The 70240-nt window shown below is 46.0% G+C and overlaps 6 protein-coding genes across 11 annotated transcripts in view; 5 read left to right on the forward strand and 1 right to left on the reverse strand.

The window, feature by feature from the left end:
- Positions 7205 to 13712, forward strand: LOC8059759. Of its 2 annotated transcripts, XM_002459758.2 has the most exons (10): positions 7403 to 7700; positions 7778 to 7920; positions 8847 to 9208; positions 9289 to 9430; positions 9688 to 10049; positions 10127 to 10286; positions 10692 to 11029; positions 11123 to 11300; positions 11468 to 12004; positions 12434 to 13712. In XM_002459758.2, the coding sequence occupies exons 2-10, from the start codon at positions 7819 to 7821 to the stop codon at positions 13547 to 13549; spliced, it is 3297 nt and encodes a 1098-aa protein (XP_002459803.1). In that variant the 5' UTR covers positions 7403 to 7700; positions 7778 to 7818; the 3' UTR covers positions 13550 to 13712. The 2 variants fall into 2 exon arrangements, with proteins under 2 accessions (XP_021309040.1, XP_002459803.1); XM_021453365.1 differs by lacking the exons at positions 7403 to 7700; positions 7778 to 7920 and adding an exon at positions 7205 to 7359.
- LOC8059760 lies at positions 15116 to 46573 on the forward strand. Its single transcript, XM_021453366.1, has 14 exons — positions 15116 to 15270; positions 15712 to 15802; positions 15888 to 16089; positions 16228 to 16302; positions 16385 to 16486; positions 16684 to 16724; positions 23160 to 23273; positions 24140 to 24251; positions 24353 to 24543; positions 24621 to 24737; positions 44946 to 45026; positions 45159 to 45397; positions 45731 to 45770; positions 45874 to 46573. The coding sequence occupies exons 2-14, from the start codon at positions 15770 to 15772 to the stop codon at positions 46447 to 46449; spliced, it is 1923 nt and encodes a 640-aa protein (XP_021309041.1). The 5' UTR covers positions 15116 to 15270; positions 15712 to 15769; the 3' UTR covers positions 46450 to 46573.
- On the forward strand, positions 24747 to 26998 carry LOC110432604 (predicted GPI-anchored protein 58). The gene has a single exon (XM_021453367.1). It carries the CDS (start codon positions 26162 to 26164, stop codon positions 26810 to 26812), a length of 651 nt encoding a protein of 216 aa, XP_021309042.1. The 5' UTR covers positions 24747 to 26161; the 3' UTR covers positions 26813 to 26998.
- LOC110433088 lies at positions 57715 to 60615 on the forward strand. The gene is made up of 2 exons (XM_021454711.1): positions 57715 to 57808; positions 59388 to 60615. The coding sequence occupies exons 1-2, from the start codon at positions 57754 to 57756 to the stop codon at positions 60425 to 60427; spliced, it is 1095 nt and encodes a 364-aa protein (XP_021310386.1). The 5' UTR covers positions 57715 to 57753; the 3' UTR covers positions 60428 to 60615.
- Positions 63079 to 65117, forward strand: LOC8059761. Of its 4 annotated transcripts, XM_021452784.1 has the most exons (5): positions 63079 to 63328; positions 64128 to 64286; positions 64400 to 64615; positions 64735 to 64902; positions 64982 to 65117. In XM_021452784.1, the coding sequence occupies exons 1-5, from the start codon at positions 63116 to 63118 to the stop codon at positions 65090 to 65092; spliced, it is 867 nt and encodes a 288-aa protein (XP_021308459.1). In that variant the 5' UTR covers positions 63079 to 63115; the 3' UTR covers positions 65093 to 65117. The 4 variants fall into 4 exon arrangements, with proteins under 4 accessions (XP_021308459.1, XP_002459805.2, XP_021308460.1 ...); XM_002459760.2 differs by having other exon boundaries at positions 64735 to 65117; XM_021452785.1 differs by having other exon boundaries at positions 63191 to 63328; positions 63695 to 64286; positions 64735 to 65117.
- LOC8059762 (uncharacterized protein slr1919) overlaps positions 66533 to 70240 on the reverse strand; it is a 10899-nt gene continuing 7191 nt past the window's right edge. For both annotated transcript variants that reach the window (XM_002461902.2, XM_021454427.1), the window contains exons 12-13: positions 68221 to 68499; positions 66533 to 66861 (exon numbers count right to left, since the gene is read on the reverse strand). In XM_002461902.2, the coding sequence (XP_002461947.2) occupies positions 66622 to 66861; positions 68221 to 68499 (519 nt within the window). In that variant the 3' untranslated portion in view covers positions 66533 to 66621. The remainder of the gene's footprint in view (positions 66862 to 68220; positions 68500 to 70240) is intronic.

Genomic DNA, 70240 nt, shown 5'->3' on the forward strand with positions numbered 1-70240 from the left:
AGGACCGTCAACACCCACCTCATAGGGCTTAGCATCCAATGTGAGAGTAGAACTAGTTCTACTAGATTGAGAGAGATAGAGTGGAGGTGTAGATCGGAGGAAGCCCGACTTGTCGGTGTCTACTCTAAGGTTATACCTGCGGGATCAAGTCTCCTAACCCGAGGCTTGCTCCTAGGATTATTCAGTATTTCGACTTCTAAATTCTAGTAAGTTCTTTGTTCTTATTATTCTTTAGTTTATGAGTTTACTTTAATCTCTTCCGGTTGAGTTTAGAGTAATCATTGCTAGCGTAAACGTGGTGTTTGGGCTAAGGTACTCATAGATATCCCCTGTCTAGCCAGACCGTGGTAGTAGCGAGGAACGTGACATTTCCGAGTTACCTTTGTAGCCCACATCCCGTTAGCAGGATCGGTAGGGTTTATAGGTGCGGGTCGAACATCCTTTGTGGTGTCTAGATTTCGTAATCCTCCCCAATAGAACAGTAGATCGTCCTTACCAAGGCTAGAACGAGAGTGCGGTTGTAGTCTTCTCTATACATCGCTCACATTGAATCACATTGTTTGTAGCCTAAAGGGTAGTAGCAATAGATTTGGTTAGTCAGATGCACGCTTTCTCCCAATGGTAAAAATATAAATACGATACTCTGGATAACCTCCCGGGTGAAGTGCTCACCGATATCCGTGCGCTTGCGGATCAATTCCTGATGGCGTTAACAAATATCAACACTCATCATCATCATTGTCATTGTATTGATCTTCGGTCATGACATCTCCAAGTATCTCATTGGGAGATACACCCGTCAATCCACCTCTAAAGATGATTGCTCTCAATGTCTTGAACCTCTTGGGCAAGCACATCAAGAACTTGTGAATGAAGTCCTCATCCTTTACTTTCTCACCAAGGCCCTTGAGATCATTGATGATGACTTGGAGCCTATAGAACATTTCCGGTATGGACTCATCATCCTTCATCTTGAAGTTTGATAGCTTGTCCTTGAACATGTACAACTTGGCACTTTTTACCGTTGTAGTGCCTTCATATGTTTTTCTAGTCTTCTCCACACTTCACTTGCCTTCTCAAGATCTTTGACTTGTTCAAACACCTTTGAATCAATGCCATTATAGATAGTGTTGAGAGCCATAGTATTGCATTACTTGTTTGCTCTCTCATTGTCGGTGGGGTTAGCGGGGTCAAGGATCACAAAATGATTCTCTGTGACTTCCCACACTCTATCATTGATTGATCGAAGGTACATTTCCATTTTTCTCTTCCAATAGTGAAAAGAACTTGTGCCATCAAAGAATGGTGGTTTGCCCCCAACATGGTTGAACACTATTTGAGCTATAATTTAAGCACCGAGGTTGTTAAGCCTTCACAAAATGGTGACCACGGCTCTGATACCACTTGAAACGTCCTAATATGGCTAGAGGGGGGTGAATAGCCTATTTAAAAATTCTACAAACTCACTAGAGCAAGTGGTTAGTAAATAACAAAGCGAAGCTTTTTGCTCTAGCTCTAAAAGGGGTGTTTGCAAGCCACCTACCCAACAAATCTATTTGCTATGATCACTATGCACACATGAACTAAGTCTCTACAAGTTACACTAGTGAACTAAGCTACACTAGGCAAGGTAAGCAACTAAACTAATTACACTAGTTTGCGGTAAGTAATATATAGGATGAGATATTTATACCGCCGTGTAGGGGATGAACCAATCACCAATATAAACAATCAAGCACCGGGAGAAATCCAATCAAACACAATTGAGACACCAATTTTTCTCCCAATGTTTACGTGCTTGCCGGCACGCTACGTCCTCTTGTGTCGACCAACACTTGGTGGTTCGGTGGCTAAGAGGTGTAGCACGAACCTCGTCCTCACTAGGACACCACAAGAACCTACCCACAAGTGAGGTAGCTCAATGACACGAGCAATCCACTAATGTTGCCTTTGGCTCTCCACCGAGGTAGGCACAAACCCCTCACAATCACCGGGAGATGGCCACGAACAATCACCAACTCGTGCCAAAGCTCCTCCGCAGCTCCAAGCCGTCTAGGTGGCGGCAACCACCAATAGTAACAAGCAAACCCACTGCTCAACGATCACTAGTGCCACTAGATGCTTAAACTCTAAGCAAATGCAACTAGGATCTCTCCCAATCTCACTTTGGATGAACAAATCTTGAACAAGGTGAGTGGGATGTGTGGGAGTATGCTCACAAGGTGTATCAACAAGTTAGAGAGTCAAGGGCGTGAGCATGAACCAGCCAAGGCAAATATATAGAAGCCCCAAGCATCAAATAGTTGTTGGCCACTTACCCCACTGTCTGCGTCTACACCAGACGCATCCTAGTTCACATCAGACGCGTCCAGTATTGACCAGACCAGCGTCCGGTGCTCTTGACCGTTAGAAAAGTATTCGTTGCCTCTAACACTGACAAGGCATTAGACTCTCAATTTTGAACGCACCGAACAGTCTAAAGAGGGACCGGACGAAAACTCAGGGAGCGTTGCAAAATGTCACAACACCAGTCGCTGCACCGAACTCACACACCAGACCTAAACTCAGAGAGCTCTGCAAGATGAGTTTGCACCGGATGCTAACTTGGACGCGTCTGGTGTCACATCGGATGCGTCCGGTGTGCACCAGACGCAAACTCAGAGAGCTACTCGAGACAGCGTGTCCTCTGGATGAGTTAGATCAGACTCAACATAGAGAGTCTGGTAAAAAATTGAGCTCACACCGGACGCTCAACTCGGACACGTCCGACCTCATACCGGACGCGTCCGGTGTGCACAGAAAACTTTTTTTTTCAACTAAACGCTCTACACTTTCTTCCCTTGCTTCTATGTGCCAACACCAAAGTGTCTCAACACTTGTGCACGTGTATTAGCAAATTTCAAAAACATTTTTCAAGGGTTAATTAATTCGTTCACTAGGTCCTAATGCATATGCAAGGAATCCAATCACCTAGTGGCACTTAGATAACCGTTTTCACAACGAGATTACCCCTCTTAATAGTACGACTATCTATCCTAAATGTGATCACACCCTCTATGGTGTCTTGATCACCAAAACCAAAACCCTAAGCAATACCTTTGCCTTGATCTTCATAGGGTTTTGTTTTTCTCTTTCTTCTTTTCCAAATTGAGCACTTGATCATCTTGTGGTCGTCACCATTTTCACCATGACCATCTCTTGCTCCATCACTTGGCATGTACCAACCTCATTAAGTCTACGCACACTTAGTATAGAGGTTAGTACTAGGGTTTCATTAATTATCTAAAACCAAACTAGAGCTTTCACTGTTACCTGCTGTTACAAGCAAAAAATTGATCGAAGGCACCTAGAGAAAGAAAATTTCATACAAGGGTACTGAGGAGCTTTTTCAAACTTCGATGGTACACAAGTCATTCTAAATTTTTATAATGGCACACGGGTAAAAAGCTCATAAAATTATTATTATATCTTTGTTCAATTGAGATCCAATCAAACAAGGACTCCCATATAATTAATTAACCTGCAGGTAGTTAGGATAATATATATTTACTTTAGGATCATCAAATATTTGTTCTTATGTCCAAGGTCTTTTGTGTTTGTCACACCAGGGAGTTCAGGTAACCAGTAGGCAGTATACAACATGGCCTTCCAGCTGAGTAAGTGTTGACGGTAGATAAGTCCATCAATATAGCATAAGAAAGAACTAAAATTAGAATACTATCTAGCTATAGGGGTTATTACTAATAGAATTCCACGAGTTTTGGTAATTGTCTATTTTTATAGGGGGTTATTAGAATTAAGATAAAAGGAGATCCACATGTCAAATTTATATAGAGAGAATACGTGAAAAGTCAATTTAGAAATACTCTAGAAGACACAGGAAGACACCACTTGAAGGATGGGACCCACTTGCCATAGGGCAGGGGCGAGCACCCTACCTTGTCAAGGGCGACCGCCAGGAGAGTTTAGCCAATGAGAGTGAACCTCGCGGATCCTGCCTCCACCGACTTTGAGGATTAATCTTGAACGCACGTTTAAGTCGGTTTGATCTAAGGGTTGTGGTGCTTCCTAGGGGGCTATAAATACAAGCCTACCCCCATAGAAACTGTAATTCAGAGAAGAAGAGTTCAGAATTCTCTAAAGAAGAATTAGACAGAGAGGGGTCCCTCGAATGGATCTATCTCTATAGGGTTCTTAGCCACCATCTCAATTAGATCTCTATAGTTTTATAAACATAGCTACATAGGAATAAATCTAGAAGGAGTCAAGTTAATCTTAGAGTCCGGATCTATTTTCGTTCTTGGTAAACTCTTATTCTTCTTTGTTATATTTATATTAGTTCTTGCAACTATAAATATGACTTTGATCTATTTGATTATATTAGAATTGACTTTATTCTATTTGCTTATGTTCTTAATTATATTATTATTAGTCTACTTTAATTATATGCTTAGCGTAGTTAGATTAGAATTATATTTATGTATAGGATCGTATAGCGCTTACTCATTAGACCGATGGGTAAGTGATAGATAATGTGTAGGCGAGGTGCCTAGACCGTATTTATCTGCGATTACCTCTTATAGTCTGGAGCTTGAGGTAGATCGCAGGAGCGACAGTCCTGTTGAGTCTTTTGTATTCCTTCTTCCGATTATAAGGATTATAGAGCACCATTATTACAGGGAAGTGATTGCCATGTTCATGATCTTTCTTGCTAATATCATTATGCATAGATATAATCTTTTCTAGCAATGATGTTATGTGTACTTGCACTAATCAATGTATGCTTTGACAATATAATTAGAATACTTAGGATTTATTCTTATAGATTATCCTAATACCATGCTAGTGTTATAGACTGAGAGTAATCTAATTGAGATGATTATTATGTTTATCATATGGCTATAAATTCTTATTTATCATATGTCACTTATTATTCATGTTCATATATTTATCTTATGTGACATTTACCCTGCATGAGAGATAGATAAAGACATGGTTAACATCTCCATGACTAACATGCAGTGCTCATTACTCATTATCTATTGCAAGTTCGTTCCCGGTGGTAAAAATATAAATAGTGATACATGGATGACTCCCGGTTAAAATGCTATATCGGTATTATCTGTGCGCTTGGAGATCTTTTATTTATTTCTAGAAAATCATGTACATTTAATACCAACACTTCTACATCATGCTGGGGACGACAACCTGGCTTAAGTGATGTAAAGTAATTTTAACGCCGTTGCTAGAGATAGGTTTAAAAGGCTATTTTTAGTAGTTGCGTTAAGAAGTGTCAACAGTAAGAGGATGTTTGGTTAGAGGTACTAAAATTTAATAGGTACTATAACACATTTGTAATTATAACAATTAGTGTTCAACTATGGACTAATTAGGCTTAAAAATTGTTTTGCAAATTATTCTCTAACTATGTTCTATATTTACTCCCTCCGTCCTGGTATATAAGGCGTAATCACCTCTACTTCAAAGACCAAGAACACATTTAATTCTGTCTCACAAAGTCACAACACTAGTGGTACTGCATTTATATTTGTGAGAGAGCATGCCTTATATTATGAGACATGAGCAAAAAGTGGTTATGTCTTGTATACTAGGACGGGGGAGTAATACTTTATGTATGTATCTAATTTTCAATGTGATAGAGATTAAAGTTTATAAGAGGAAAACCAAACAGAGCCTAAAAATGCTTAGGGCCTGTTTGTTTGCCTCTGATTTTTTTAATACTCATCACAACGAATGTTTGGACACATACAAAAAGTATATATATATATATATATATATATATATATATATATATATATATATATATATATATATATATATATATATATATTCACTATATCTTGTTATTTACTCCCCTCGTTATATTTTCGCTATACCTCATCCAAACAATCTTCGCTATATCTTGTTATTTACTTCCTTCATTCTAAAATACATGACATTTTTTAACCTAGTTACAAACACAAGCACATTGTTACTTACTCCTTTCGTTCAAAAATAGATGATGTTTTTTATTGTGATACCTAGTTACAGACGCAGACTCTCACAAACACGAGCGCACACTCACCCTTATGAACGTACGCACGTACACCCTACCCATATGAGCACATCTGAAGAACTGAGTTGGACCAGCAAATCTCAAGATTGACGAAGTCACCACAGGCGTCTCACTGTTGACGGGCACGTCGCCTACCACTAAAAGCATAGCGCTGTTAAATCTTGAAATAAATCCAGAAAAATGCGAGCCCCCGTATTAAGTCGAGGACTTAAGTCCGGGTGGACAGATTTTACTACAAGAAACACAACCGCTTGATCTATGATCAGTTTGCTAAAATAGATGATGTTAAAAGACGTGTGCTTGTCAAACTTTTTTTTTTACTTTAGTTAAGTTTGTAGAAAATACGTGTAACATACATATATATATCTCTAAATAAATTTATTATAAAAGTATATTTTAATGATACTAATTATGTATTATATATACTTCTTTCATAACCATAAAGAAAGTCGATTTGGACAAAGTTTGAGTTAAATATTGAGAACATAAATCATAAATAACTTTAAAGTTGTTGAATTTGGAAATATGAAAATCATATAAATAGATTTATCTTGAAAAATATTTTTATAAAAATATACATATATCACTTTTTGATAAATATTTTTATAAAAATAAGGAGTCAAAGTTAGGCTTTAGAGATCATATCGTTGTTCTAAATTTTTATGGGTATAGAGAGAGTATTAATTTTATTTAATATATAATTGATCAAAGTTAAAAAAAGATTTACTTTTCATAAGACAGAGTCAATTTTAGCTAAGCCGAGATCATTCTAACATGGACACGTCACCTTTTTCACGACGTTTGACTTGCTCAAAAGTTCAGTATCTGTGATGTACGCAGCGGGCGCAGCAACTTCACTTGGGCCTTGTTTAGTTCCTGAAAAATTTTACAAAATTTTTCAGATTCTCCGTCACATCGAATCTTTAGACGTATGCATGGAGTATTAAATATAAATGAAAATTAAAACTAATTGCACAGTTTGGTCGGAATTGACGAGACGAATCTTTTGAGTCTAGTTAGTCTATAATTGGATAATATTTGTCAAATACAAACGAAAATGCTATTATTACTATTTTGCAAAAAATTTTGGAAGTAAACAAGGCTTTGATCCTCCTTCCTTCCTCCCCCCAATCCCCCAGCAGGCTCTTGTCATTGCCGATCGACGGCGCGAACCGCAGCGTCGTCTGCTCCTCGATTGTCCCGCCGCCGCCCCAGCTCGCCGAACAGGCGAACACCGACACGGCGCGGCCTCCGTCTCCAGGGCCCGCCGATCCTGCAGAGAGGTAACTGCTGCTTCATGGCTCCGTGCACTTGTCTGGCTTTAGAGGAAGGTTTGTGCCTGGAAGACCCAGGAGACGAGCGTGCGTAGGATAACCTGGGCCTTCCTCCTAATCCAGTAATCCTCCTCGCGCGGCATTCTTCGCATCCGATTCCTTTTCCCGCTCCGGACGCAGGCACGCGCGCCGGCATTCCCTGTGGAAGACGCTTCGGCGCCGCTTGTCGCATTCACGGGCGCATCTCCGTGCTGTCCCGAAGCATGCTTTGGCTTTGCCCTGCGTCCCAAGCTGTCGTGTCGGCGGTGCCGCCACCTCGGTAGCCAGTTCGGTAGGTGAGGGGAGGGAAGGTAACCACCGCTTACCTTACGCGGGTTTCCTTCCACTTCCACTCCCCTGTTTTGACTTCTTGCCATCCGCCGGGTAGCTGCTGCTGCTGCGCGGAACGGGATTTCCGGGTCGGATGAGATGAGGAGGCGCTGCGGCTGGCTCTCATCTCTGTTCCGCCCTCGCCGGGCCGGCCGCTCGCTCCCGCAACCAGATCCGCAGGGTCCCGATTCCGAGCCCAAGGTATAGCAACGGCCGCTGCATTTCTTTCTTGCTGTGGTTGTTTGTTTGTTTGATTGTTTCGGTAGGCTTTGCAATATATAGGATTGTTTGGTGGTTTCATTAGCATAGCCAATCAGCTGTTGATTTGATTTCCCACTGAACAAAGATTAATTCAAGGTGCGTATGCTGCATTTGGTTTGTACATATTTTGCCTTTGCTCGCTGTTTATTTTAGGGAAACTACGGCAACCATTGAGGGTATGAGGTTACCTTTTTGCTTTTTTGGAGTAGATCTCACTCTGCTGATCTTGTCTCTATCAAATACTGGTGAAGCCTCCTAGATCCAAATGCAACCCATCGGGTTTGGGAGATTCTGAGACATGTTGGGCACTCGAGTACAGTCGATCATGCAGAACTTTTGAGAAGATCATACATAACTTTTTCATATTTTTAGCTGAAGCATGTGTCAGGCTGTCAGCTATTACTTCAAATATCACAAACTATCCCCCCCCCCACCCGCGCAGATACAGGCCTATCTTCTCGTTTAATGATGGGTTGTTAATTTCTTTGTTTTATTGTTAAGAGTATAAGGCACCTCTTTGATGTTAGCACAAAATCCAAGATGAACTGAACCAGTGTCTGCAAACAACAGGCATGCTTACCATGTTGCATCATAATTATGTCCTTTCCCTTTTTACTGTATTACCATGTGATAGAAAACCATGATTTTAAGCAAATATTTGTGCAGAGTAAACTGAACAAAGACCATGTGCCTTGTTAGGAGATAGTATTCTCCATTTTTCTGTTTTCTGCTATAAGCTTTGAAACTTTTTGAGCAAATGTGGTTTCCCGAGATCAACTTTTCTATATAACTTAATATATTCATACAAAACTTTTTCATATGTGCTAGGCACGTTAACATTTTGCTTCTTGTGCAATGTTGAGCAGGCAGTAGATAAGCGCAGTGCTTCTGACGAAGTTACCATGGAGAACATTGTGTCAAACAGTGATTTTTCTGAGGGTCTACATTTGTGGCAACCAAATAGTTGCCATGCATTTATAGCCGTTGAAGGATCAGGTTACCATTATGGTGTAAGGCCACATTCAGGGTCAACCTATGCTGTTCTTACTCATCGCACACAGAGTTGGCAGGGGCTTGAGCAGGACATAACGGAAAAGGTTACCCTTGGTACCGAGTACTTTGTTGCTGCATATGTCAGAGTTCATGGGGAAGTTCATGAGCCCATTGGAGTTCAGGTCACTCTCAAACTTGAGGAGGGGTCTTCTACCAACTATCTTTCTATCGCAAGGTATTTCGACAATAAGCCACCATTCAGTGTGTTGTTAATATATCATCAGCACTGTTTTATCATTAAGCAGTTTTTATTAGGATTTTGGCCTCACAAGAACGCTGGGAAAAGATAGAAGGTTCATTTAATCTAACAACTCTACCAAGACGTTTAGTGTTCTACCTTGAAGGTCCCCCTCCTGGTGTGGACTTGCTCATAGATTCAGTCACCATCTCGTACAAGGTATTGCAATGGATCTCTTGCTTGCTTGCTTGTGTGTCTACAATTGCTTGATGGCCCTGGAAAAGGAAGAATTATTGTCTGCTGAAACGATTTCTGAGAACATGTCATTTGATCATCCAGAACATGTGCAAGGACTATTGTTAAAATTGAAGACAGCTTACATTTTAGTTTTTGTTAAACATACCCCTGACTTAGATACTAATTTGGTCTACTAGATTCTCTGCCTTATAGTCTTATTAACTATGGATTTTCTTCAGAAAACAGAGGGGTCAGCTTCATCAATTGGTGGAACAGAGAACATCATTTTAAATTATGATTTTTCTAAAGGCCTTCATCCTTGGAATCCCATCTGCTGCCATGCATATGTGGCATCACAATGGTCTGGTTTCCTTGATGGTATTAGAGGGAACTCAGGAGAGAACTATGCTGTTGTTTCAAAGAGAACAGAACACTGGCAGGGTCTTGAGCAAGATATTACGAATCAAGTGTCTATAGGCACTGCTTATGTAGTTTCTGCTTTCGTTAGAGTTGATGGGAATGTCCAAGGCCAGGTTGAAGTCAAAGGAACCCTTAGGTTGCAAAATGCAGACGGATCAACACATTATAACCCTGTTGGAAGGTATTGTACTTAATAATTTTTCAACGGTCAAATTCTTTTGACACTATCCTTGGTTGATGATCGAATTGATGTAACAGTGTGGTTGCCTCAAAAGAAAAGTGGAACAAATTGGAAGGCTCGTTTTCTTTGACAAACATGCCAAAAAATGTTGTATTTTACCTGGAAGGACCTCCTGCTGGTGTGGATCTTGTCATTGATTCTGTCACGATTACTTGCTCCAGACATAAACAGTCAAAAGTGAGTTCTTATGTGCCTTTTGTAATATTTTGTTGAATGAAATTCTTGATTTACCTTTTTTCTAATCAATATCATGCTATGCACTTTTATATTTTTTCAGAAGTCTAATGAAAAAAATAATCAGAACTTAACCTAATTTACGCCTGATCTTTCATGGAGTGATGAAAAATTCTTTGTAATCTCTATTTTCATTTACTTCTAATGAAATCGGTATGAGGAATGCAGTGCACAGGATTTTACTGTCAACTTTCTGTTGTATTGATCTCCATGTGCTCCATATTTAATTTTGTGCACATATATACCCTTTGGTTCTGGGGTCTTCATTCATTGTCTTATGTCATAAAAAAAGTGCATGAACTCTTACAGCCTCGGTTTTGCTGATTAATGATTCCTTTTGAATTGAAGGAAGTAAAAGTACCAAGTGGAGCCGAGACTATAATTAAAAATCCTCACTTCGATGATGGGTTAAAAAATTGGTCAGGAAGAGGATGCAATATCTGCAGACATGAGTTCACTGCATATGGGGATGTCCGGCCTTTAAATGGCAGCTATTTCGCTTCTGCAACTGGACGGGTTCACAATTGGAATGGCATCCAGCAAGAGATCACAGGCAGGGTGCAGCGGAAAGTTCTTTATGAGATCAGTTCTGCTGTTCGAATATTTGGGAGTGCCAATGATACTGAAGTGCGTGCTACTCTGTGGGTACAAGAATATGGTCGTGAGCGATATGTGGGACTTGCCAAGTAAGTTGTTTTTGTTTCTTGTTCTCTGTTGACAATGCTCTTTTTAGGAGCCAATGACACTATTATCTTACTACTTTTTTTCTATAATCAAAGAAACCAGACTTCTGATAAGCAATGGACACATTTGAAAGGAAAGTTCCTTCTTCATGCTCCCTTTACCAAAGCTGTTATTTTCATAGAAGGGCCTCCTGCTGGAATTGACATTCTTGTAGATGGTCTTGTCTTATCTCCAGCAAGAAAGCTACAAGCTGCACCGTGCCCAAAAATTCAGGTTTGTAGGCTAATGGCTTCTTAAAGTCTGAGATTATTTGCTTGTGAATGATCTCGAGTTCCCGACTCTTGAGACTTGTGAAGCCTTTATTTTTGTTATAACTTTCATCTATCATGATATTGTAGAAGTGTCCTCTCTAATTCAAGAATATTTACTAAATATTGCAGAACGTTCAGTATGGAACTAATCTATTGCACAATAATGCCTTCACTCGTGGGCTTGCTGGGTGGAGTCCTATGGGTTCATGTCGATTGAGTATCCAGACTGAAGCACACCATATGCTATCTTCTATTTTGAAGGACCGTGCAAGTCAGAAACATATAAGTGGTCGTTATATCCTTGCCACGAACCGCACAGATGTTTGGATGGGTCCCTCTCAGGTCATAACTGATAAACTAAGGTTGCATGTCACTTACAGAGTATCTGCTTGGGTACGAGTTGGGTCTGGAGGACATGGACGTCACCATGTAAATGTCTGTCTTGCTGTGGATAACAACCAATGGGTCAATGGTGGGCAGGTGGAAGCTGATGGGGATCAATGGTATGAAATCAAAGGAGCATTCAAGCTTGAAAAGCAGCCATCCAAAGTTACTGCATATGTTCAAGGCCCTCCGCCAGGTGTTGATCTCAGAGTCATGGACTTTCAAATATATCCAGTCGACAGAAAAGCGCGGTTTGAGTATCTGAAGGACAAAACAGACAAGGTAAACTTCAATGCACTTCACATTTTAGATGTGAATTCTTCCAATTCATATATGGCCGTGCATGATCCAACCATTATTTCAACAGTGGTGATTTTATTTATTTATTTATTTACTTATTTTGGCTTTGTTCACAAGACCCTATCTAACCAAATAATGGCTTAGCAACCCTTAGTCAAGTTTGTTGATATAGTCTATCCTTGAAGGGGCGTGTGTGTGGGGGGGGGGGGGGATTGGGGGGGTGGGTGGTTATGAAACCTTTTGACCGTTACTTAATGCTCAGTGTCACTAGGTAAGAAATTTGGAATTTATGAAGGCTTAGAGATGAAACTTAGTATTAGGTACCGTAGCCAAAAAAACTGAGGTCTTGTGGAACTAAACCTCCAGTTTGCTAAATTTATACTATATGAACTTTCTCGATTCTGCTGACAGGTGAGAAAGCGTGATGTTGTTCTAAAGTTCCAAGGATCAAATGCAGTGAATCTTTTAGGTTCATCTGTGAGGATACAACAGACCGAGAATAGCTTTCCATTTGGATCATGCATCGCGAGACACAACATTGAGAACGAGGATCTTGCTGAGTTTTTTGTGAAGAACTTCAATTGGGCTGTATTCGAGAATGAATTGAAATGGTACCATACAGAAGCAGAACAAGGGCGGCTTAATTATAAAGATTCTGATGAGTTGCTTGAATTTTGTGAGAAACATAAGATACAGGTTCGTGGCCACTGTTTATTCTGGGAAGTGGAAGACGCTGTCCAACCTTGGGTCCGGTCATTGCAAGGCCACCACTTAATGGCTGCCATTCAAAATCGTTTGCAAAGCCTGTTGTCAAGGTACAGAGGTCGATTTAGACATCACGATGTAAACAATGAGATGCTACATGGGTCTTTCTATGAAGATAGACTGGGAAGGGACATTAGAGCTTACATGTTCAGAGAAGCACATAAGCTTGATCCTTCTGCTGTCCTGTTTGTTAATGATTACAACGTTGAAGATGGATGTGACACAAAATCTACCCCTGAGAAATTCGTTGAACAGGTCGTTGATCTCCAAGAACGGGGTGCCCCAGTTGGTGGGATCGGTGTGCAAGGTCATATCAGCCATCCAGTGGGAGAAATCATATGCGATTCCCTGGACAAGCTCGCCATACTAGGTCTCCCGATCTGGATTACTGAATTGGATGTCACAGCAGAGAATGAACACATACGAGCTGATGATCTAGAGGTGTTCCTCCGCGAAGCATTTGCACATCCTGCTGTAGGGGGAATCATCCTTTGGGGATTCTGGGAGATGTTTATGTTTCGAGAGCACGCGCATCTGGTGGATGCTGATGGGACAATCAACGAGGCTGGCAGAAGGTACCTTGCTCTCAAACAAGAGTGGCTGACCCGTACCAACGGCAATGTCGATCGCCAAGGAGAGTTTAAGTTCAGAGGATACCATGGTTCGTACACCGTGGAAGTGGACACGCCTTCAGGCAAGGTAGCTAGATCGTTTGTTGTTGATAAGGATAGCCCGGTTCAGGTGATCACTCTGAATGTTTAATGTGTGGGAAATCATGCACGTGTCCTGTATTGTAGCGAGGTACTGAGGTGTTGAACACCGCAGGCCTTCAGTGTGTATAGAAAATGAGTATTAAAATATTTTCACTTTTATTCTCCGTTCTATTTTTTGTGTGTGACTATAACGAGTTATTTACATGAACATACGGGGCAGAATCTGGACACAACCTTGCAAGATCATTAAGGCCTCGTTCGGTTATCATCGATCCAGGTCCAGAATCAATCCTGGCCAGTCTTTTTTTTCAGGATTTTGAATAACGCTGGAACTATTTCTGGCCAAACGGCGCCTAACTGGACATTTGGACATGCGAACTGAGCGAACGATTGGATTTATATCATTTCATCACTCCCACACCTTTTTAGCTGACATGGCACTTCAGGAAAAGTGCAATAAACCTAACATCAAGATTTTTTTTACAGTTTTATAGGAATTAAAATTTGTATGGTGTTTATGAAATGAATGCTTCCAGTAGAGTTTCGCTCGGTTTCCCATACGTGAGGAAGAAACAAAATACTCCTGATGGAGTTTTACTCAATTTTCATTGCGTTGGATATGACTCTTGTAATGTTTCATCTAGATAAAAACTCATGTTCTCTCTTCATAATAACTAGCCGGGATCCCCGTGCAGTTGCACGGGTTAGGATCCATTAGAAAATACTAACGGGTGTATACTATTTATTGAATCCATTACAAACGGGTGTATACTATTTATTGAATCCGTTACAGTTGAACATAACGGGTACATACTATTAATTGGATCCGTTACTATTTAGCATAACGGGTGTACTGTTCACAGGAAGATAACGGGTACACTGTTCACTGGATCCAATCCGTTAGTGTTGTACTTAACGGGTGTACTGTTCATAGAATCCGTTACTGTTCTACTTAACGGGTGTACTGTTCATATAATCCGTTACTGTTAATGTACAGTAAATTGTGAGAGAGGCAGTGGTATACAATTATAAGGGTAATTATAAGGGTAAGGAGTAGATTTCTATGCCACACTATCATTTTTAGTAATGTGTTATCTCATTAAATAAGAATGGAACTCTTGTTAGTCACTAGGACTAGCATTAATCCACAACTAAGCAAAATGTTGAAGAAAAAAATTTATACCCGTTCCAAATGATAGTCCATGTGACATCCGGGTCTTTCAATGGTGACAAAGACCATTCCAATGGCAAGAAAGGTAAACGACAACAGCATACACAACTAACCGGCAAATGTTGATAAGAAAAAAAAATTGTGCTTACTCTTAATGCCATGACCTGATCTTGCCAATAGATCCACGTCACATAGATCAATATAAATAAACCATAATAAGCATACTTAAGACACTCCAAAACAAAAAAAAAAGATAATTTCTATATTTATTAATTATAAAGTGTCAATTAAGTAAAAACATTAGGTGACTGTAATTATAGAAGAGAAATAAGGAAGATAATATAGTGATGAGTAGTCGATGGAAAACGAAGATATATAATTTCATAAAAAATATTCTATAGAAATTATTTATTGGAAAAGTAGCTATGTGTAGTGTCTAATAAATAAATAAATTATGAGGTATGGAAAGACAATTAATGCCTCTCCGACGAGCGCCTGAGAGGTTGGTCTGCGCTCTCGGTTCCGGCTTTCCGCCCAAACAGCCGTCGGCCCGTCGCGCGGCCGCCCTGCCGGAGGTCCGCCGAGCCCGGTGTTAAGAGGTACGTCATACTACGCACGCTATAACCCGAGCCGATTGATCGAGGCGCGCCATCGCCCTGGAACTGCGAGCGATTCGCGTCGTCTGTTTGCTAGGCTTCCTCCCCCTCTGATACTACTATCCGCGTCCTGTGTTTACTCCATCCACTGTTGTCAGTAGTTGGTGTGGTAACGGGGAATTCGAGGATTGCAAATCCTCTTGAAAAATTAACCCAACGAGTATTACACTAGCTCTTTTTTTCCCCACTCTTGTACCGGCCTGTCATAAATAAGAGCTTCTTTTAGATAAAATAAATAGGTAAAATATTTTTGTGTGCAGAAGTTTCTCGGTTTCTCTTCGCAAGAGAAACCTTATCCATTTCCTTATGTTTCCAGTACGTCTGGTTCATTGTTCATGGCGTGCAACTAACTGATCAACTGAACTTTGTGAACTATACCTGCAGACGAGTCCTCAAATGCTGTGATTGGTAACATCTAAAATTAGTGTAAGCTGCTGTAACAATGGAAGAGGTTCAAAACTGTGTGATGAAGCTGGTTAGTGCTTTGCAGAACTTCATATTTCTCCTGTGAATTATGGCTTGGTCGCTTCAATCTGACTGCTACTACTTCCACTGGACAGCGGAGCAATCCAACGCGGCACAGGGATAAAGTGTATGTCGGCTGTGGGGCTGGGTTTGGTGGTGACAGGCCAATGGCAGCTCTTAAGTTGCTGCAGAGAGTCAAGGAGCTTAACTACCTAGTTCTCGAGTGTTTGGCAGAGCGAACTCTGGCAGATCGGTACCGGATTTTGGTGTCAGGAGGCAAAGGATACGACCCTAGGGGTATCTTCTTGACAATTGTTGCTTCTAATGTTCTTGATTCAATTCTTGACCAATGGAGGTGACACCTGTTATCTTCCTTAGTGCTTATGTGACTATTTTAAATTACCAAATTGCGCACCTTTTTATGGCCATATGCAGTCAAAGAGTGGATGTCTTTGCTTCTACCCTTGGCTTTTGAACGGAAAGTTTGCATCATAACTAACATGGGGGCAAGTAAGATATTTCTGGCTGTGGTGCAACTTTAGTGTTGATTCTTTTTTCACTTTTTTTTACCTGTTTCTTCCTGTTATGTTAGTGGATCCTCTTGGGGCACAGAAAGAAGTACTGAACCTGGCATCTATCTTGGGACTGGAGATAACAGTCGCCGTAGCTTATGAATCATCCTTTAAAACTCAAGGTATTTTTCATTTGTTTGATAGTGCCAAGCAACATGAAGCCCTAGGTGCTACATCTGTATGCTTCTTAAAAATTTCCAATCATGATTGGTTTGTCTGCAATGTAGAAACTGATAATAAAGATTGGATGATATCTCAAAAATGCAATCAACTTTGAATATGTTCTAATTGCTTTTCTTAATTTTGCCTGTTTTTGTAGGAAGCCCTGTATTGTCCGATGAATCAACAGGAGGAAGAGGGGTAATTTACTGATCACTTGAGATCCTCTCAACATTAATTATCATTCATGTGCTTGACTTCAGTTTAATACAATTAAATGATGATTCTTATGGCCCCTTGATCAAAGAAACTATTTCCATTCTATATGTTCTTCTGATTCTTTATAATGAAAAAAGCCTGTGGGATCTCTAGTTTGAGTTTTATTTGTTCTGCTGAAAGGTCCAAGTCAGAAAATGTAATGGTTAATTTTGCTATAGGCGGCTCTAGAATATAATAAGAAATTAAGATTACTTCAAATAGACATGTTGTGGTCCAGGCTTCATGTGTGGCTGAGGACATCAGCCCATGCGTGTAAATGTATTTGTGTATCTGTGATGAGGAGCAGAGAATGGTCTTGATTTGAATCCAAAAACATCCTAAAAAAATATGAAAGGTAAATGTAATCTGCAGAATCCCAATTTTTATTTGCTTCACACAAATGAATTATGCATCTCAACCTGGTGAATGAATTGCACACATTTTACTAGCTTACTGATTAGCAACCAACCAGCCTAAATCTGGTGTAGGGTACTCCATGACATGAAAGTACTAACATCCCCCTTGATACAATTATGTTTTACCATATTATACCACCTGTTGCCTAATGTCACTTCACATGGATACTATAACTATCCTTGTAGCCACGTTTGAGTTTAAGTACAAAATGAGTGACCTTTATCATGTGTGGTATCTGTTTTTCTTAGTGAGTCTTACCCTATGATACGGTGTGGTCTATGAGGGGTGTGTAAGGGAGAATGGAGAAGTGATTGGAACTGAGGGTTGGAGCGAAGGGGATAGCGAGGCAGCAGCACAGTGGAGAGTTCGCCGGTGGCAGCGGCTGAACCGCGTGCAGCCACCGTCGAAGAGAAACACCCACCACTCGGAAGTCTATTCTTCTTCGATGATCCCTATTACATTCTCTAAGTGCCACTTATAGAGTTGCAGCACTTCCTAACTACGCACCTCCTTGATCCATTGCATGAGCAGGACCAATTCCTAACCGCTCACCTCTCTGCATAATGTCTAAAAATAACCCAGCAGCCTAGCTACTGGTTGGTGGACGCTTGGTCTGTGGACTCTTAGTACGGCGCCTATATTGGCAGCCTAACCTAAAAAGGAGTCCGCAACATTTCCCCCCTCCCCAGCAAACAGCTCGTCCGTGAGCTGAAATTCAGGATAGCGCTTGTTGAACTTTGCAATCGGCTCCCAAGTCACCTTGGAAGGAGTAGGCACCACGCGACCATGCAAGATGGACGGCAGCGGCTCGGTGGTCGCTGGTGGCTCCACTGTACTTCAGCAAGGCCACATGGAACACGTTGTGGATGCGGGCCTTGGGAGGAAGACGGAGCTTGTATGCCATGGCGCCATCCTCTCTGTAATCTAGTAAGGGCCAAAGTAGTGAGGCCCTAGCTTGGAGGAGGAAGCTGCTGTGATGCCAATAGCCGTACATTGCTGTAGCCGGAGCCACACACAATCTCCGATGGCGAAGTCGACCTGGCGTCTCTTCTTGTTCTGGTGCTCTTTCATGACATCCTGGGCGAGCAGCAGACGCTCACGGATTTCCTCCAGGAAGGCGTCACGATCGCGGAGCTGCTGGTTGACTGCAGCGACCTTAGCTGTCCCCGGTGTGTAGGACATCAAGGTCTGTGGGGGTTCGGCCGTAGACAACCTCGAAGGGAGTGGTGCGGAGCGCGGACTAATGTGGAGTGTTGAAGCAATATTCAGCCCATGGCAGCCACTGTAGCCATGAACGCGGACGGTCATCAGCGAGGCACCGCAGATATGTGACGGTGACGATGATGCTGTTGGTCACCACGGACTGGTCGTCCGTCTATGGATGAAAGGCAGAGCTCCGGAGCAGCTTGACCCCGGTCAGCTTGAAGAGTTCCTCCCAAAACTGGGAGGTGAAGACCATCCCCGGTCACTCACAATGGAGTACGGGAACCCATGGAAGCGCACAATGTCGTCGAAGAAGGCGCGAGGAACAGACTGCGCCGAATAGGGGTGGCTGAGGGCGATGAAATGCGCCATCTTGGAGAATCGGTCAACGATGGTGAGGATGACTGACTTCCCGCCAACACGTGGAAACCCCTTGACGAAGTCCATGGCAATGTCGCTCCACACGTTAGCTGGGACTGGCAGCAGCTGGAGAAGGCCGACTGGGTGCAGGTGCTCTATTTTGTTTCTCTGGCAGACAGAGCAAGCTGCAAATGAAGTCCCGGACGAAGCGATGGCTGTAGGTGTTGTAGAAGGTTGCTCGCAGTCGATGCAATGTCTTCTGTGCGCCCTCGTGCCCAGCCTCATGGGCATCCCGCAGGAGTTCAGGCCAAAGCGCCGAGTCATCCGGCACGAAGAGGCGGCCCTGGAACAGCAGCATGTCATCTACCAATGCCCAACCGGCCGGGGCGGTACTAGCTGTGAGCTGGGCACGGATGGCCTGCGCCTGGCCATCGGTCTGCAGCTCTGCCTGCAGGGCATCATACATAGTGAAGATGGATGTAGAGATGGCCCGAACTGCAGGGCTGTCCTCGTCACGGCAAGCAGCACGTCTGCCACCGTGTTCAGCTTCCCGGGGCGGTACTCAACGGTGATGTCGTAGCCGAACAGCTTGGTCACCCACGTGTGTCGTGGAATTGTCGTCAGGCGCTGGTCGAGGATGAACTTGAGACTCCAATGGTCTGTGCGGACTGTGAACACACGACCCCAGAGATAGGGCCGCCAATGACGAACCGCCTTGACCAGCCCGATGAGCTTGCGCTCATAGGCTGGGAGCTTGGCATGGTGGGCTGGGACAGTGCTACTGAAGTAAGCCATGGCACATCACCTTGGTGGAGCACCGCACTGAACCTAGCCCCTGACGCGTCGCAGTCCACGATGAAGCACTTGCTGAAGTCTGGAAGTTGTAGCAGGGGCGCGGAGATTAGCGCCGTCTTGAGGGTGAGAAAGGCTGCCTTCGCTTCAGGCATCCAAGAGAAGGCCTCCCGTTTGAGGAGGGCTGTTAATGGCCCATCCACACCGCTGTACCCACGATGAACTTCCGATAGTAACCGGTGAGGCTGAGGAACCCTCAAGGCACGAGCTATGTGAGGCCGGGGCCATGCCTCAACCGCCTCCACCTCCACCGGATCCATGGCGACACCCACGGCTGAGATGATGTGCCTGAGGTATGCCACCAATGGCTCGCCGAAGAAACATTTGGAGCGCTTGCCGAAGAGGTGATGCTGGCGCATCTGCTGCAGCACGATGCGCACATGCTGCAAATGCTCTGCCCAAGATGAGCTAAAGATCAAAATATCATCAAAAAACACAAGCACAAAATGGCGGATATAGGGCTTCAAGATGTCGTTCATGAGTGCTTTAAAGGTCGCTAGCGCGTTGGTGAGGCTGAAGGGCATGACTAGGAACTAGAAATGACTGGGGTGCGTGTGGAATGCGGTCTTGGCGATGTTGTCTGGGTGCATGCGCACCTGGTGGTACCCGCTGCGGAGGTCGATCTTGGTGAAGAAGCGGGCGCCCTTCAGCTCATCGAGGAGGTTGTCAAGCACCGAGATCGGGAATTTGTCCTTGACGGTGGCGTTGTTGAGGGCACTATAGTCGACACAGAAGCGCTAGCTTTCGTTGTGCTTGTGGACCAGGAGCACCGGGGAGGAAAATGGTGAGGTCGACTTCCTGATAATCCCACGTCTTCGCATTGTCGCTCGATCTCATCCTTGTGGAGCCACGGATACCGGTATGGACGTATCGCCGCTGGTGCAGAGCCTGGCAGAAGATGAATCCGATGATCGATCTTGGTAGCATGCCGGTGGCAGGCCGCGTGGCTCCTCGAAGATGTTCTGATAGGACTGCAACAGCTCTAGGATAGGCAGGGGTCAGCGACGGCACGAGCTGCCACCCTGTTGCTGCCCAGACCAGTCTAGTGATGGGACCGGCCATTGTACCAAAAGGACATCGCCAGGGCGCCTAAGTCCCAAACGATAGACCCCAATGTCCGCAGCCACTGGACGCCAAGGACAAGGTCAAACCCGACCAAGTCTAGGGCAAAGCAGTCAATGGAGAAGGCCTCATCGCCAATGGTGACACCGGTAGCAAGGCAGACTCTCGGGATATGCACCCGGTTGGCATTGGCCACCATCGTGTTCAGGGCCATCACGTAGAGTGACGGTGAGGCCCAAGCGTTGTGCGAGCGCTGAATGGATGAACGTGTGAGTGGATCCGGTGTCCACCAGCGCCCGCAGTTGTTCCCCGCCCACGGTAAACCGGTAGCATCATAGAATCACCGTGGCCGAGGCCAGTTAGCGTCTGGAGGGAAATCTCCAAGTCCGTGATCTCGTTGAGGGTTCATCCTCGCCGTCTGGCAATTCCAAAGGAAGACGCCCTTGGCAGCGCACTTGTAATCCTTGTTGTACGGCTCTGGGCAAAAGTAGCACTGGCCGCTCTGGCGTTTCTCATGCATCTCCACCGGCCGCGTACCCTCTGCCTTGCCCTCATGCACCATGGCGCCGGAGGCAGTAGTAGTGGCCGACGTAGTTGCACGACAGCCAGACCCTTTTGGCGCTACCAAATTGTTGACAGTAGGGGCCTTAGCTTGGTGTTGCTCAAATGCCCGCGCGAGGCTCATAACCTTCTGAAGATCGGCAGGGTGCTGCATCTCGACGTCGTGGGCCAGCGGCTGGCCCAAGCCGCCGTTGTACAGATCGATCACTGTCCGCGGGGCGAGGTTGTCGCAATGCGTGAGCAGGCCAAGGAAGCCCCGTGAGTAGTCCTCCACAGTGCCCGTACGGACCAAGGCCTTGATCTCCGCAATTGAGTTGGTGCGGATCGGCAGCCCGAAGCGGAGGTTGACGAACTCGACAAAACGTGGCCACAGAACCTTGCCGAAGTCGCGTTCTATCTAGTAGTAGCATTCCTCCACGGTGCCGTCGAGGTACAGAGAAGCCATCGGCAGCTTCTCATCCTCTCGAACACGATGATTGCGGAAGAAATTTTCACATTTGTTCAGCCAGGTCAGGGATATGCCTCACCATTAAAGGTCGAGAAGGGAATTTTGGGTGGCCTGCGCGGCTCGCGGTGTGGGTTGAGGAAGCGGCGGCCGCCGCTATCGTAGCCATGGTCATGGTCGCGGCCAGCACGCCCGTAGTCGTGGCTTCCCCGGTCAAAGTCATGGTCAGCGTAGTCGTCGTAGTCACGGCTGCTGCGGTCAAAGCTGCGCCAGCCGCGATCGAAACCACGCCAGCTGCGGTCGTGGTAGGTGCGCCAGCCGCGGTCATCGTAGGTGCGCCCACCACGGTCCTCGTAGCCGCGCCCGCTGCGGTCGTCGTAGCTGCGTCCGCCGCGGTTGTAGAAGTCGCGATCAAACACGTGGCGGTCAGATGCGCCGGTCGAGGTCGTGATCGCAGCGCTTCCGCTCGCGAAGTGCGCGATCGCAGAACGAAGCCCAGGTGCGGTCGCGCTCGGGGTCTTGCACGTCGTCATCCGTGTCGTCACGATAGGCGTCGGCATTGCCACCGTGGTCCTCGGCCCCGCTGGCGCCCTTGCTGGCATCATGCTTGCTGGACTCAATGCGTGCCATCCGCTGGTCGTGGGAGCTGAGGCGGTTGGTGATGGTGGTAAGCTGGGCGAACATGTGATTGAATTTTGCATCCAGCCACGCCTCCAGGGCCACAGGATCGAAGGGAGTGCCGGACATGGTAGTCGATGCACTCGGAATGGGCTCTGATACCAAATTGATACGGCGTGGTGTATGAGGGGTGTGGAAGGGAGAATGGAGAAGTGATTGGAACTGAGGGTTGGAGTGAAGGGGATAGCAAGGCAGCGGCGCAATGGAGAGTTCGCCGGCGGCAGCGGCTGAACCGCACGCAGCCACCGTCGAAGAGGAACCCCCACCACTCCGGGAGGTCTATTCTTCTTCGATGCTCCTTATTACATTCTCTAAGTGCCACTTATAGAGTTGCAGCACTTCCTAACTACGCACCTCCTTGATCCATTGCATAAGCAGGACCATTTCCCAACCACTCACCTCTCTGCATGATGTCTAAAAATAACCTAGCAGCCTAGTGGTTGGTGGACGCTTGGTCTGTGGACGCTTAGTCCGGCACCTATATTGGCGGCCTAAAAAGGAGTCCACAACACCCTATGCCTAGGTAGTAGGTATATGTCTTTTAATTGTACAATACATTCTGCACACAAATAACATTGATGTGAGGTTTCCCATACATAGTCAGTGTAGGATGCCATCAAATAAAAAAAACTATCATTAGAAGTAAGTAACAATTACATGTAGTGGATACGTTTAAGCAATTCTACCTCAATTATGCATATCTTGGATCTTTTGATTAATACTTATTTTTTGCTTTATCTTGATGCCAGGGATTTTATAATCTGTCATGTTTTATCTTACTGTTTTTTTTTAATGTAAAGGGAAGTAGCACATATCTTGGGGCAGCTTCAATTGTACATTGCTTGGAAAACTATAAACCACATGTTGTAATTACTTCACGGGTTGCTGATGCTTCGCTCTTCTTAGCACCTATGGTATAGTATTCAAGTTTAATCTATCACTCTCATTTTTGCTATTGATGTAATGCCCTTTTTTTTTATCGAAAACGCAGGAGAGCTGCGCTTCATTAGTAATGCCCTTTTTCGTTTAATACTATTTATGCAAGGTGAACATGATGAATTTGTGTGATCAAATATTAAGCTACCTTTGCCTTTCCTTTCTTGGTTTGTGTATCGTTATTTTTTTTCTTCCTAATCTGAGCACTGTACTGTTTAAGGATCATATGCATATGTATTGAAAAATCTTGATGAGATGATATAGCTCAAATGTCTGTGTTATATGCCTGAATAGGAGTTGTGTGACTAGGCAATTTTCGAGCCACAGATATTAGCAGGACCAATTTGCTCTCTCTTTCTGATTCTTTGGAAAACAACCAGTTTTTTAGGGCACTTTGCAAAACAATCACTTGATTTATAAGAATAACCAGCTCAAGTTATACCATGTTTGGTTGTCCAAATGTGAGTTTGGGTCAGAACATGTACTCAAATTTGTACTAATTGTATTATTCTGCATGTGCGATATTATTTTTGTTTCTATAGATTGCACCATATAATGAAGTCAATCCAGTCTGAGCACAGATTTTTTCATGTGACAGTGATTTATCTCTTTTACTTCCCTTTTCAACACTACATACAAGAATAACAGCTCAAGTTATACGTTTGATTGTCAGAACATGAGTTTGGCTTGGACCAAGTACATTCTTTTCTACTAATCATATTGTTCACCGCTTTGGACTATTTTTATTGGACACAAAAGTGAAGTTAATCCAGAACATCTGAACACAAATGTTTTCATGCGAGAGTTAATGATTTATCTCTTTTACCTCCCTTTTCAACACTAGATCTATGAATTAGGTTGGAACTGGAATGACATGCAGTTGGCACAAGGAACATTAGCATGCCATCTTCTAGAGTGTGGCTGCCAACTCACTGGAGGATATTTCATGCACCCTGGTACACTTTTCTTTCCTTCCAAAATAATTAGGCCTTCTCTTTTAACCGTAGCCATGATTTGTGTTCATTGTATGGTCTGTTTGTGATGTCATAAAAAGCAGGAGATGCACACAGGGATTTTCCTTTTGAACAACTTCTGGATTTGTCTCTCCCATTTGCTGAAGTTAGTTACAGAGGAGAAGTCATTGTCAGTAAGGCAGATGGCAGTGGAGGCCTTTTGAGTCCCCATACATGTGCTGAACAGCTTCTTTATGAAGTTGGAGATCCTGCAAACTACATAACTCCTGATATGGTGAAGTCAAAAACCAATTACAGTTACAATCATAGCTAGCTTCTTATCGAAATATTGATTATATTTTGCTGGAGCAGGTTGTGGATTTCTGTAATGTACAGTTCCACCAAATATCAAAAGACAAGGTCCGCTGTGATGGAGCAAAACCATCTAATGCTTGTTGCCCTGAGAAACTCCTGCAGTTATCTCCTACTGTATGTATTCCTTGATAATTAATTGGTACAAACTTTAAGTTTATCTTTTAGTTCTTCCTACATAGAACTTGATTGTGATCTATGACCACAAAGACTTGCATAATGAGCAGCATAGTTTTAATCAGGGATATAAATTCTCCCTTTTCAAAATACCATGCCCAGTAAGCAGCTGAAAACTGACTGGTATATGTTGTTTCCTAATTGAACATATAGGTCTTCTGAAAATTTTTTCTTTAAAATGTCTGTCCTTTCAGTATTATAAGACTTGCCAATGCATTTTGTTGAACTTACTATTTAGATAAACCAAAACCAGGATGTTACAGTAACTTGTGGACCTTGAGAGCGAACAGCTCTCGGTAATTCTTTGATTATGGAGTGAGAGGACGTGTTACATATAGAGGTGAGGAGATCGTGAGGCTTATGGGAACAGTGCCAGTCAAGATCTCTAAACACTCTGAGCCAACCACAGCTGGTCAAGCACTCCTACAGTTAAGGCACAACATAACCAGTCAAGGGATTCCTCTAATCACTCTGAACCAAGGGAGGGACACGCCTATTCTAACACTCCCCCACTTTGCACGTTTAGACTGGACTTGAACTCCATGAATACTGAAGAAGGCAGCCCTTTGGTGAAGATATCTACGTAATGTGAAGAGGTGGGAACATGCAGAACACGAAGATCACCAATGTCGACTCGCTCCCGGATGAAGTGGAGATCGATCTCAATGTGCTTGGTTCACTGATGCTGAATCGGGTTGGAGGTCATGTAGACGGCAATGATGTTGTTGCAATACACCAGTGTGGCGCGCCGGAGAGGGGCATGCAGCTCTAGAAGAAGCTGGCGCAGCCAGGTGGCCTCAGCAACTCCATTTGCCACCGCGCAATACTCGGCTTCGGCACTGGATCTTGACACCATGTTCTGACGCTTGGAGGACCAGGAGATGGGATTGTCACCGAGAAACACGGCATAGGCTGAGGTGGACTTGCGTGTGTCGGAACAACCTTCCCAATCGGCGTCAGTGTAGGTAGACGGCCGCAGCAGGAGACCAAGATGGAGGGTGTTAGAGAGCGAGCAGGCAGCAGCGTGCACGGATCAGGGAGCATGCAGAGGCTGAGCAGGGAAGAGAACATGCAGCCGCACGCATGGATCAGGAATGGATCAGGGAAGAAGTGCGTGCAATGCTGAGAGGTGACTAGGATGAAGGAGAGCCAACCAAGGGCATTAGCTATATTTAGGAGTGATTAACCGGGACCCTGGCAAGGCAAGCAACAGATTAGAAGGAAATTCCTTCCTCTTGACCGGCCGTGGGCAGAGCCCCGCGGCTGGATTCCCCTCAACCACGCAGCCCCAACCACGTCCAGAACAATCTGGTAATCGGAGCTCAGGCCTTGATCCGCCCCCCGCCACCCCTGCTGCGCTGGCCATGTTCCTCACCACTGCAGCCATGGCTGGTCCTGGTTCACTCGCCGCACCGCCAGTGTTCACCACAACCATGGCCACCGTGGTGCCACTACCTGCACATCAGCCTGTGCCTTCCCCGGATGCCTTCAACGCGTTGAGGGCGGCCATCTACGGCCTGCAATGCCAGATGGGGGAGTTGTTGGCGCGCCTGGCGGCCGTCACGAGTCGAACATCGCCCTCTGCACCACCGCCTATACCGTATGGCCTGCTAGGGTTCGGGGGCATCTCGGCCCTTCCGACGTCGGTTCCGATAATTTCGGAGGTCTTCTCTACGCGGCAAGTCCTGCCTGCGAGTTCAACGCCTGGCCCTTTCCCACAGCCAGTCAGCTGGGCGCCGCCGCAACCGGCCAGCGGGCTCCTGACTGCCAAGGAGAGCAGCAGTCCGGCGCCGCTTTCCTCCTCTCCTTCACCGATCCCATCATTCACAGCCCCCAACCTTGTGCCGCCACAGCAACACTGCGATGGCGTCTTCTATGGGGGCGTAGATGGCATCCAAGCAACGACGTCGGAGCTGCAAGCGGCGGTGCGCTGCCTTCTGGCGTGCCAACAGGGTCAGCGCCCCATCTTCAAGCAGCGACGCCCAATCGTCTCTGCAGCGACAATCTTGCAGTAGCTCGCGGAGAGGAAGGTGATTGCACGGGCGAGTGCCTGCAAGGTGTCTGCGGCGGTAGGCTGCGGCGCGGCCTCCTATTGCGCCGGTGGCTGCAGGAGATGTGCTAGCCTATGCACGAGGCGACCTTAGCGACGGTCGACCTCATCACAGGATGGCCACCAACAAGCGCGCCGACCCATTGCTATCTTTCGGCACGAGTATGGTGTTTTTCCCGTGGGCAGCGACCTCCAACTCTGTGGCAGCGGTGGTAGTGGAGCCGCTCCCCTCCTTGTCATCAGCGGGGACGCACTGCTTAGCGCCTATTAGGATATGTATATATCAGGATCAATTAGAGATTGATTGGCAATCCCCTAGATAGGCTAGCTGCCATGTATAGCCTAGGATTGTTTCTATTTATAGCCTAGGATTGTTTCCTTGTACAGGGAATAGCTTCCTATGTATGTAACTTCCATGCATGCCCATTGGCTATATATATGAAAGGCTCCCCACCCACAATGGGTGTGTGGTGATTCCCTCCATTCTATTCCCTTCTACATGGTATCAAGCTATTTTTAGGTCCTCTCCCTCCCTCCCATCGCACCAGCCCTCCCTGCTGCGCTGCCCCCCCTCCTAGGTCGCCATGACCGATTCTGCCTCCAGCTCCACCACGTCCTCCAGCTCCTCGAGCAGCATGAACACCCTCTCTGCTCCTGCTGTGTTCGTCGCCCCCTATGCGACGATCAACGTCAAAAACCACATCCCGATGACCCTTGAACTGATGAAGCCCAACTTCAATCAGTGGGAACCGTTCTTCACCTCTCTTTGCGGGAAATTCGGTCTCCTTCCACACGTCGACGGCACGGAGGCGGCCAGACCTGTCGATCCTGCTTGGGCCATTGCTGACGCCTGCGTCCGCAGCTGGCTGCTCGGTTCTGTCGGGCCAGACGTCATCGGCCTGGCTGTGGTGCCGAACCAGACTGCGCGCGAGCTCTGGGTCGCCATCAAGCGCCTCTTCGAGGCCAACAAGGCTCCGCGTGCCATCTTCTTGGGTCACGAGTTTCACTCCATGACGCAGGGCGATTCCTCCATCAACGACTACGCGCAGCGGATGAAGGCCACCGCCGACGCGCTCCGCGATGTCGGGCGCACCATCACCGACTCAGAGCTCGTCCTCAACTTCCTCCGCGGCCTCAACCCCTGCTTTGCCAGCACCGCCGACAACATCGCTGACTCGCACCCGCTGCCGGACTTCGCCACCACTCGCGAGAAGCTCGTGCTGAAGGAGCTCCGCCTCTCCAACGAGGGCACCGTTGCGGCCCAGACAGCATTTCACGCTGCGTGCGGTACCGGCTGCCGCACCAGCACCACCGGCGGCGGCCCCATCGCCGGTCATCAGGGCGGCTACGGCGGCAGTTCCAGCAACGGTGGCGGTCAGGGCAGCAGCAATGGTCGCTGGAAGAAGGGCAAGGGCAGCGGCGGCTCCAGCAGCGGTGGCGGGCACAGGGCGCCTGCACCGGCGGCCCCTTGGTACTGCTACCCTCCCTAGACCGCCGGGGTGCACCAGCAGCCCTGGCGCCCGCAGCCGCCGGCGACAAACCAGGCCTGGCGCGGCCCTAGGATCCTCGGCACCTTCCCTCAGGCCCAGGCGCACACTGCGTTCGCCCCTGCCCAGTTCTCCGACACCTCCGCACCATCCCCGCAGCAGCATGGTGGCTGGGATCAGGCCGGCCTCGTCGCTGCCCTGAACCAGATGTCCCTCCAGGGGCCTTGTCCCTGGGTCCTCGACACCGGCGCGACAACTCACATGTCATCGTCGGATGGTATACTCCTCTCCAGTCTCCCCCCTCCTCCCTCCGGTATAACAGTTGGCAATGGCACCACCATCCCTGTCACCTGCAGTGGCACATCCACACTCTCTTCCCCAAACTCTATTTTCCACCTTAACAATGTTCTGGTTGCCCCTGCTCTGGTGCGCAACCTCCTTTCTGTTCGTCAATTCACCTGTGACAATGCTTGTTCCATTGAATTTGACGCTTGTGGCTTTTCTGTCAAGGACCAACAGACGGGGCGCGTGACTCTTCGCTGCAATAGTGGTGGCGACCTCTACGCCTACCCCTCCACATCAGCTCACTCCTGCAGCCTCGCCACCACGTCGTCCCTGTGGCACCACCGCCTTGGCCACCTCGGTCCATCCAGCCTCGCCACTCTACGGAGCATGTCGGTCATTTCCTACAATAAGAGCTCGTCTTGCCTTTGCCATGCCTGTCAACTTGGCAAACATGTGCGACTTCCATTTAGTCACTCCATTTCTATAACCACTGCTCCCTTTGATTTACTTCACTGTGATGTGTGGACATCCCCTGTGCTTAGCAACTCTGGTTTTAAATATTATCTTGTCCTCCTAGATGATTTTTCTCATTACTGTTGGTCCTTTCCGCTTCGCCACAAATCTGAGGTGCACCGCCACATTGTTGAGTTTATAGCATACGCTCAGACACAGTTTGGCAGCACACCAAAATCCTTTCAGGCAGATAATGGAACCGAGTTTGTTAACCACGCCACCACCTCTTTCCTCACTGCCCGTGGGATCACCGTACGGCTTTCCTGCCCTTATACCTCACCACGAAACGGCAAGGCTGAACGCAAGCTCCGCACTACCAACACCACCATCCGCACCATGCTCCTCCACGCATCCATGCCACCTCCCTACTGGGCTGAGGCCCTCTCAACAGCCACCTTCCTCCTAAACAAGCGCCCATCCTCCTCCATCCGCAACCAAATACCTCACCAAATCCTTCATGGCACCCTCCCAGATTACTCCTCCCTTCGCGTCTTCGGGTGTCTCTGCTATCCAAACCTTACTGCCACAACCCCCCACAAACTCGCACCTCGGTCCACACCTTGTGTCTTCCTCGGATACCCATCCTCCCACAAGGGCTACCGCTGTCTTGACATGGCCACTCGCCGCATTATCATCTTCCGTCATGTCGTTTTCGACGAGTCTGTGTTTCCATTCTCGGCAACATCATCGGCGGCTTCCATGCCGTTGTCACTTGACTTTCTGATGCAGGGACTCTCCTCCTTGACAACACCAGCGAGCACTTCTCCATCGCTCACTGACAGCAGCGAGGATGTGCTCCCGACGCTCCTGGACCCGGCCATACTACAGCTCGGCCCCCTGGCCACCCCTGCGGGCGGGCACACTCCAGCTGCCCCTCCTGCGGATGGGCCACAGCCGGGCGGCCAGGGGCGGCCGACTGCTCATCCAGCGGGCGGGCACGGGCAGCCGGTGGCTCACCGTGCGGGCGGGCCTCCGCCGGCTGCTCCTACGGGCGGGCCACAGCTGGGCAGCCACCGTTTCGGCATCGTCTTCAGCCGCCGAGCCCGTCCTCTGACCACCAAGGCTGCAGCTTCGGCTGCCTCCGTGGCCCCTGCTGCAGAACCAGCGGCACCACCAGCACCGCCACCTGCTCCAGCGACCCAGCCTGCTGCAGAACCAGCGGCACCACCAGCAGCGCCACCTGCTCCAGCGACCCGGCCTGTGACGCGCTCACAGACCGGCTCCCTTCGCCAAGTCCAGCGATTCGGCTTCACCGCCTCCGTCACCTCGCCCACCCCCACAAACTATCGCAGCGCCCTCGCCGATCCTAATTGGTGCGCTGCGATGGCAGAGGAGTACAAGGCGCTGATCGACAACGACACTTGGCGCCTTGTACCTCGGCCACCTGGTGCGAACATCGTCACTGGCAAGTGGTTGTTCAAACACAAGCTCAACTCCGACGGCTCCCTTGCCCGGCACAAGGCGCGGTGGGTTGTTCGCGGTTTCTCTCAGGAGGCCGGCGTCGACTACGACGAGACGTTCAGCCCGGTCGTCAAACTGGCCACGATCCGCACCGTCCTCAGCATTGCTATGTCTCGAGACTGGCCCATACGCTAGCTCGATGTGAAGAATGTCTTCCTCCATGGCAACCTCGAGGAGACGGTCTACTGCGAGCAACCGAAAGGCTTCATCGACCCCGCTGCACCTAACTCTGTTTGCTTGCTGCAGAAGTCCTTATATGGGCTTAAGCAGGCACCACGAGCTTGGAACCAGCGCTTCTCCAACTTCATTTGCAGCATCGGCTTCACCCCATCCAAATCGGATGCCTCCCTGTTCGTCTACAAGGCTGGCAACGACATGGCCTATCTCCTTCTCTACGTCGATGACATCATCGTCACCGCGTCGTCACCGGCTCTTCTCCAGCACGTCATCTCCAGCCTCTCCTCGGAGTTCGCCATGACAGACCTTGGTGACCTCCACCACTTCCTCGGCATCTCGGTGACACAGGACAACAGTGGATTGTTCCTTTCTTAGCGACAGTATGCCGTTGACCTCCTCCAGCGTGCTGGCATGTCTGAATGCCACCCGACAGCTACTCCGGTGGAAGCTCGGAACAAGCTGTCCGCCTTCGAGGGCGCTCCAGTCACCAACCCCTCGGAGTACAGGAGCCTCGCTGGTGCCCTCCAGTACCTCACCCTGACGAGGCCGGACCTGGCCTTTGCTGTCCAGCAGGTCTGCCTCTTCATGCATGACCCTCGCGAACCGCACCTTGCGCTAATCAAGCGCATCCTGCGCTACGTCAAGGGTTCTCTGTCCGCAGGTCTGCATTTGGGCTCCGGTGTTGTCGATAAGCTCACAGCCTACTCCGACGCCGACTGGGCTGGCTGCCCAGACACACGCCGCTCCACCTCCGGCTTCTGCGTCTACCTCGGCGACAACCTGGTGTCTTGGTCTTCCAAGCGTCAGACGACCGTGACTCGCTCTAGTGCCGAAGCGGAGTACCGTGCAGTAGCCCATGTTGTTGTTGAGTGTTGCTGGCTTCATCAGCTACTGCAGGAGCTCCACATCTCCATCTCCATCTCGCTTGCGACGGTTGTCTACTGTGACAATGTGAGCACTGTCTACATGACTGCCAACCCTGTACACCACCACCGCACGAAGCACATCGAGATTGACATCCACTTCGTCCGCGAGAAGGTAGCTCTGGGACAGTTCCGTGTTCTCCATGTCGCATCTGCGTACCAGTTCGCCGACATCATGACTAAGGGTCTGCCCGTCCAACTCTTCACTGATTTTCGGACCAGTCTATGCGTTCGTGATGCTTCCGCTACGACTGTGGGCGGGTATTAGGATATGTATATATCAGGATCAATTAGAGATTGATTGGCAATCCCCTAGATAGGCTAGTTGCCATGTATAGCCTAGGATTGTTTCTATTTATAGCCTAGGATTGTTTCCTTGTACAGGGAATAGCTTCCCATGTATGTAACTTCCATGCATACTTATTGGCTATATATATGAAAGGCTCCCCACCCACAATGGGTGTGTGGTGATTCCCTCCATTCTATTCCCATCTACAGCGCCACCCTCATTCCGCCACCGGCCACCGCGAGGACGTCTCCGCTGGTCGTTATCGCGACTAATTCTAGGTGGCTATACCTGTGCACCCCAATCGTTCCAGTGGGCTCCATGGGATCCAGGTGGCTGCACACGTGCAGGTCCATCACGCGGAGGGTGTCTGTCATATCTTCAGCATTCAAAAATAAAGAGTCAGTTTATTTCAGGTCAATAAATAAGCCTAGATGTCAAAGGCTTGTTCTTAGGTGTTTGGTTTGTGTCGAGTTCTCATCCTTATAAATTGGTCAGGTTGCAGCTCAAGGACGAGCTGCATGTCCAGGTGGGGTGTAGTGTTAGAGAGAGCAGGCAACGGCGAGCAGGCAACGGCGTGCACAGATCAGGGAGCATGCAGAGGCTGGGCAGGGAAGAGAGCATGCAGCCGCACGCATGGATCAGGAATGGGTCAGGGAAGGAGTGCGTGCAATGCCGAGAGGTGTCTAGGATGAAGGAGAGCCAACCAAAGGCATTAGCTATATTTAGGAGTGATTTGGGCCTATTTATATTTTTAACCGGGATCATGGCAAGGCAAGCAAGAGATTAGAAGGAAATCCCTTCCTCTTGCTCGGCCGTGGGCAGAGCCCCATGGCCGGATTCCCCTCAACCATGCATCCCAACCACGGCCATAACAGAGGGTGCCTTGAACATAGCAAAGAATTCGCTTCAAGGCAGCAAGGTGAGGCTCACGGGGGTCATGCATATGAAGGCAGACCTGCTGCACGGCATACGCAATGTTGGGCCGGGTGAACAAGTACTGTAGTGCTCTAGCAAGAGTGCGGAAGTCTAGTGTTAGACACAGGGCCCCCTCAGCTGCAGCAACCTTTGGATTGGTGTCAACTGGAGTGGAGCAGGGCTTGCAATCTACCATCCCAGCGTGATGCAGAATGTCTAGCATATACTGTGTTGAGAGAGAAGTCCATCACCGCTTCTCTAAACATGCATGCCGATGAAGTGATGCAATTCACCAAGGTCTTTCATGGCGAACTCTCACGGGAGTGTTGAGATGATTCGGACAAAGGGAGACGGGGTGAGGAAGCTGTGAGGATGATGTCATCAATATAGAGCAACAGGTAGGTTGTATCTGATCTGCGCAAGTAGACAAAAAGTGAGGTATCTGACTTGGCTTCAACAAACCCAAGAGACAACAAGTACGTGGCCATTCGACTGTACCAAGCACGAGGGGCCTGCTTGAGGCCATATAGCGACTTCTTCAGGAGGCAAACAAAATCCGAGTGAGCTAGATCTTTGAACCCGGACGACTGCTGGCAATACACTATCTCTGTCAGGTTGCCATGAAGGAAGGCGTTCTTCACATCGAGTTGGTGGACAAGCCAGCTCCGAGAGAGCCGGGGAGAGCACTGTGCGGACAGTAGCAGGCTTCACCACGGGATTGAATGTCTCATCAAAGTCAACACTAGGCCGCTGGGTAAAGCCGTGGAGAACCTAGCGCGCTTTGTACCTCTTAAGGGAGCCATCAAACTGAAACTTGTGCTTGAAGATCCACTTGCCGATGACAACGTTGGCCTGAGGGGGCGAGGCACAAGATTCCAAGTGTGGTTCTTCAATAGGGCATTGTGTTCCTCCTCCATAGCAGCTCGCCAGTTGGGATCGGCAAGAGCGCTGTGGAAGGTCTTCAGTATCGGTGAGAGGGGTGCGGTGTGGAACGCAACGAGCATCCGGAAGCCAGTCTTCGACCGTGTGCCCATGGCGTGTTGGTTGGTAACAAGAGGGACAACGTCAACACCCTTGGGCAAGGGGAGGGGCGCGGCTGGGGTAGGTGCAGCCAGGGCGGCCGGGGCAGGAGCAGTCGGAGCTAGCTATGGTCGAGGATGCCACGTGTAGTGGTAGGTGAAGTCACGGTCTTGACAAAGAGGTAGGAACCCGGGCGGGCGCCCAAGGGGCGCCTGAGGAAGTGACACCGACGCTGGGAGCTCGCGGTTGGGGCTGAAGACATCGAACCCGTGTGTAGCGTAGGCTAGGATGTACAACAGCCGTCTAGGTGTGGTGGATGCGTCCTGGGCTGCGCGTGGCGCAGTAGATGTCCTCGACGTGCGCAACGATGGTGGGTTGTAGAGCGCGGGCGCCAATGGACCACCAGCAGCCTCTGGAGGATCAACAACAGCGGCTAGTAGCGTCGGGGGCGCTCCAGGCACATTATCACGGGCCCGGTAGGGGCGGTGGTGGGTCGTGTCCCTGTAGGCAAAAAACTATGCAACGATCCAATGGGAGCGGCACAACATCAATAGCATCAAGGAACTCGAAATCTGCTGGAAAACTAGGACCATGGCGCTCAGCGAAAGGAAAGGTCGTTTCATCGAAGAGGACGTGCCGGGAGATGATGACTATTGGTGGAGAGGTCAAGGCAGCGTTATCCTTTATGATGGGCGGAATAGCCTAGGAAGATGCACAAGGCAGACCAAGGAGCGAGTTTATGAGGAGCGGTGGCGGACAAATTTGGATAACACTTGCAGTCGAAGACTCGTAGGTGATCATACACCGGCGGCATGCCGTACAAGGCAAGGTGAGGTGTGGATAACTGTAGAGTCTTGGTGGGCAAGATCTTAAGCAACAAAGTCGCCATGGAGAGGGCCTCCACCCACTAGGAGGGAGGCATAGACGCCTGAAAGAGCAGTGAGCGAACGACATTATTGATGGAGCGAATAATGCGTTCAGCTTTACCATTTTGAGGCGAGGTGTAGGGGCAAGACTTGCGTAGATAGATGCCTTGGGTGAGGAAGAAGTGGCGGGTGCCGGAGTTGTCAAACTCGTTCCCATTGTCGCACTGGACAGCCTTGACGCGAGCGCCAAATTGTGTGGAGACGTGGGCGATGAACTGAGCAAGCATATTGAAAGTTTTAGATCTGAGTCATAAAGGAAAAGTGCACAAGTAGTGAGTGCAATCATCAACTGTAACCAAATAGTATTTGTAACAGGAAACACTGACAACCGGGGAGGTCCACAAGTCACAATGAATAAGATCAAACTTGCTAGACACACAAGGTGGAGACATGAAAGGGTAGACGAACATGATGGCCTAACTGACAAGCATGACACAAATCTGAACAATCTTTAATTTGACATGACACTAGACGCAGCTTCGACAACGCCTCATGATCGGGGTGGCTGAGACGCCGATGCCACAACGGGGAGGGAGCGTGGGCGACAAGGGAGTGTGCTGGAGGTAGGTGCAGTGGGTAGAGCGGCCCATAGCTGTTGCACCTGACGATCTTGGTCCGAGATGGAAGAGTGTTAGCAATAGGCGCCCTAATGGGCTGTATGGGCCGGTGCGGTTAAGCACCGTAGGGATTAAGATAGATTGATAAGGCAAGGATCACCGTTGATTGGGTGTTTCTATAAACCCTTAGGGATCCTTGCCTATATATGTACCCCTGTACCCCCTTGATCAATTATCTAATCCCGAGGCTAATTGCTCTCATGGTATCTCGTCTAGGTTAGGTCACCTTCCGCTGCATCACGTGCGCCGGCCCCTCGCCGCGCCGTATCCCGCGCGCCGGCCTCTCGCCGTGCAGCGCTTCCTTCTTCCCCTCACCGCGCGCCCTGCCCTGCTGTGCTGCGCGCCCCTGCCATGTCGCCCTCCCCTCCCAACGACGGGCAGGACCGCACTGCCTCCTCCGGTTCCGTCCAAGATGACGAGATCGCCCAGCGAACCGCCCAGGAGCAGGCCAACGCCGTTGCCGCCGCCGCCCAGCAGCTGGAGCGCGAACGCGCCGCGACCCGCGATGCTGCCTTGGCCCGCGCCCTCGCTGCGGAACAGGAGGCCGCGACTGCGACCCAGGAGCGCGCCGCCGCCGCCAAACGCGCCTCCAACGCCCTCGCGCGCGCAGCCCTGGAGCGGGCGGCAGCTGCTGCCGCCGAGGCTCCTTCCTCGTCTGGGACTCCACCCGGCGGTGCCGCTGCACAAAACGACAGCGCCCCACCTGATCTCCGCGCCGCCATGCTTCATCACGAAGCTGTGGCCCTACTTCAACTTCACTCCCAGGCTGTCGCCGTCAGCAACATCCGGAACCACGTCACCACCGTCCTCGACGTCGACTCCGGTAACTTCAATCGCTGGTGTGATCAGTTCCTCCTCATCCTCGGCAAATTCACCCTCCAGGATCACGTTCGCGACGAACCTCCAGTCCCCATCTCTCCGGATTGGGCCCGGATGGACTGCGTCGTCAAATCCTGGATCATCGCCACCCTCACGGACGATCTGGGTGAGATCATCCGCGCCCAGGGCTCCACAGCCCGGCACGCCTGGCTCGCGGTGGAGTCGCAGTTCCTCGGCAATCGGGAGGCTCGCTCCATTCAGCTGGAGACGAAGTTTCGCAACTTCGTGCAAGGGGACCTCTCCATCACCGACTACAGCCGCCGATTGAAGAAGATGGCTGATGATCTCACGGCCCTCGGCGAGGTCATCACCGATCGTACCCTCGTCCTCAACCTCATCCGCGGCCTCAACGAGCGCTTCGCCCACGTCGGCACCCTCCTTCGCCGTGCCAAGCCCTTCCCCACGTTCCTGGAAGCTCGTGAAGACCTCATTCTTGAGGAACTCACCATGACGGATCGTAAGGACACTCCAGCAGCTGCCCTCGCCGCCTCCACTACTCCCGCCGCGACGCCTCCACCTTCTGCAGGTTCTGGCGGGGGTTCTAAGGCCCCCAACAACCGCCGCAGCAAGCGCGGTGGCGGCAACAAGGGGCACGGCAACAGCAGCGCTTCAGGACAGGGCTCCCGGCCGCCTGCCGGCAGCGCACAACAGCAGCACACTGCTGCCCAGCAACCTGGAGGAGGGCGCCCTTGGCCCAGCTTCTTCAACCCCTGGTCCGGCCCCTGGCACCCATCCCCGTGCCTCCTCATCTCCAGGCGCAGCACCAGGCACATCAGCAAGCGCAGCAACAGGCACAGCAGCAGGCCCTGCTCGCTCAGCAGCAGCAGGCACTTGTTGCTCCCCAGCAGCATGCTGCACCGTGGGTCGCTCCGGGGTTTTACAACCCCATGACTGGCCCGCCTTCCTGGGACTCGACGGATCTCGCTGCCTCCTTCAGCACGACCTCGCTGACGCCTCCTCCGTCCAACGAGTGGCACTTCGATTCAGGTGTTACTTCACATATGACATCTCAACCCTCCTCTCTTTCACATGTTCTTCTCCCGCGGTACCCTACTCCTTCATCTATTATTGTCGGTAATGGCTCTCTTATTCCTGTCACTGCCACTGGTTCCACAGAGTTAGTCTCAAATCTACGTCTTAATAATGTCCTTGTGTCGCCATAAATTATTAAGAATCTAATCTCTGTTCGCCAGTTTACTCTCGACAATAATTGCTCTGTTGAGTTTGACCCCGCTGGTTGTTCTGTGAAGGTTCTTCCGTCTCGGAGAGAGATCGTCAGGTGTAATAGCTCCGGACCCTTGTACCCGCTTCGCCTTCCACCAGCACTCTCCTTTGCCACTCAGGGCTCCTCTCCACTGTGGCATTGGCGTCTTGGGCATCCTGGTCATGAGACCTTGTCAAAGCTTGCGTCTACGTCTAGTGTTTCTTCTCCTATTCAGGATTGTTCATATTTATGTCATGCTTGTCAGCTAGGGCGTCATGTTCGCTTGCCCTTTCATGTGTCCACATCTCGTGCGTCTAGCAAGTTTGATCTCATTCATTGTGATTTATGGACCTCTCCAGTTGTTAGCATCTCTGGTTATAAATACTATTTGGTCATTCTTGATGATTGCACTCATTATTTGTGGACTTTTCCTTTACGACTTAAATCTGACACTTTCAGCACGCTCGCGCAATTCATCGCCCATGTCTCCACTCAGTTTGGTGCTCGCGTCAAAGCCGTTCAGTGCGACAACGGGAAAGAGTTTGACAACTCCAGCACCCGCCATTTTCTTCTCTTCCAGGGCATTCACCTCCGCATGTCCTGCCCCTACACCTCATCCCAGAATGGTAAAGCTGAACGCATTATTTGCTCTATCAATAATGTTGTTCGCTCCCTGCTCTTTCAGGCGTCCATGCCTCCCCAGTACTGGGTGGAGGCACTCTCCACGGCGACTGTTCTCCTCAACATTTTGCCCACCAAAACTCTAGAGTTCTTCACGTCTCATCTTGCCTTATTTGGTAAGCCTGCCACATATGATCATCTGCGAGTTTTTGGTTGCAAATGTTACCCCAATATATCTGCCACCGCCGTTCACAAACTTGCTCCTAGGTCTGTCCTGTGTGTCTTCCTAGGCTATTCCGCTCATCATAAAGGGTACCGCTGCCTTGACCTCTCCTCCAACAGAGTCATCACCTCTCGGCACGTCATCTTCGATGAAACGGCCTTTTCCTTTGCTGAGCGCTATGGTTCTAGCACTCCAGCAGACCTCGAATTTCTTACAGATACTACTGATGTCGTGCCTGCTCCTATTGGACCATCGCACAAGTCTTTGCCTGCAGGAAATTCGCCCAGCACCTCCGACGCCGTCGCTTGCGCCCCTGCCGGTCCCTGTGAGGCTGTGCTTGGGGCGCCCTCTGAGGATGTTGACGCTGAAGACACCCTGACGCCCGCACTCTACGTACCTCCTGCGCTACGGGTGTCAGGACCACCTCCACCGACGACCGCGACCGCGCCACGCGCGGCCACCAGGAGCCCATCCGCGCCATGCGCGGCCCTGGAGCTGCCTGACGCCCTGCGTCATGGATCAGCTTCCCCTTCAGCACCTCCCCAGGCGCCGCGCGGGCCACCACCAGGATTCCTTCCTCTCCGGCCGGCTCGCTACTTCACGCACGTCTACGAGCGACGACCACGTGAGCCACTTGCGACTGCCCCGGCCACCTCACCGGTCGCCCCTGCTGCAGCACCTTCGCTGCCTCCTGCTGCACCGGTCGTCCCCGCACCTGCTGCAGCAGCCCCGCTGCCCAAGGGTGCGGTTGCAGTCCCTCCGCGGACCAACCAGCACCCCATGGCCACTCGATCGAAGAGCGGCTACAGGATGCCCTCTATCTACCACGCCGTGCCTCTCTCTCCGGTGCCGAAGACCTTCCGTAGCGCTCTTGCTGATCCCAATTGGCGAGCCGCTATGGAGGACGAACACAGTGCTCTTCTTCAGAATCACACCTGGGATCTTGTGCCTCGCCCTCCTCGGGCCAATGTTGTCACTGGGAAGTGGATCTTCAAGCACAAGTTTCGGTCTGATGGTTCCCTCGAGCGGTACAAGGCGCGTTGGGTTCTCCGTGGTTTTACCCAACGGCCTGGTGTGGACTTTGATGAGACCTTCAGTCCTGTGGTGAAGCCCGCTACTGTTCGCACGGTTCTCTCCCTGGCACTCTAAAAGCCCTAGTTTGGTTTTGGATAATTGATGAAACCTTAGTACTAACCTCTATGCTAAGTGTGTGTAGACTTAATGAGGTTGGTACATGCCAAGTGATGGAGCAAATGATGATCATGGTGATGATGGTGATGACCACAAGATGATCAAGTGCTCAACTTGGAAAAGAAGAAAGAGAAAAACAAAACCCTATGGAGATCAAGGCAAAGGTATTGCTTAGGGTTTTGGTTTTGGTGATCAAGACACCATAGAGGGTGTGATCACATTTAGGATAGATAGTCGTACTATAAAGAGGGGAATTCTTTGGCTAAGCGGTTATCAAGTGCCACTAGGTGTCATTGTTCATGTGCATGCATTTAGAACCTAGTGAGCTAACTTAACTCCTTCGAAGAAATTAATTGTGAAAATGCTAACACACGTGCACTTGTTGGTACACACTTTGTGGTGTTGGCACACTTTGAGAAGGAGGTGGAGTTTGAAGGGTAGAGGGAGGATGGGTTCCTCTCTTCGAGAAAATGAAGTGCATATTTTCTATTGCGCCGGTGGGAAATTTGGAGAAGTCGCGGGAGTGTTTCTCGCTGAGAAAACACTCACCGGACGCTGGCCACTGAGGCACCGGACGCTAAGTCTGAGCGTCCGGTGCAGACAGTGCCTAGCCCAGCTAGGGTAAGGCACCGGACGATAGGCACCGGACGCTGGCTTGAGCGTCCGGTGGTGCGCGTCCGGTGTGCGGGCGTCTTGGCGACCCTCTCTGCGCACGAGTCCGGTGAGCACCGGACGCTCAGGGTGCGTCCGGTGGCTAGCGTCCGGTGTCCCGCAGGTTTGCGGAACTCTCTGCGCATGAGTCCGGTGTGCACCGGACGCGTCCGGTGCCAACTTGCTTAGCGTCCGGTGCACTGCAGGTGACCGTTAGACTCTGACACGCGGCTGACGTTGGAGCACCGGACGCTGGTGCTGAGCGTCCGGTGCCCCTTTAAGAGCGTCCGGTGACCCCGTATTTCGCCCAGTGAAAGAGCCAACGGCTCTATTTGTTTGAGGGGCTATAAATACGTGTTTGGCCGGCTTGGGGCTCACTCTCTTGGCATTCTAACATACTTGACATCCTTGTGAGCCTAAGCAAACACCTCTCACTCATCTCCTTCATAGATTATACATCTTTGTGAGATTGGGAGTGATTCCAAGTGCATTTGCTTGAGTGATTGCATCTAGTGGCACTTGGGGATCGTTCTAGCTACGGTTTTCTTGTTACTCTTGGTGGTTGCCGCCACCTAGACGGCTTGGAGCAGCGGAGGAGGATTGGCACGAGTTGGTGATTGTTCGTGGCCATCTTCCGGTGATTGTGAGGGGATTTGTACCTTCCCCGGCGGAGAGCCGAAAGGTAACTCTAGTGGATTGCTCGTGTCATTGAGTTACCTCACTTGTGGGTAGGTTCTTGTGGTGTCCTAGTGAGGACGAGGTTCGTGATACACCTCTTAGCCACCGAACCACCAAGTGTTGGTCGACACAACGGGGACGTAGCGTGCCGGCAAGCACGTGAACCTCGGGAGAAAAATTGTGTGTCTCCATTGTGATTGATCATTGGACTTCTCCCAGTGATTGGACTTCATATTATTGATTGGTTCATCCCCCCTACACGGCGGTATAAATATCTCATCTTATCTTTACTTACCGCAAACTAGTGTAATTACTTTAGTTGCTTACTTTGACTTGTGTAGCTTAGTTCTCTAGTGTAACTTGAGAGACTTAGCTCTTGTGTGCCTAGTGATTATATCAACTAGAATTGTTGATAGGTGGCTTGCATTTACTCCATTAGAGCTAGAGCAAAAAACTTCGCTTCATTATTTACTAACCTCTTGCTCTAGTGAGTTTGTAGAATTTTTAAATAGGCTATTCACCCCCCCCCCCTCTAGCCATATTAGGACCTTTCACACTCACACGCCACTGGCCCATTCACCAACTAGATGTGAAGAACGCCTTTCTTCATGGCAACCTGACTGAGACAGTTTACTGCCAGCAGCCGTCCGGGTTCGAAGATTCAGCTCATCCGGATTTTGTATGCCTTCTGAAAAAGTCGCTCTATGGCCTGAAGCAGGCCCCTCGTGCTTGGTACAGCCGGATGGCTTCCTACCTGTTGTCTATTGGGTTTGTTGAAGCCAAGTCAGACACCTCACTCTTCATCTACCAGCGCGGTTCCGACACAGCTTATCTGTTGCTCTATGTCGATGATATTGTCCTTACAGCCTCGTCAGCAGATTTTCTTCGGCGAATTATCTCTGCGCTTCAGCGGGAGTTCGTCATGAAAGATCTTGGTGAACTCCATCACTTCCTTGGTATGCATGTTCAGCGACGCGGCGATGGGCTCCTCCTTTCACAGCGACAGTACATGCTGGATATCTTAGATCGTGCCAAAATGACTGAGTGCAAGCCGTGCTCTACACCAGTTGACACCAACTCCAAGGTTGCTGCAGCTGAGGGGGCCCCTGTGTCTGATGCAACAGACTTCCGCAGTCTTGCTGGAGCTCTTCAATACTTGACATTCACTCGCCCAGACATTGCTTATGCTGTTCAGCAGATCTGCCTCCACATGCATGACCCTCGAGAGCCTCATCTTGCTGCTCTAAAGCGGATTCTTCGCTATGTTCGGGGCACACTGCATCTTGGTCTCCTGCTGCGACCGTCTACTTCGACTGATTTTGTTGTCTACACCGATGCTGATTGGGCTGGTTGTCCCGACACTCGCCGATCCACCTCAGGTTATGCAGTGTTCCTCGGTGACAATCTCGTTCCCTGGTCCTCCAAGCGTCAGAACACAGTTTCAAGGTCAAGTGCTGAAGCCGAGTATCGCGCAGTAGCGAATGGAGTTGCATAGGCAACCTGGCTGCGTCAGCTTCTCTTGGAGCTGCATGCCCCCCTTCGGCGCGCCACACTGGTGTACTGCGACAACATCAGTGCTGTCTACATGACCTCCAATCCAGTGCAACATCAGCGCACCAAGCACATCGAGATTGATCTTCACTTCGTTCGAGAGAGAGTCGCCATTGGTGATCTACGAGTCCAGCATGTTCCTACTGCCCTACAGTATGCTGATATCTTCACCAAGGGCCTGCCTGCCTCAGTGTTCACGGAGTTTAGGTCCAGTCTAAACGTGCAAAGTGGCTGACGTTTGGACTGCGGGGGAGTGTTAGCAATAGGCGCCCTAATGGGCTGTATGGGCCGGTGCGGTTAAGCACCGTAGGGATTAAGATAGATTGATAAGGCAAGGATCACCGTTGATTGGGTGTTTCTATAAACCCTTAGGGATCCTTGCCTATATATGTACCCCTGTACCCCCTTGATCAATTATCTAATCCCGAGGCTAATTGCTCTCAAAGAGCCTTCACAGAACAACCAGCAGGGTCAAACTCAACAGAACAATTATTGTTCATAGTAAATTGACGAACAGAGATGAGATTCTTAATAAGTTGTTGCGACACAAGAACATTATTAAGACCTAAATTAGGAGACAACTCTGTGGAGACGGTGGCAATAACAGGAAGAGTAGAACCATTACCAACAATAGTAGATGGAGTAGGATACCGTGGGAATATAATGTGTGAAAGAGAGGACTGAGATATCATATGTGAAGTAGCACCTAAGTCGAGTACCACTCGTTGGAAGGAGTTAGCGTCGCCATGCTGAAGGCGGAGGCGATGGTCATCGGGTCCCAAGGGAGGCCAGCCACAGGGTTGTAGTACCCCGGGGCGACCCACTGTCTGGAGCCATCAGGGGCAGCGACGGGCTGCTGGTGAGCGACAAGTGCCTGCTGCTGCTGCGCGAGGAGGGCCTGCTTCTGCACTTGCAGCTGCGGAGGCACCGGGATGGGCGCTAGTGGAGGGCGCGGACCCCCTGGCCACATCTAAATGGAGCCCATCCATGGGTTGTAGACGTTGGGCCAGGGGTGAACACTGGCGGCAGACTGCTGGGCGCCGACTGGCTGCTGCTGCTGGGTGCTAGAGGGAGGGCGCTGGCCTCCAGTGCTGTTGCCGCCACCAGAGCTCCCCTTTCCACCGCCACCGCGCTTGCTGCAGCGATTGCCATTGGAGGACTTAGAGCCACCAGCGCCTCTGGCCCATGTTGGACGTTAGTGAGGCAGTGCTGGAGGAGCCTGCTGCGGTGGAGGCAGTGAGCGCAGTGGCAGGGGACTCCTTGTTCTGCAATGTGAGTTCCTCGAGGATGAGGTCACCACGAGCCTCTAGGAAGGTGGGGAAGGGCCGACTGCGGTGTAGGAGGGCCCCAATGTAGCTGAAGCGCTTGTTGAGGCCGCGGATTATGTTGAGGACGAGGGTGCGGTCGGTGGTCACTTCGCCAAGAGTTCTTCAAACGGTGGGAGTAGTCGGTGACGCAGAGGTCGCCTTGGACAAAGTTGCAAAACCACATCTCAAGGTGGATGGAGCGAGCCTCCCGGCTGCTGAGGAACTGTGACTCGACGGCGAGCCAGACATGCCGGGAGTGGAGCCCTAGGCAGAGATGACCTCGGCAAAGTCATGGGTGACCGTGACGACGATCCAGGACTTGACAACGCAGTCTATCCAAGCCCAATCAGGGAGATCGGGTCCGGAGGATCCTCACGGACGTGGTCCTGAAGGGAAAACTTGCCAAGGATTAGCAGGAAATGGTTGTGCCAGTGGTTGAAGTTACCGGAGTCGACGTCGAGAACGGTGGTGACGTGGTTGTGGATGTTGTTAACTGCGACGGCCTGGGCGTGCAGTTGCAGCTGTGCCATGTGGCCTCGTGGAGGAGCATGGCCAAGGCGAGGTCAGGAGACGGTGAAGAGGAGGCGCCGCCAGGTGCACCAGGGGCCGCGGTGGCGGCAGCCGCGTGCTCCTTGGCTGCGTGCGCCAGGGCGCCGCTGGCGCAGGCAGCAGCAGCGTCACGAGCTTTTGCAGCGGCTGCAGCCTCCTCCTCGGTCTGGGCAGTGCGAGCACTACAGGAGCTCGAGGGCTATCACTCTTGAGTGCCCTCCTCCCTAGTAGTTAGGAGTGACAAGCTTCTGTAGTGGTCGCTTTGTGTAGTTTTGTCACAGGCGCGATTGTAATCCTAGAAACTGGTGGGGTGTGAGTGCGTGTGTGTGTGTGTGTGGTGTTGTTTGGGCTCTTGCCCTGTACTCTCTTCTTAATATAATGAGGCGCAGCTCTCCTACGTTTTTGAGAAAAAAAATTTCTCTTTCATTATTTGAAATGATGCCAGATTGCTCGATGGAGCCAAGGTCTATACAGTGTAGGCATTGTAGTCTTAAAAAACTGATAACAGTGAAGTTTCTTCAGACAGATGAAGTGTAACGTACTGAGCAAAAAATTATTTGTCAGCAGCAATGTATTTTTCAGGATGGCCTAGTTAGGTGCTGATCAATTTGCATTGCACATGTTTCATTAGGGAAGTGGATGGAAAGGCTGGGGAGAGATCTCATATGGGGGGCATCATTGTTTAAAGCGTGCCCAGGCAGCAGAATACCTTGTATGTCCATATAAATACTGTTGACATGCTTTTTATTTTTTAAATTTCGGTAGCATCAAAAATCTAGGAATCTATTTTTAAACAAAGTGATAAGAGGATAATTTCTCCATTTAAACATTTTCATGGCATTAGGTTAGGTCGTGGATAGGTGAAAGGTACCCAGGCATTAGTGAAAAAATTGTTTCATATGTCATGGGCTATGATAGTTTGAAAGCTATTGGAGGTTATGAGGATAGTTACCTGGCCAAGCAAGTATTGGATGTAAGGCTTCGGATGGATGGTCTCTTCGAGGTTGAAGAGCATGCTGTTCAATTTGCTGAAGAATTTATTGCTCTATATACAAATGGTCCAGCTGGTGGTGGTGGAATCAGGTATTGGCAAGTGATTTCGATGCTCCTTTTGTGTTGGCAAGCTAACATTTTGGTACTGAATCATTGTAGTTCAATATAGGATAAATATGTGCGTGCAGACTGCAGACGTATGCTTCATAAATTACACGGAAGGATGGCCCGTATAAAAGTTTATTAGATATTTTAAATTCATGAAAACTGGTATCAATTGTTCGTTTGGCTGATAAACCATGGCAGAAAGTATTGTTCGCTGATTTGTTGTGAGATAAAAACATTGTTGAATTGCTGACAGATTCGGCAGATAATCTCAAGAGTTGATTTTACCCCTTTGACATGCTTGTTTGATGCTTGCAGCACTGGACATAGGAAGGAAATAATTCTACAAAAGATGCTGGTATGGTGATCACTACGAATGGTCCCATGTGACCAATAGAATGTGCATCTACTGTCTCTATGCCACATACATAGCTTCTATGACATAGCATTGGTTTGTGCAGGTTGATCGGGAAAACATCTTCTGGCGATCGCATGCAAAGAAGGCAAGTGTTCCTTGCCTACAGAATCAAGCTACATATTCTGAAACAGGTCAAATTTATATTTCACAAGCACAACAAAACCCAAAATGTCGTACGATGGGCATTCAACACTTTGATGCAAGCATGGAGACCCCAGTATCCCCTGTTCCTGCTTTACCTGGGAAAAGGATTGCTCTCTACCATGTAGCTCACAGCAGGGCCGGTGATAAGGGGAATGATATGAACTTCTCTGTTATTCCTCACTTCCCTGATGACATTGGTAGGCTTAGGTCCGTAATAACTCCGGATTGGGTGAAGAACGCTGTGTCACCTCTACTTGATTTGTCTTCGTTTCCTGATGAGCGAGCTATTCAGCATCGAAACAATCTGCTTGAGCTTGTCACTGTGGAAATTTACTACGTCCCAGGCATAAGCTCCCTGAATGTTGTGGTGAGAAATATCCTGGATGGTGGCGTGAACTGTTCGAGAAGGATAGATCGGCATGGAAAGACTTTGTCAGATCTCATACTGTGCCAAGAAGTTATCTTACCGCCATGATTGACATTACAGTACCCATTATAAACTGATCTGTATTAATAAGATTTGATCTTTAGAACTTGTGTGAACTCTGGGAAACTTGGATGCTAATAGCAAGGAATGCGGCAGTTGCCTTATCCGGTAACAACGTCAGAAATGCTTGTTATCAAAGATAGGGTTTTAAGCTATCCTTGGCAACGGCGCCAGAAATGCTTATTGACAGTCCTTAACACGCTAAACCAATGATAGGATTTTAAGCTATCCCTAGACAACGCCGCATGAAATGTGTGTTGGTATTTAAAGAATTTTGCAAGCGCATAGAATTATCTTGTAGCACTTCGTTTGGGAGTACTAGGTGTTGAATTTATATTTTTTCCAAAGGAAGGCGGGGTTGTGATTCCTTGGGTTTGGTAGTCGAGTTGATGGGTATGGATAAGATAAACCTTAGGTAAAATATTCAATTAAGTATAATTAAGGTGAACTATTGAAGAAGCTCAAATTCAATAAAGCTCTAGAGCGGATAACTAAGCACTTATTCAATTAGTGTGTGAGAGTTCCAATTAGCAAAGAAGCGTACACGTTTCCAATTTAGTGGGCTATGATGCACCCGAAAAGCTTTATGAACTAGACCAAATGTGGTGGAATACAGAGGATCCTAAGGCGGTCACCACCTAATACCTGCCACTACTATTTGTTGGTATAGAAGCACCGGCAGGTAAGCTATAGCCTAAGCACCACACTTAATCTATAAACATACTATCTCTACTCGAGCTCAAGGATAGAGACACCTTAACCAGACAACAGGACAATTACTAATTGTCACAAACAAATATTAAAGGAATGATAACTACTACTACCAATGGTCAAGCCGTATTCTTATTACTACTAAATAGATGCAATAATGTGAAGTACTTACTCAAATAGTAAGTACTAAAAGTAAAGTACTCAAAGTAGATAGTATATTGAATAAGAACTGTAATGCTTACAAAGGAGCATAGCAAACCCAAAGACCTTTGAAAAACTCTTCCAGACTCCAAGACCGAGACTCCTCTCGACTCTACTCCTCTCTCTAGCTAGCTCGCGACATCTTCTAAGCTTGTAGAGCAGAGCTTTGCTAGAGCTAGAGCTGAGCACTAAGAGCTAAAGACTTGAATGAGCTAAGCTTCTAGTTGTTGGTGAAGAAGTGAGCTAGAGACCTTTTATAGCCTCCCAAGGCACAGAGGGTACTGTAGGCAAGCTAGAGGTCGGTGGCTGCCCTGGTGAAAGATCCTAATATGGCTAGAGGGAGGGTGAATAGCCTATTTAAAAATCATCAAACTCACTAGAGCAAGAGATTAGTAAATAACAAAGCGTACCTTTTTGCTCTAGCTCTAAAGGGGTGTTTGCAAGCCACCTATCCAACAATTCTAGTTGCTTATGATCACTATGCACACAAACTCTAGGTCTCTACAAGTTACACTAGTGAGCTTAACTACACAAGGCAAGACAAGCAACTAAACTAGTTACACTACTTTGCGGTAAGTAATAGGAGAGGAAGAGATATATATACCGCCGTGTAGGGGCTGAACCAATCACCAATATATCAACAATCAAGCACTGGGAGAATGCCAATCAATCACAATTGAGACACTGATTTTTCTCCCGAGGTTCACGTGCTTGCAGCACGCTACGTCCCCGTTGTGTCGACCAACACTTGGTGGTTCGGCGGCTAAGAGGTGTAGCACGAACCTCGTCCTCACTAGGACACCGCAAGAACCGACCCACTAGTGAGGTAACTCAATGACACGAGCAATCCACTAGAGTTACCTTTCGACTCTCCGCCAGGGAAGGTACAAGACCCCTCACAATCACCGGGAGATGGCCACGAACAAACACCAACTCGTGCCAAAGCTCCTCCACAGCTCCAAGCCGTCTAGGTGGCGGCAACCACTAAGAGTAACAAGCAAATCCGCTACTCAACGATCACTAGTGCCACTAGATGCTCAAACTCTAAGCAAATGCAACTAGGATCTCTCTCAATCTCACTTTGGATGATCAAATCTTGAACAAGATGAGTGGGATGTGTGGGAGTATGCTCACAAGATGTATCAACAAGTTAGAGAGTTAAGAGAGTGAGCATGAACTGGCCAAGGCATATATATAGAAGCCCCAAGCATCAAATAGCCGTTGGCCGCTTACCCCACTGTCTGCGTCCACACCGGACGCGTCCTAGTTCACACTAGACGCGTCCGGTATTGACCAGACCTGTGTCCGGTGCTCTTGACCGTTAGAAAACTATCCATTGCCTTCAACACTGACAAGGCATCGGACTCTCACTTTTTAACGCACTGGATGATCTCGGGTGGGACCGGACGAAAACTCAGGGAGCTCTGCAAACTGAGCCAACACCGGACGCCACACTGGACTCACACCTCGGACGTGTCCGGTATGCACCGGACCAAAACTTGGAGAGCTCTGCATGATGAGCTTGCACTGGACGCTCACTCAGACGCGTCCGGTGTCACATCGGACGCGTCTGGTATGCACCAGACGCAAACTCAGAGAGCTACTCGAGACAACGTTTTCACCAGACTGTTTACACCGGACTCCAGGTGGTTACTATTCCTGAGTCTGGTGCCTCACAGAAAACTGTTTTCAACTAAACGCTCTACACTTTCTTCCCTTGCTTCTATGTGCCAACACCAAAGTGTCTCAACACTTGTGCATGTGTGTTAGCATATTTCAAAAACATTTTCAAGGGTTAATTGATTAGTTCACTAGGTCCTAATGCATATGCAAGGAGTCCAATCACCTAGTGGCACTTAGATAACCGTTTTCACAACGAGATTGCCCCTCTTAATAGTACGGCTATCTATTCTAAATGTGATCACACCCTCTATGGTGTCTTGATCACCAAAACCAAAACCCTAAGCAATACCTTTGCCTTGATCTCCGTAGGGTTTTGTTTTTCTGTTTCTTCTTTTCCAAGTTGAGCACTTGATCACCTTGTGGTCATCACCATGATCATCACTTGCTCCATCACTTGGCTTGTACCAACCTCATTAAGTCTACACACACTTAGTATAGGGGTTAGTACTAGGGTTTCATCAATTATCCAAAACCAAACTAGGGCTTTCACCTGGGTAGGGCAGGCGCCCTCCAAGGGGGGCGGGAGCCCTCTTGGATGCCTTGCCATCCAACGGCCCCAGATCCTCCCCAAAGGCGGTTGTCAGGTCAGCTGAGGTCCAAATGATAGTAGTTATGGCAGTTTGATGCCCCAAGTGCATGACATGTGGGCCCATGGATCCATGACACATCAAACATGCACCACTGGATCAAACCGACATGGATGAATGGTGTACGAGTGATGTAGAGTAGCTATCATGGATCGGTGATGTGGCCTAGCCACCTAGGCAGGGTGGGCGCCCTAGTGACAGGGCAAACACCCCCACTTGGTGCCCATTTGGCACTCTGGGTGCCCCACGTGTCATACATTTCTCAAATTTGCCTATATTTGCCACATGTTCTTGTATACAAATAATTTGCTCAATATACATGTGGAACTAGAGAAGTTGTGAACTAAATATCATTTCATGTGATTTTACCTTAGTTATGGGTGGAATGTTGACGGTAAAATAGGGTGTTAGTTACCGTCAATAGTCATACAAAGGAATCTCTAAGTTTTATTTGAAAATCTGCAAAAATTCTAGAATGAAGGTTGATCAAAGAACTAGAAACATGACGCTTGACTTAACCGTTATGTCTTTTAACTGCTCAAGACCCAAGAGAAGGCTACAAGCCCCATAGTGGAAGGTAATATGGGTACGTTTGACAGTCAGAGTTCACTCTAATCCGAAGGAGAGTTCCTGTTTGAACGCACGTGTACTTTTGAGGCATGAAAGCATTATAGCGACTCCTAATCCATCAATGAGTTTATCTTTGCTTAGGGATGAGCAAAGGGTAAGGTTAGAGGAGTTGTTGATGGTAGATAACTCTAATTTTAAACTGTCAATGAAACATGAGAAAGGACTTAAAAGCAATCACCACATAGATATAGGGGGTACACTGGCAGAATTCCATAAGTTTTGGTGAATGTCTATTTCTGTGGACTTCTATCTGAAAAGAGCCAAGGAAGGACACTTGTAAGGTTTACATAGAGATAAAGAGACTACATATACAAAAGAAGAATCTAGAAGATATGAGAAGGCACTAGACTAGACGTGGGGCCCACCTCCATAGGGGTAGCATGGTTGCCCTCACTCCTAGGGCGCCTGTCCTGGTTAGTCCATTTGTCAGCGTCAACTTCTATGTTGATGGTAAACCATGTTTGATCTATCATCTCAGCTGTTAACAAAGGTTGATTTAATCTGAAGGTCACAGTTCATCCTATGGGACTATATAACCAGGCCATGGCTCAAGGGTTTCACAACATCAAAAGTCATCAAGTCATTTGATCAAACCACCAGAGCTAGAAAGCCCTAATCTCATCTAGAGCTCCATAGTTTAGAATCCTAGCTACATAGGTTTAAAATTAGAGAAGGCAAGCATCAACTTGGTTTTCGAATCTGTCAAGAGTTTGCTCGATAAATCCTTGTGACCTCTCCTATTTTGTATTATTTCTATATTATTCATCTAGCTACAATGAATATGACTATTCTATTCTATTATATTGGATATGAATTTGCTCTATTTGCTTATGTTCTTAATTATAATGTTCTTAATCTACTTTGATTATATGCTTGGCACAATTGGGTTTTATATTCAAACATACGATCATACAGTGCTCACTCATTGAATTCGTGGGTGAGTGGTCGACATTGTGTAGGCATGGTGCCTATACCATGTTTACCTACGTTTGCACCCTATATTCTGGGCCTTGTGGTAGATCGTGGATGTGACACTCCCATTGAGTCCTTCGTAGTCCACACCTTGATTGTAGATCTTGTTGGACGTGATTACAAAGAAAGGATTACTCTGTTCTTGATCTTTCTTAGTAATATCCCTATGTGTAGATATAAGTTTGTCTTGTCTTGATTTCCAAGTTTAATTGCACTAATCATAGTATGCTTTGACTCATAGTTAGAATACCTGAAAGGTCCTAATGGCTAGAGGGAGGTGAATAGCCTAATAAAACTTTCTACAACAACACTTAAAACACTTTATTAGTATGTAAGATGGCGAAGCGAATTTGGCATTAGCTCTACAAGGGTGATGCAAGCCCCCTACCCAATCTAGTTTCTATAGTTTCTAAGGAAGCACACAAAGACTATGTCACTACTTACCCCTAGGTGATAAGCTCGGCTAAGCAAGAGAGCTACACAAACTAGTTATCAAAGTAATGAAAATAAGGGTTAGGATTGATATACCACCGCGTAGAGGAATGAGCCAATCAATCACAGTAGAGGATACCAAAAGAGACCAATCACCTCAAAATCAAATGTTGACACAATGATTTTTTACCGAGGTTCACTTGCTTGCCGGCAAGCTAGTCCTTGTTTGGAGGTTCCCGGGCAAATTAGCCTCACACGCCAACCCTCACTAGGGTGCCACACAACCAACACAAGATGAGGGTCACACAAGCCACGAGCAATCCACTAGAGATGCCTTTTGTGAACTCCCACAGGGAAGGCTCAAGAACCTCTAACAGTCACCACGATTGGAGGCAGAGACAATCACCAACCTCCACTCAACAATCCTTGCTGCACCAATCCATCTAGGAGTCAGCAAACTCCAAGAGTAACAAGTGAATTCCATAGTGAAACACAATCACCAAGTGCCTCTAGATGCAAACACTAAAGCAATGCACTTGGATGCTCTCTCAATCTCACAAAGATGATCAAATGATGATGCAAATGAGTGGGAGGGTATTGGCTAGGCTCACAATATTGCTATGTCAATGAAAATGGCCAAGAGAGAGCCCAAACTGGCCAACAACTATTTATAAGCCCCCACAGAAATAGAGTCATTGGCTCTCTGTTCTCACAAAACTCAAGGGGCACCGGACATTCTCGTACTATCGACCGGACGTAGTCCCTAGCGTCTGGTGCTCGGATTTCTACCACGTGTCCTCTGCCTTTGAATGTCGTGCTTTAGATCTCAATGGTTATGTTCACATCGGACGCACCGACCAAACTCGGCACCAAGCGTTTGGTCGCTACTCAGAGAGGTTCCAAAATGAGTTTTTCATCACTGGACATGTCCGATGACTGGTGACTAGACGTAGCCCAGTGTCCGGTGCTTGTACAACTCACTCATCCTTGCCACGTCACATGGACCGAAGGCTGAACATCATTCAGCTAGCATTTGATGCCCTACGTCTGACGCTAAACCCTCAGAGAGCTCGCTGGTTAGAACTGACTAGACGTAGGCCCTGCATGCGATGCTCACGGCACCAGCATTCAGTGCACTGCCTTAGTGCAGGACACTACCGCGACTTTGGCACCTCTCCAAGTCGGCCTCCAGTGCAATAGAAAACATGCATTTCATTTTCTTAAAAGCGCTGAATCCCACCTCGCAAGCTCGACGGGAGGGAGAGAGGATCCTAAACCCCTCTCTACCTTTTCACAAAAAAAACCCTCTCTACCTCTCAAGTTCCACCTCTTTTGCAAAAGTGCCAACACCACCAAGGGTAAACCAACATGTGCAAGTGTGTTAGCAATTTCACAAGCATTTTTTAAAGGAGTTAGTGCACTCACTAGATCCTAATGCATATGTAAGAGTTAGAGCATCTAGTAGCACTTTGACAACCATATTTTAGTACGAGTTTCACCCCTCTTCATAGTACGGCTATCAATCTTAAATCACTCACACCCTCTATGGTGTCCTGAGTGCAAACAAAAAAGCTCCTAACCAATTATACCTTTGTCTTGAGCTTTTTGTTTTTCTCTTTCTTCTTTTCCAAGCCTACGCACTTGATCACCTTGGTTCCACCATCACTATCATGATCATCACCCATGTTGCTCACCACTTGGAGTGTTCTTTCCTATCACATGAACACTTAGAGCAATAGGATAGTGAAAGCCCTAGTTTGGTTTTGGATAATTGATGAAACCCTAGTACTAACCTCTATACGAAGTGTGTGTAGACTTAATGAGGTTGGTACATGCCAAGTGATGGAGCAAGAGACGATCATGGTGATAATTGTGATGAGCACAAGATGATCAGGTGCTCAACTTGGAAAAGAAGAAAGAGAAAAACAAAACCCTATGGAGATCAAGGCAAAGGTATTGCTTAGGGTTTTGGCTTTGGTGATCAAGACACCATAGAGGGTGTGATCACATTTAGGATAGCTAGCCATACTATAAAGAGGAGAATTCTTTGCTAAGCGGTTATCAAGTGCCACTAGGTGTCATTGTTCATGTGCTTGCATTTAGAACCTAGTGAGCTAACTTAACTCCTTCGAAGAAAATGTTTGTGAAAATGCTAACACACGTGCACTTGTTGGTACACACTTGGTGGTGTTGGCACACTTTGAGAAGGAGGTGGAGTTTGAAGGGTAGAGAGGGCTTTGGTGCTTTTGAGAATATGAAATGCATATTTTCTATTGCGTCGGTGGAAAGTTTGGAGAAGTCGTCGGAGTGTTTCTCACTTAAAAACACTCACCAGACGCTTTGGCCACAAGAACCGGACGCTGAGCCTGCGCATCCAATGTGATGTCAGTGACTGGCGATGTTAGGGTCGAGCATCGAACACTGAGCACTGGACAGAGGTAAAACCCTGTTCATGCGTCCGGTGTGGCTTGGCATCAGTAGTGAGTTTGTAGTGCTCTCTGAGTAAGGGTCTGGTGCTGACCTAGCGCGTCCAGTGGTTGCGTCCGGTGACCCCATGTGTTTGACAAACCTCTCTTTGTATGGGTCCGGTGTGTATCGGACGCGTCCGGTGCCCATTTGACCGCGTCCGGTGGTTTGAATTTGACCGTTAGAGATCGACGTGCGTAATTCAAATAGCTAACACGTGGCTGCATCTGGAGCACCAGACGCAGGGTTTGAGCGTCCGGTGACCCCGTGTTCTGCCTAGTGAAAGAGCCAACAGCTCTATTTGTTTGAGGAGCTTATAAATACGTGTTTGCCGGCTTGGGGCTCACCCTCTTGGCATTCTAGCATACTTAACATCCTTGTGAGCCTAAGCAAACACCTCCCACTCATCACCTTCATAGATTAACCATCTTTGTGAGATTGGGAGCGATTCCAAGTGCATTTGGTTGAGTGATTGCATCTAGTGGTACTTGGGGATCGATTTGGCTGCGGTTTTCTTGTTACTCTTGGTGGTTGCCGCCACCTAGATGGCTTGGAGCAGCAGAGGAGCATTGGCACGAGTTGGTGATTGTTCATGGCCATCTCTCGGTGATTGTGAGGGGTTTGTGCCTTTCCCGACGGAGAGCCAAAGGCAACTCTAGTAGATTGCTCATGTCATTGAGCTACCTCACTTGTGGGTAGGTTCTTGTAGTGTCCTAGTGATGACGAGGTTCGTGCTACACCTCTTAGCCGCCGAACCACCAAGTGTTGGTCGACACAACGGGGACGTAGCGTGCCGGCAAACACGTGAACCTCGGGAGAAAAATCAGTGTCTCAATTGTGTTTGATTGACATTCTCTTGGTGATTGATTGTTCATATATTGTGATTGGTTCATCCCCTCTACGCGGCAGTATAAAGAACAAACCCTCTCTTTTGCATTCCCACAAACTAGAGTATCTTACTTACTTGTATAGAAACTTTAGGTAGCTCTCTACTGTAAGTAGAGACTTAGTTCTTGTGTGCCTAGTAACTATAGCAAGTAGAATTGTTGGTTAGGTGGCTTGCAAACACTCCTTTAGAGCTAGAGCAAAAAGCTTCGCTTTGTTATTTACTAACCTCTTGCTCTAGTGAGTTTGTAGAATTTTTAAATAGGTTATTCACCCCCCTCTAGCCATATTAGGACCTTTCACTCTCTACACATCCATCATCTTGAACTCAACGTACTTGTCCTTAAAGATGTACAATTTGGCATCCTTGATGGTGGAGGATTCATGACTCATAGTAAAAGTGTTTAACCTCTATAAAGTCAAGAGCATAGGGACTTCTTCAAGGTTAGTGGATCTTTATGGTTGAGGATGGATGGTTTAAATGGGAACTTGGAACCCAAAAGATGGTTTGTTTTGTTTTCTAAGGAGATGGTGCTTTTAATCTAGTAGTTTGGTCCTAAGGCTTATGTGACTTTCATGGAGCATTTTATGAATGAAGTGTCTTGCTACCATGAACATTTTATGTATGACATATATCTAGTGAAAATTCAATGTTCTCAAGGAGCAGACCTTGCTGACATTGGCATCTAAGGTGGCGCACTAGAGGCACGATAAAGGTGTGTCGATGGAAAAGCCTTATGCTTCTTAGGAGAGACAAATGTGTTTAAGGGTACGTTGGTGGGGACCGTGTAGCGTGTGGCATGTGACTCATTCTTATAACTTTATGATTGGCGTGACGTGACTTGAGAAAGTTGCCTTTCTATCTAGAAGAATACAATATGGAAACAACTGGCTACCAATTTACATATGCCCCCCCTTTATTTCTACATTTATTGCATAGATGCTAGAAAGATCGATGCCTCTCTCATATCCCTAATATAAACGGTTAACTTGGACTGCGAGAAGGGGAATCCTTATCATCTTCTATTTATATAAAATAATCCTTATTACACCCCTTAGATATTTTGGCTACTTGATCTAATTAAATATCAAGTTATAGCAAGTAATCATTAATTCCCTTGTCCTTAAGGAATCCAACTCATTGGATCTACACTCCTAGAACTCATCATAGGGGCATCCTAATCTCAGTTGAAAATCTGAGTAATCTTGCTCTCATATATCAGCGCACCCATTTGGTAAGTTCCAGTTTCATTACTTTTCCATGTATTAGTGATAGTATTTGTTATTTACAAGATCATGTGGTGGGAGGGTCGTACATAATGGATCTAGGTACTGCAATAGCCATTTGAGCAATAGATTTAGGGATCTAGGTTGTTGGCAAAAATGGATATTTCCCTTGTTCTACTCGATGCCGATGCTCACCACATGGCTATCATGGCTGTGCCGAAGGTGTGGCAGAGGATTCATTTGCCACTCATTTGCCACACCAAAGTTTGGGAAATGAACCAAAAGTCTGTCGAAGGTGCGTGGTGTGGTGTGGCGAAAGTTAGGAGTGAACTAAACAGGCCGTAACCAAAAGTCTGTCGAAGGTGCGTGGTGTGGTGTGGCGAAAGTCAGGAGTGAACTAAACAGGCCGTAGGCAGTGAACTCTACAGTGGGAGGACTGCTACAGATGCAGCACGTAGGAAGATGTGCCCTTTCCTTGGATTGCCTAGTGAGAATGATGATATCTTGCTTTTGCATGCATTGTTCACCTCTTGTATTGTTGAGAGGTTAGAATGACTCAGATTCAAAATGATATCATCATGATTTCTGAAGTCAAAGTGACCCGCTTAAATCTGGTGTGAAAAGACCCCTTGTTTATTGTGGGTATTTCATATTATTTCAAAGAAATTGTTCCTTTTATTTGCAAAAGCTCTAATATTGTGGGCATTGTTGTTTCTTGTTTAATTAGAAATGACTCATCCACTAAATAAGTGTATCATAATTGACAAGTTACTCTAATTAGTTTATTTTTAATTTGTTTGTCCTTGTTGCCAATGTTCTTATTTACATATTCTTCTGCTGGTTATTATGATAGCATTGGTCCATGGAGACAATAGCTGATGCTCATGAACACCATAAAAATGTTAGTTATCATAATCATGGTGTCTATGACAGTTTAGATACAATTATATGGTCAAAGAATGTATGAATACAGTGCTGATAATGATGGCCATGTCCATAATATTCAGAAAACAATTGTACACTCTTTGCCTCTTTAAAGTATCTGTCCATGGAAAAGTATTTGCTATTGAGTTAAATTTTTTATATCCATCGTTATTGATGTTGTTTATTTTAAGCCAGCTAGCTGTTGAGTTAAACTACAATCGATGTTTCAACAAAAGATGTTTTTCTCTCTTTGCTATTGTGTAGTCTAGGCTTGTTTGATCTTGTAAGCAGTATTATATGCATGTTTTAAATATAGTTATTAAATGTATATGTTCTGTCATATTACTATTCACTTTGGTGACAAAGAATGTCATGTTTCTATATCAAAAAGACCTAAAAATGTAACTACACCAATTAAAGTATATTTTGAGAAAATCTATGACATACTTTTTTGTGGTTGGAATAGAAGTTCATTGTACTATTTGCTCATTTAGATTCTTTACTTTTATTCTGTTATATCATTTTATTTTACTTTTACAGTGAAGGATTAATAAGGTGCTAAAAACAAAGAGGAATGAAGATTCGAAGAGGTTGGGGAAGGAATTTCATGGCAAAATTTAATTGTGGAGGTTAGTAGCTTTCTGCTGCAAGCAAACATATCTATGTGGCTAAACCTTCTTTAAATCTTTTCTATCTTGTGGAATCATATACCTAATGTTTATATTTGAGTATAACGTAACATTCTATTCTGATACATTATTAATTTATATACTCTTGTTAGAGTTTTGCATAGTTTTGCGTTATGTATACTATTCCATCAGCCTGCTTCTTTACAGATTAGAATCTTATAAGGCCTACAACAAACTGTAATCTTTTGCATAGCAGCTATATACTCTGCAATCTTTTGCTGCTCGTAATAGATTTACCACTATTCATTTTTTTATCCATATTCATAATGTTAGAAATGAGTAACATAGATTTTTTATCCAGATTGAGTCAAACCTCCTTAAGTTTGACAAAGTTTATAGAAACTATATTAACATTTATGACTCCAAATATGTATCCTATACAAATATATTGCATCATTAATCTAATGATACTTATTTGGTATCATAAATGTTAGAAAATATTTTGTATATATTAAGTAAAACTTAAAATTGTTTGACTCCTCGAAAAGCGAGAATTGCATTCTTTTTTGGATAGAGTATATATTAATATTGGTAGAATTGGGTATTTAGAATATTATGTTTGCATTTAGAAGTAGATCTAGAATAATATTTTAGTTTATTTTAATAATGAAACATCTAGGTAATTTGGATGTAGATTATATATGTATTACTCTGTCTGTCTTGAAATGATAGGTGTATTTTGATATGAAAAAGTCAAATACATTTTGATTGTTAATTCTCTTTTTATATACTATCATTTACTAAAGAATCAATATCTTCTGAGCACACTTTGAATATAAATCTATTGATACAAGTTTCTTATTCTATATAATTTGAATAATTGTTTATCAAAATTTGTATAAGTTAACTTTTCTCCGTCCAAAATATGATTATCAAAATTTGTAGATAAGTTATATTATTTTCATACTGTTAGAAATGAGTAACGTAGATTTAGTGTAGTTACTTAGAATTAACTTTTATAATGCCATATGTGGATAATTTAGATGCAGACTTATAGAATTACTTTATGTTATTTTATAATGGTATAAATGAGTAATTTAGATGTATATTTAGGTGTTACTTCATATCTTTCATAATGACAAATGTGAGTAATCTTCTAGAGAAAATGAATACATCGAATGTTTATTATTCTCACTTATGATTAGAGTCTAGCAAATTAGTGGTTGGATATTTATAATTTTGTGAGATTTAGAATTATTATTTTTCTAGCATGTCTGTTGAGAGTTAGAGCCTCTGGTTAGTGCTACCTTCATCCAAAAAAGAGTGCAATTTTGGGTTTGGATTGAGTCTGACTTCTTTAGATTTGACTAAGTTTATATAAAATATTATTAACATTTATGACTTCTTATATATTTAGTCAAAGTTTTTTTTTGGTTTGATAGAAAGCTAGTATTGTATCTTTTTTAAGATGGATGGAGTAATACATTATAAGATCTTTTTGCAATTTGTGCATACCATTTTGTGAACATATATTTTCCTTCGCCAGACTGATTAGGAGTTGGTTTACTCTTTTTGGCAGGAGCAAAGAAAGATACTGAACCTGAGGCAAAACTAACACCATCCACGAAAATATCTGGCAGGGCTGTGGAATCACCAAAGAAATTGGTTAATACAGCTCCTACTAGGTGCTCCTCACAGCGGGCAAGGCAAGAAACTGTAGACCGTAGTAACTTGAGCAAGAAATTAGACAAGAAGAGACAAGAAGAGTGGGATAAGGAAATTAAAGATGGTCATTCAGTGAGCCAAGAAGAACCTGTAGCAAAACTAGACATCACCATGATTGTGCAGTCTATGAAGCGCGGAAACCGTTCAGCCCGGCAAAGGAGAAAGAGTTCTGTACCGTGGGTAGAACTGCTTGGGTTTAACTTCAGAAACGTGGAAAGGGGACGTCGGAATGACCAGGCTGTTGGCCCGAAGAAGATGAAAAGAACTCATAGAGGCACCAAGTCTTTGAGCGTGAAAAATAGGGTAGCTAAGGGAAAGAAGAGTGTTGGAGGTGGAAGGGATGCAAATAACAAGTCTACTCCTGCTAATTTAGACAAGGCCCAGGACAATGCAGCGGAAACAGATGCTGCCGAGCATCTCAGTGTGCCCAAATCTGATACATCATCAAAATCCAAGGAGCAATATGCTTCTAAGCAGAGTGGTGTCCTAGTCCCAGTCCCAGTCCCAGCAGATGACACACTCATGAATAACATTTCGGTTGATTTCAAGAAGAGTAAAGATGCAGTTGCCGATGGTCTTATGACAACAACTGATGTTATCAGTCTTTATGAAGCCAAAGAGAACCATACTAAGTTCGATCCTGCAATAATCCCAGGCTTGGATCTAGAAGATGGAGCTGACAAATTTGATACTTCAACAGCACAATCTGCTCTGGCATCACTCTATACTGTCTCCGCTCCAGACCCGTGCATCGAGTTTGCTGTTAAGCTTCTAAAGGACGAAACGCCACTGACAGGATATGTTCCAGAAGTTGACGAGATCATTAGGAAAATGATGTGCCATCAGAAGAGCACAACTGCTGGGACTTCAAAATCTGCTCAGGGCAAGGACTAAAAGAGCAAGTAGCATCTGAACAGTCAAGGAAACCTGATAAGGGATGCCAATTTGGTATCTGTAGATCAATGTAATCGTTAGTCATTAGTGCACAATCGGCACATCCTAGTGACCGGTGCCTTTAAAATGTCTTTTTGTCATCTATGTTAACTCTGCGTCCTATTTGGGTTGAACAATTTACGATGTTCCTTTTCAAATCAAAACTGTAATGTTTCTTTCTGCTCCTATTATCATAGGGGCTGTTTAGTTCCTGGAAATTTTGCGGCACATGCATATAGCATTAAATATAGATAAAAAAATAACTAATTGCATAGTTTGCCTGTAATTTAGAGACGAATCTTTTGAAACTAGTTAGTCCATAATTAGAGAATAATTATCAAATACAAACGAAAACGAAAGTGCTATAGTAACCAAAACCAAAAAAATTCACCAACTAAACAACCCCTTATTCTGCTAGATGATGATGCAATTTCACCGGGTTGAAACTGATTACATGTGGTCACAGATTTTATAAGAACTAGGTGAATTCCCCGCCGCGTTGCTGCAGAATTTTCTTAAAATAAATCATTATATACATAGCATTACTATATGATATTTAACATATTATTTATGTATACATAGGAAAAAGTCTACATAACCCCCCGAACTATCTAAGGTGGAATACTTCATCCCCAAACTATAAAACCAGATATTCTACCCCCTGAACTTTCAAAACCGGTCAAATAACTCCCTCGAGTGGTTTTAGAGGGTGGTTTTGTCTTTTCTTTATTATTTATTTCCGCTGAATCTTTGAAAAATCATAATAAATCATAGAAAAAATAAAAAATTTAACTTTGTTGGACTCGTGATGAGTAGATCTACACGGTGAATATATAACATGGTATACTTTAGGACAAAGTTTTTGTTGTAGCTTTAAATCTATGTTTTTCTGTAATTAATTTGAATAATTCATATATGTAGTTTCTATGGTTCAATTGTGGTAAATTTTTTATAGTGGGCTCATTATTGTATGCTTGAACTTTGGTAAAAATTTCATTCTCATTGGATTATGTATAACTTAGTTATAGATAAAGCATAGATTTAACAATAATAAAGCTAAATAAATCTATAACTAAGTTATACATGATCCAATGGGTATGAAAAATTTTTCATAGTTCAAACATACAATAATGAGCCCACCATAAAAATTTTACTAGAATGGAACCATAGAAACTACATATATGAATTATTCTTATTAATTATAGAAAAACATAGATTTAAAGCTACAAAAAACTTTGTACTAAAGTATATCATATTATATATTCATTGTGTAGATCTACTCATCAGAATTCCAACAAAATTGAATTTTTTATTTTATAATTTTTTGTGATTTATTATGATTTTTTAAAGATTCTGCGGAAATAAGTAAAAAAAGAAAAAGACAAAACCACCCTCTAAAACCACAGTAGGGGGTTATTTAACCCGTTTTGAAAGTTCAGTGGGTAGAATATCCAGTTTTATAGTTTGAGGGATGAAATATTCCACCTAGATAGTTTGGAGGGTTATGTAGACTTTTCTTGTATACATATATATGAATTTGACTTGCTTGTATTTTATTGTATTAGATCTAGTAAAAATTGTTAAGCTAATAGAAGAAAAACTAATATTTGGTTATATTATAGAGGAACTAGTGATGAAACAAATAGTATATGTACAGGACTTGTATGTTAATAGATTAAAAATTTAAAGTATTTCACATGATATAGACGACATGGTCATTTTTTTAATTTGCAATGACGTAGATTTAGTAGGAAATGATGTGGATACCTTGCATGAAGAGAGAATTTATCTAGTAGAGTTTAGTTTTTATAAGAGTATATAATTGTGGCGTACTTCATAAAACTCAATTTTTTAAAAAAGTAAAGCTAAAAGGAACCTATACATTTGGCATCTTTAATTCTTACGTTTGGCAGCATTGCCTAATCTATCCTTTTGGGCATATCGACTTCTACATTGCCAGTATTATTTCTACCTCATGGACCGTTATTTCTTTAACTCCTCACAGCTCCCTAGATCTAGATCAGCATTTAGTACACAAGCATCAATGACATGCTATGAAGATCTTAACAAACTACTCTTTCTATTCCAAATTATAAAATATTTTAGTTTTTCTAGATACACCTTTTTTGTTGAGGTGCATAACAAAAATTTTGGTTTTCTAGATACCAAATAGCCTAATAAGATTATTCCAAATTTTAGATGGAACTAAATACCTCTATAAAAAATTTAATGTTTTATATTTCATCATTTTAAAATATTTGGTATTTTGTATTTCAAGAGAACTAGATACACGTACACCATTAATCATCCTCAATTTTCTCAGACTTGCGGGCTCCCACGATTGCAAGGCCCACTGCGCACATAGACCAAGGCCTTGTTTAGTTCATTCTAAAAGTCAAAAAAAATTAAGATTTCCTGTAATATCGAATCTTGTGATATAAACATAGATTAAAAAAAACTAATTATATAGTTTGTCTAATCACAAGATGAATATTTTAAGCCTAATTATTTTATAATTGAACAATGTTTATCAAATAAAAACAAAAATGCTACGATGTTAAAATAAAAAAAAAAACTTGTTGATCTAAGACCATGTGCTCGGGATCCGACGCCCGAGCCTCCGTGACCGTGATTTTGCTACCTCGCGGAATGCTCCTCCTACCTGCGTCAGCCGCTGCTTCCTATCCGCTTCTCCTCCCCGCCAGAACCGGAGGCCAAGGAGGAGCCCGTATCCACGCCGCCAAACTCCAAGCTCTCAACGGGCGACTGTTGCGCTCGTCCTTCTCTACTCTCAGCTGCTCCTGCTCTCCCTCTCCATCTCCCGGCGACGGTGGGGAAGACAGCGCCCGCAGCCTGTTCGATGTAATTCCTTTCATGGCTGACGAGACGTCACTTCCTATTCTTACAAATAAGCCTCGGTTTCAATTGGCGTGTACCGTTTTTGCTTTCAAGATTTGTGATGCAACTTAACATATTTCTCTGTGGGCAGTAACACTGCATTAGCTAGCTTAGCTCATCCTCCATGTCAATGACACAGCACAAGCACAGATTATGTGCGATTTCTTTGGTATGGCAGACAGATTCAAAGTGTCCAGTTAATCTTCTAGGGGCTACTTTACTGTCTATGATGGAAAACTTTATGTTTTCTAGTTATGTTTTGTTGCATATAGATGCAGGTTTAGGAATGTCTGCAAGATTATTTTACCATTTCTTTTTTTTTTCTTTTAGGAGTAAAACCACACTTTTTGCCTTTTTGGCTGTCCATATAAATTCTCAATCGGGACGATGTTAAGATACAATCAGTATAGTTACAATGTCGATGCTCATATTAATCAACACTACATACTGATGAGTATTTATCGCATTGGTAAGTGTACTAGCTATAAGCTTACCAGTATTATTATGATAGATTCTTTGGTGTTTTTTTAATCTTGATTGATAAATGGTGTCTATTTTGTCTCCACTGATATGTGAAGCATATACTTCTTACAATTCTCTCACAGCCAGCCGTACTTTTTCTGATAGCCAGCAATGTTTTTCTCTCACAATAAATCAGCGACTAGTACTTTCAGCCACGGCTTTTCAGATAAGCGACTAGTATCTAATTTGCTGCGACATGATCATGATCACATTTAATATGCTATTTTGTATGGGCAAACAGGAGCTTTCAGTTCTTTCTCCAGTCGTTCCATGGGAGGTTGATGATATATGGAGAATATATGCTGGTTATTTCTTCATCTTGCATATCCCCTTGAGCTTTGGAGGGCTTGGTGTGGTTGCCAAAGTGCTACAGTGCTCCTCACTTGACTCAATGACAACAGTAGGTGGCGACCTTTTTGTTAACAAGTTAGATTCACTCATTTTAATGTACCGGAGTTGGAAGCCTTTATATGGACACTGCCTTTTATAGAATGACATATTCTGTCAATGCAGGTAATTTCTACAGTCATACTTCAGTTAGCAGAGCTTGTTTTGACCTTAGTGCTACTCCAGTACACTGCAAAGCCAGGGCAAACTATTCAACCTTTCTTTTCTGGGAAGATTTTTACAGAACGGAATTGGGTCAAAGAGACTGTATTAGGCTTTGTAGTTTTGATGGCCCTGGTATTGACCACATCCATCTTAGCTGATAAATTGGTAGGGTCTGAGGTAAGATTTTCATCGAGCATATTGATTCCTCTCATACTGTGCGCTAACGTTGCTCTACTACACTACAATAGTTTGCTTTTGGTTTGGAGGGTCTAAAAGCTCACTTTGGGCCCTTGCAGGATGCATATGATCCGATATTAAAGGAGATCCTTTCTGACAATCCAGCCTCTGCTCTATTGTGTTTCTTTCTCTACTGTGTTATTGCTCCGCTATCAGAAGAAACCATCTACCGTGGGTTCCTTTTAACATCTTTGTCATCTTCAATGAAATGGCGAGACGCTGTCGTGGTCAGTTCACTTGCGTTCACTGTATCTCACCTCTCCAGTAATGGTTCCATTCAACTGTTCGTTGTTGGATGTATTACAGGGTTGGCTTATTGTCGAACTGGAACTTTGGCTGCTTCTTTCACCATCCATTCTCTGTATAATGCAGTATTATTGTATATGGCTTTTGTATCATGATCATTTTTTAGTATAATGTGAATCCAAGTGTTTTCATTTTAGTGTGATTATTGCGGCGGTTATATGCTTGCTCAGACCTTCACTCTCTCCTGTAGTCATCGGGCTAGGATAATCGATGACCTTCGCATGCATTATATCATCGTCACTCACTCTGGACTTCAAATGTGGGACTTCTAGCTTTCGCATGACTGGTGCTTCGATCGAAGTTGGGGTTTAGGCTTCTCGAACTTGTCCTCCTTGTGCATGTTCCCTGTATACTCCTCAGCCTATGTCCATGTTGGGCATGTCGACCTAGTCCAACGATTAGTCCATTTGCCTCATATTTCCTGTCATTTCGTAATCCAAAATACATAGTCAAATATGAAGTTATATCCAACGTCAACTGGTGTATTGATGTTAGTGTATGTATATGTATGAATTTGCTACTAAAAATGAGTAGTAAAATGTGTGCATAGTATGCTCTAGCAACCCCGTCCTCGATCAAAGAAGTAATTACCTTTAATAAAGATCAACGCTGCACTCATGTAGCCGACACCTGAACTCAAACCACCTACTTCAGAGTTTATGTTTTTTTACACCAATTCCATTGCTCGTAGATACTAGTGCGGTGTGGGAAAAAGAAAGAACCAATCATAAGATCTCGTTATGAGCACAAAACGAATTCACTTAAACTCTCAAAGCATAAAGTTATATATCTTTCAAGTTCAGAGAGTGGACTGAACGCTCTCCTGCCGGCTGGGGAAGGTGTGATGTGTGTTATACGCTCAAATTCTGCCATCGCCCATCGGCTCCACAAACAGTATGTCGGCTGTTACAGCTCACAACAGCTTCATGAGCTGTTGTGAGCTGTTTTTTTTTTTTTGCCAAACATTTATTTTCAAAACAGTTTCATAGGTGAAGCTGTTTTTTTTCTCCTCTCACAAAGACATAAGTTGGATGAAGCTGGAAAAAAGTAGCTTATTGTAGCTTCTCCCTCATTTCTCTCTCAATTATGCAGGAAGTAGTTGGTGAAGCTATTTTGCCAAACACTTTCTCCAAAACAGCTCAGCTCAGCTTCCTGAAGCTATTTTCTAAAAAAACAGCTTTACTAGTGAAGTTGAGTTGTGCCAAACAAGCCCGTCAGATTGTCAGACCACACTGACCTATAAGAATACAACATTTTAACCGATGTGAAAAAAAAAACTTGGTTAGACAAGGGAACAGTAGTGGATATGGAAATGAGAAGCATCAAAGAGGCACTTGGAAACAAATGCAATGCGATGGTGGCAGGCAGCACCTACACAACCCTCATCGCATAATTTGATGATGGCAATTGGAGCGACAAAAGGAGTTGTGTGGGATGGAGGATTAAGCCGAGAATATTTAAGATTGGTATGTAACTTTCGTTCGTTGGTAACATAACTTCGTATATCATATCAGACTCATTAGGAAATAGTAGAGTGCTTGTAGATGATAATAATCGAGTGCAATGCACAGGGAACAACAAATTAATAACCAGGATGTCCAAGTAACCAAGTAAATAAACAAATTTAATATCAGCTGTTCCTAAAACGTATCTTGTTTGTCCAAGTAATTTAGAAATCTTGACATACAAAGCCAGAATGTTTCTGGAATCTTGTAACTGGAATGGCTAGCCAGGGTCAAAAACACATCAAGAACAAATTTTTGTGCCTCGTGCTTCAACAAAGTACGGATTAGCATGGCACTCCAAGCATCTGGAGCCAAACTGATAGCTTGACGGAACGATTGCACTGTATTCACCAGCCTCCTGATCATCTTACTTCTCTGCATGACAAAGCAAACCTTCAGCAGTATTACAAACTTGAGCAGTAATAACATAAAACATACTCCGAGCTATGCTGTGCACTGACCAGTTCAGCTGAGGATGCACACTGTACAGTCACTAAGTAAATGCCTTTTTGGGAAGCTGGTTTTGGCTTGCAACTAGAGGTTATTTTGGCATTCAAAGTTTACCAGGTAAACCCATTGATTCTTGTTGGTATTACTGCTTGCCAGTGGTACTTGTGAGATGAGTGAGTAATCATTAACTAACAGGAGCAAGCTAAAACCAAGTATCAACCATAGTGACCAGAACTGTGGTCTGCAGGGTTTGCGGTTTGCCACATTGAAAAAGTAATTTCGCTATTGGTACTCTGGTTCATGAATCGGGAATCCAGAATAAGGTTCGTGACTCAGAACTACTCGATCAGATATACGTCCAGGCATAAAATACAGAAGGAAAGGAGGAAATGGCAAGTAAAAAAAGGCCCAGCCCAAATCTTCTAATCGTTCCAACCCTAGCACTGCAATGCACAAGCTCTCCTTCCTCTCATCAACACAGCACCAGCACCCTTTTGCTTGTCTCCCTCAAGACTTCATGAGGCTACAGTAGGCCACTGCTACCGCCAGGTACGCTGGCCACACAACTCATCTTGGCAATGTGCTTCCTCATCCTCAACTCCTGCTAGATCTGATCATATGACAAACCGGGTCAGGCCAGGTAAAACCTGACATTTTTTCTCTTGGCCCAGGACCAACCCAACCCAACCCACGCATCAACCTGAAAATCTTCGCTCATGCCCGGCCAATGGCTAGCTCAACAAGCTGCTCACCAGCCCAACCAACTCCTCAGGTGCTGCAGTTCGCACATCAAGGATGTGCTGGCGGGCAGCGCTTGGCATCGATGTGGATGTGCCAAGGAGGCATCTGTGGCCGGTGCTCGACATCAGTGCGGCGAAGGAGGCATGGAGAGTTGTTGGCTGGCTGCTGCACATCGATCTGGTCTTCCTCCCCACGGCGAGATGCGTCGGCGTGGTGGTGGCCAGCGGGGATCTTGCAGCTTGGCCTTTGTAGCCTCATAGGGATCTGGTAGCACCTGGCACAATCAGGTGCATGGTGGCAGGGATGGAGATTGGAGACGGAGGATGGAAGGAATCATGCGTTCGTGGCTTGGCCTATAGGTCAACGATGTGAGGTGGCTGGGTTACAGGAAAATATCACCTGAGCTATGGTACTAACTCAAACTTGTTATGACTGGAGGTAAGTAATGCACAAGTGAAAGAATTGAGGCATTGCACAGGAACTACAAATCACGGAGAAGAAATAATAGTTTCAACTCTCAAGTCATGATGAACATCAACTAACCTCTGGATTTATGTCCCCTATCTTTCCCACATTGTCAAATATATACGGGAATGTTGCTTCTTGAAGAAACACATCTGAAGCTTTAACAATATCCTGGACAAGGAAAACCCGAACCCGCCATCCTTTCCTCGATAAAATGAAATCAAATAGGTCTTCTGTAGCTGCAATCACAGAATGCATATCAAATGATCTCCACTCAGGACTTCCATTGGCATTCTCACTAGAGTCAGCTCCCACTGTGCTTGAAGATTCTGATGACTGTTCAGATATAGCTGCAATCTGAAAAACAAATGATGTTAGAAGGAAGAAATAAAAAAAAACTATGTACAACCCAAATGCAACACCAGGATTAGGACCCACAGCAGGATAGAGACCAAGATTAATCTCAAGGAAAGATTGACTGATTTGTTTTTATATTTTAATTTTTCAGATTATTGATATTTCTCCTCTGTTACATATTGAAACTTAAAAACTTGTTAAGACATGCAATTACAATGTTGTGTGCCTAACTCAATAAAATACAACTTCAAGGACCAGTTTCAAAGAACTACAACTATTTCACCCATAGTAACACAAAACTACAGTTTTAACACCCTGTCAAATGGCTGCTTGATGACACCTGTCCTCCAGACAAAGCTGGATGTGATGAAGACAACCAGGATGCTTGATGCATACTTGTCCAGCTAAGGGGTGGGACCAATCAGCACTACCATCAGGGTGGTGAAAAGTCGTTGATTTGTGTTAATAGGAGCAGAAATAGCTGTAGTTTATGAAATGGTCAAAGGATTCTTTGGACATAGAGAGTTGCCATTTTGTGAAATTTACTGGCCGTTTGGATCCTTTCATTTTGGAGGAATTGGAATCTACTTAATGGATTAGGCTATTTGGCTTGGAATTTAACATTCCACAACTTTCCCAAGTTCACATATAGGCCTATCTCAAATTCATAGGGTGGAAGATGGAAATTGATTCTATGGATCACCATGCTATGTTTCTACTCTCCAACTTATAGCATGGTCTTCAGCTCGCTTCCCTATAGTAGAAATGCAACATATAAGTATTTCCCTTGTGTGGCTACCAATAATATACAAATATATTCCATATACAACCATAATTTTGCGTTGAGCAACACGTACTAGGTCATTGTAAGTATAAGAAGAAATGGGCAACCATATTCAAGCCAAAGACAACTCGAACCTGGGTGGTGGGGAGTATTCCCACAAACTGAGCTAGCTCAGATCATACAGCCCAGAAAAAAACATACAGGATGCCCAAAAAAATCAGATAACCAACAGTAAAAGTTGTCCATAATTCCACATCTATAGAGCTGGATACCTATTGATGTCCTTTAGTCTTTACCTTAGTGGTTCTGTCTGTTAAGAGCGCTGCCACAAATTAGTGGTCATGTTCACAGAAAGGATAGATCCATGAAACTGTTTCCATGCATACAAATGGAGGAATCAGGAGTGTATACTATTATGGGGCTGTTTGGCATGGCTCCAGAGCAGAACTCTAGGCTAGAGCTGGCTCTAGTTTGCCAAACACCCCAACTCCAAAACAAGTTGGAGCAGCCCAACTCCCATGGAGTTATTGGAGCTCTATTTCATTTTCTTGGAGCACCTCTTTTCCCATCTTTGCCATCAATTACACACTCCAGTGAACCATTATTTTTTCTATCCGCCCCCCACTTCCCTATCCGTCGATCCTGTCCCGTCACTCAGCCCCAACGCTCGCCCGCCTGCTCGTGTCACGGCACTACCCGCGCGAGCGCCGCGGCCGCCCACCTCGCCAGTCGCCGCCGCCCCGTGCCTCTGGTCCCCCTCGGCCCTCGCCTCCTTCCCCAGCGCCTTGTTCCCCTGCATCTCCACTCCCCTAACCCTAACCCTAGACACCCCCACACGACGGCAGCGACGGCTAGTGCATGGCACCAGTGGCGGCGGCAGCACTAACGCCTCGTGCACGGCACCAGCGAAGAGGATCTTTTGGTGTATCTACCATGGTTCATTGGGGCTGTGGAGGA

Source organism: Sorghum bicolor, chromosome 2 (assembly GCF_000003195.3).
Source record: "Sorghum bicolor cultivar BTx623 chromosome 2, Sorghum_bicolor_NCBIv3, whole genome shotgun sequence".
Lineage (NCBI taxonomy): Eukaryota > Viridiplantae > Streptophyta > Magnoliopsida > Poales > Poaceae > Sorghum > Sorghum bicolor.

Bases quoted from the DNA above. Each gene is read 5' to 3' on its own strand.
- LOC8059759 (XM_002459758.2), top strand. From the start codon at position 7,819: ATGAGGAGGCGCTGCGGCTGGCTCTCATCTCTGTTCCGCCCTCGCCGG. The intron at 11,301-11,467 runs GTTTGTAGGCTA...TAAATATTGCAG, and splicing joins CACCGTGCCCAAAAATTCAG to AACGTTCAGTATGGAACTAA. The intron at 12,005-12,433 runs GTAAACTTCAAT...TTCTGCTGACAG, and splicing joins TGAAGGACAAAACAGACAAG to GTGAGAAAGCGTGATGTTGT.
- LOC8059760 (XM_021453366.1), top strand. From the start codon at position 15,770: ATGGAAGAGGTTCAAAACTGTGTGATGAAGCTG. The intron at 15,803-15,887 runs GTTAGTGCTTTG...TCCACTGGACAG, and splicing joins AAAACTGTGTGATGAAGCTG to CGGAGCAATCCAACGCGGCA. The intron at 16,725-23,159 runs GTAATTTACTGA...TTTAATGTAAAG, and splicing joins AATCAACAGGAGGAAGAGGG to GGAAGTAGCACATATCTTGG.
- LOC110432604 (XM_021453367.1), top strand. From the start codon at position 26,162: ATGTTCCTCACCACTGCAGCCATGGCTGGTCCTGGTTCACTCGCCGCA.
- LOC110433088 (XM_021454711.1), top strand. From the start codon at position 57,754: ATGAAGATTCGAAGAGGTTGGGGAAGGAATTTCATGGCAAAATTTAAT. The intron at 57,809-59,387 runs GTTAGTAGCTTT...TCTTTTTGGCAG, and splicing joins GGCAAAATTTAATTGTGGAG to GAGCAAAGAAAGATACTGAA.
- LOC8059761 (XM_002459760.2), top strand. From the start codon at position 63,116: ATGCTCCTCCTACCTGCGTCAGCCGCTGCTTCCTATCCGCTTCTCCTC. The intron at 63,329-64,127 runs GTAATTCCTTTC...ATGGGCAAACAG, and splicing joins GCGCCCGCAGCCTGTTCGAT to GAGCTTTCAGTTCTTTCTCC. The intron at 64,287-64,399 runs GTAGGTGGCGAC...CTGTCAATGCAG, and splicing joins CACTTGACTCAATGACAACA to GTAATTTCTACAGTCATACT.